The sequence below is a fragment of the Melopsittacus undulatus genome, unplaced genomic scaffold, assembly GCF_012275295.1.
Source record: "Melopsittacus undulatus isolate bMelUnd1 unplaced genomic scaffold, bMelUnd1.mat.Z mat_scaffold_205_arrow_ctg1, whole genome shotgun sequence".
Lineage (NCBI taxonomy): Eukaryota > Metazoa > Chordata > Aves > Psittaciformes > Psittaculidae > Melopsittacus > Melopsittacus undulatus.
In genome coordinates, this window is record NW_022994158.1 from 3,456 (window position 1) to 74,233 (window position 70,778).

General features: G+C 54.8%; 1 protein-coding gene across 1 annotated transcript; it reads right to left on the minus strand.

Annotated features, from left to right (window-relative positions):
* Window positions 1-26,115: 26,115 nt before the first annotated feature.
* Window positions 26,116-50,431, minus strand: LOC115945208 (transducin-like enhancer protein 3). Its single transcript, XM_034073928.1, has 21 exons — window positions 50,167-50,431; window positions 49,644-49,792; window positions 49,454-49,554; window positions 49,299-49,362; window positions 48,373-48,417; window positions 41,234-41,296; window positions 40,766-40,840; window positions 35,742-35,946; window positions 34,783-34,799; window positions 32,711-32,830; window positions 32,526-32,576; window positions 32,242-32,397; window positions 32,020-32,152; window positions 31,140-31,321; window positions 30,499-30,575; window positions 30,167-30,416; window positions 29,797-30,044; window positions 29,347-29,494; window positions 28,093-28,243; window positions 27,441-27,517; window positions 26,116-27,233 (listed from the first exon to the last, which is right to left on the minus strand). Exons 2-21 carry the CDS (start codon window positions 49,665-49,667, stop codon window positions 27,126-27,128), a joined length of 2,295 nt encoding a protein of 764 aa, XP_033929819.1. The 5' UTR covers window positions 49,668-49,792; window positions 50,167-50,431; the 3' UTR covers window positions 26,116-27,125.
* Window positions 50,432-70,778: the final 20,347 nt, after the last annotated feature.

Genomic DNA, 70,778 nt, shown 5'->3' on the forward strand with positions numbered 1-70,778 from the left:
ACTCCATCCAATGTGGAGTCCAGTACATGCAGCTGGCTTGTGCATCCAGTATGTGCATCCAGTGCATGTATCCAATGCATACATCCAATGTGTGTGCCCAAAACATGCTTCCTATGTGTGCATCCAGCACATGCATCCAATATGTCTCTGACACATGCATCCAACACATACATCCAGTGTGTGTACCCAACACATGTATCCAGCATGTCTCCAACACATACATTCAGTGTGTGTGTCCAACACATGTATCCAGCATGTCTCCAACACATGCATCCAATGTATGTAAGATGTTAATCCAACACATGCATCCCACATATGTGTCCAACACATGCATCCCATACTGGGTCCAACGTGTGCATCCGATGCAGAGCCCCCAGCCGAGGGTCCTGCAGTGCGGTGATGGAGCTGTTCCTGCATCCTCATCCTCGGGGTCACTGCACGTGTTCCCTGTGCAGCCTTTTCATGCCCTCATTTTCTCCTTGGCTGCTCCAGGAGGAAGATTCCTCTTTCATCTTGCAGGGTCAGCAGCAGGGTAAATGCATTAGTGCAGCTCCTGGATGGATGGTGCTGTTAGAACACAGCATCTCGGTGCTCTTTGGATGCTGGAGGGCTGCTGGAGCCAGCCCTTGCCTCTGTATTTCCCCGCTGTGATTCCAGGCCATGGGACAGGATGGGGGTTTTATTCTCAGCTCCTTTTTTCCCATCCAGAACCTGCAGATTGCAGTATTGACAGCAGCTCCGGTGGAAAAGGGCAGGGAAATATTGCCAAATGGTTTATCTGGCAGCTGTAAATTTCATCTCATGTTGCTTATTGACCTCTAATTGTTTCCAGTAGCAGTGGGAGACAGGAAGATCAATAGGGACAGAGAGATGGTTCATACCCTCCCGCTGCACTTAACTGCAGTCGGGAAACACTGGGGTTCATCTTCCTGTGATTGTTAGTGGGTCTGTAATTGGAACACTGGGATCTTGGAGTTCTCCGTGTGCTGAGGTCTGGATGCAGCATTGATTTCCCTGCTCACCCCTTCTCCTGCCTGGCCCTGGGGCTCTGAGCAGCCTCATGGGGTCCCAAATGGAGCTTCCGGCATTCCAGAGATCCCAATCCAGGGGGGGAAGATGCAAAGATCCCGACCTCCTCATGTGCTCCATGGCAGTGCTGTGCTGAGCATTGGGGACATGGGATGCCACCAGCTGCACAGCAAGCATCCATTCTGCATCTATTCCCAGTCACTCGCTCGTGTTGGCTGCCAAGAGCCTTCCAAAGGTCTCCAGAGCCTCATTGCTTCTGTTTCTCCTCATGCTAACCCAACCAAAGCACCTCTCCCCATGCCCAGCAAGCTCAGCAGCTTTTCCATCCAGCCCATGGCACTGCAACCTTCCCGTGCCGTAGAGAGATTTATTGCAGTGCTCAGCTTATGACTTCTAATGCCAAGATTAGTGGGATGATTTTCCATTGCTTTATGAGCTGAAAGATGTGTGTATCCATCCCGGGCACATTGCCTGCCCATGGAGGTCTTGTCTTTGCAATGCTAACATAGGAGCATCACAGAATGGGTTGGGTTGAAGGGACCTTAAAGCTCCTCCAGCTCCAACCCAGGGACCCCTTCCACTGGAGCAGCTGCTCCAAGCCCCTGTGTCCAACCTGGCCTTGAGCACTGCCAGGGATGGGGCAGCCACAGCTTCTCTGGGCACCCTGTGCCTCAGCACCCTCATAGGGAAGAGCTTGTGCCTCAGAGCTCATCTCCATCTGTTCTCTCTCAGGGTTTCTTGCTGTGCTGATGGAAACGCTTCTTTCCATCAGGTGAGGTGGTGGAGTTGGCCCATCCAGGGGACCACAGATGAGGGATTCAGCCGGATCTTTGGGATGGAGATGGATTCTGGAGGAGGAACAGTTAGCAGAGGCATCCGGCTGGCTTGGGATGTCTTCACCTGGGGAAGGAGCGATGCTTGGGCTAATCCTTGGGATGGGATGAGATGGGATGCGATGGGATGCATTGATGGGTGGCCATCAATTGGCTGGTCCCCACCCCAGCTACTGCAGTGGTCCCTGCCTATGGACGGGCCACATGGGGATGCCACCATGACCCAAAGCCACTGCTGCTCCTGGGGCTGCAGGTGATGGGCTATTGTGTGCCCGGTGAAGCAGCACCAGCTCCCAGCTCTGCTGTCACCATGAATCACAGCAGAGCAGTAATCTTTCATTAGAGCATTCAGCACTAATTGCTGGCAAAATGCCACGTGCCTATTTTCTCATTTTAACAAAACATTTATGCATGGAAGGTTTAATGCCAGGTATCAAGCATATCATTGTAAATTTACCACTAATTAAGCCTAATTAAAATCATTAAATGGCTGCGGAGTCACAATGTGAATGGAAATCACATTGCCTCTTGTGTGCGCCCCTCTTCCCACTGCCCTTACTCCGGATTGAAGACACAAACATTGCCCTATTCAGCTTAGTGAGGAGTGGATGTGTGGCAGAGGGGATTTCATAGGGAAGATAATACTGGGATGTGATGGGAAGGTTTTCAGTTTTGGGTCCTCTTGGGGTTTGTCTTTATCTGGATGAAGTATGGACAATTTGACAAATCTCTTCCTCGGAGCAGTCGCTGCCGTTTTGCATATTCATTACTCATTGGGGTTTTAATCAAAGTGGCTGATGGACCCTTTTGCACCACAAATAACTCGGTCATGAATAATGGATGGTGCTGGGCTCTGGGCTCGGGGCTGCGGCACCACCACATGGTGCTGCAGATGTTCGGGTCTCCCATGTGCACAGCGCATCCAACCCCGCTCCCAGCCAGAGCCCACGGCTGGAGCATCCCTCGTGCCATCTGCTCCCACCCCATCCCAGCCTCGGGAATGGTGGGAGCGGGCTGGGACTCCCTGTTGCTGGTGCATGAGGTTTCTCCTTGTTTCTCCTTTATTCCTTTGGCTGGGGACGCAGTAGCTGGGATTTTGACCCTGTTTTCCTAGCCATGGGTGACCAGGGGCTGTGGAGCTCCATGGGATGCTCTGGTTTGGGTCTCAGTGGTGGTATCTCTGCTTCCTCCCACTGGTGGAAGGATGAGGATGGTCCCCAGGACATTGCTTCTGGGTGCTGGCTCCATGTCCAATGTGCCCGGATGCAGGCAGGGTACTAAGGAGTATCTGATGCATTGGGAACCATCATTACAAGTCCTGGAGTCAGCCAACCCATGGGACAATCACAGTTGCCTTTCAGAGCCATGGGACATCCCCATCACACCCAAACCACCCACCCCATGGCACTGGTGTGGGGTGTGCAATGAGACCCTCACCAGTGGCCCTGGAGCAGCAGGACAGGAGCCCACGTTCCGCAGCGATGCCTCTCTCCTGCCTTGTTTGTGCAGGAGAAGGGATTTGCTGCCTGTTATCCCATGGAGCTCATTCACACGGGCAGCCTGGCACCGGATCTGACAAGGAGCTTGACAGGGTAAAAGGAAGGGGAGAGGAGGGAGGCTGGCCGGGGCGGTGATGCATTATTTACTGCTGCTCTCACATGTGTGGTCTCAGCCAGGTCTGCGATGCAGCATAATGGATTGCAAAGCCCCTTTGTATGCTCCCTGTGGCCACCGCTATATTTTAGGCTCGAGGCATTCAAGTAAACCCTGGGCAGTGCTCGGCAAGGGCTGATTAACCTTTTCTTTCCCAGGAACAGCCTCATTTTCCCTCGCTGTGTGTGGTGTCCCTCGTTCTGCATCCTCAGCCCGCCCTGGATGACGGTGTTTGCCCACTGCATGGGGCAGGAGGGGGTCTGGAGATGCAGCAGATTGGTGCTGTGCTTGTCCTAATCCCAAATGAGCTCCCCTGTGCTCCTGCTGCAGGCAGGGATGTGGTGGTGGCAGTGATGGAGATGGTAGCCATGGGGGGACCAAGCAGGAGCAGATCCATATGGATACTGAGGTTTCCCAGGCATGGAAGGTTGATCTTAACCTGGGAGGAAGAGCCAGACATTTAACCCTCCTCCTGCCTTGGGCTGCTGAGTAAAGGGATGGAGGTGGAGGTTATGGGAGGTGTAAGGGGACAAGCACAAGCCTGTGCTCCCCCTTCACCCTGGAGCTTGTATGCACTCCCAAAGTGCAGCCCGTTTATCTCCTTCATCTCATGGCTCACAAGATGAGGTTTATTTCTGCCTCTATCACCCAGGGAAGAAGGAGTTGGGTTGTTATCAAAAGGAGCAAGCCAGGAGGTGTTGGTGTTGTGAAGGCAGCTGCTGTAATTGTGTCTGTGAAGGTAGATGCTCTGCAAGCCCATAGGGAAAAAGCCCCCCCCCCAGGTCCATAAATAATTCAGCTGCTCTGACACAGGCTGAAAGCACATTGTGGTGTTCCTCTGCTGCACACATGCCCTGTTTGAGCATGGACTCTGGCCTCCCCTTCCTGCAGAAGCAGAGGAGAACCTCAGCATCCTCCTCCTCCCACTGATGGGGGTTTCACAGCAGCTTTGAGCCACCATCCCCATGAGAAGCATCCACTGGCCTCCGCTCCTAAGGGCCATGTCACTTTATCACCTCTCCTCTTAATTGTGGGATGAATAATTAACTCCTCTGCTAATGACTCGAGTTCTGCACGGTGAAAGGGAGCAACTCTGCTCCCTATTGAAGGTAAAATGTTATGGCACTACCCCCTTGGCCCAATGGGACAAACAGTGGGCAGAGCTGCATGCCTTCTGGTGGCTACAGCATCCTTGTCACGACAGCATCCTCCTGCCATGGCAGCATCCTCCTACCACAAGGACATCTTCCAACCACAACAGCATCCTCGTACCATGACAGCATCCTTCCTCCACAACAGCATCCTTCAACCATGACAGCATCCATCCTCCTACTGTGACCGTCCTCCTACCACAGCACTGGAACCATCTGTGCTGTACAGCCCTGAGAGGAGGCAGATGTCCTGCAGCCATGGGCAGCTTGTTTTCTTGCTATGGCCCAATCCGCAGCATCCAATGTGCACCATGACAGCATCCTTCTGCTGCATCAGCATCCTCCAGCCATGAGAGCATCCTCCCTTAGCATCTCCACTGCACCCACAGCCTGCACAGACATCACTCGTGAGTCCCTGATGGGTCTCACTAGCTCCATGGGTGCTATCTGAAACTGGTTCCAGTTTCAAGTTCAAACAGGCAGATGGTGGAAACCATCTTTTCCTTGTTTCCTGACCTTCTGAGCTGCTTCATCCCATTGGTTTGCTGGGCATTACCTTCCCCAAGTGATAAAGGCATCGGGAACCCTCGCACAGACACAAGCAGGATATTGTACAGGTATCCCACGTTACCCTCCCCCTTATTGAAGGCACAGAAAACATCCCAGTGCTTCAGCTGGATGAAGCATTAGCTTTGCCTTGGATTCGTTTCTCCTCTCCGTGCATATAAAGGGTTCTGCATTCCGGAATCCTTGGGCAAACAGAGCAGTTTGTCTTTGTGTTTGCTAATTTAAAAACAAATATTTGCCTGCCAAGCAAATCTAGTCTCTGAGGATGTGCTATTAATAGGATAATTAGGCAGCCGGTAATGAAAAGGATTGCTGGTAATTATGGCAAGATTTGTTTTGGCATTTGAAGGCAGAAAGGGAGGCTGAAGTGCTAAAATCTACCTTGGAGTTAATTACTGCTATTAGGATACACCTGAAAAAATAGGGCGGCTAATGAACACTCCAGGTTCCTTTTAAAGAGGCCATGCAAGGATTTGCACTGTGAGATACTGCACAAGCAACATCACCCTCTTCCTTCCAGGTACCCATCTGATGCAATGGGGAGCCCCTGGGGCAGTGAGGCTCAACCCAGGCTGATTCAGGGGGTCCTGGGGTGCAGAGGGGCTGGGTAAGGGCTGCCCCTGCTCCCAGCTGAGCCCCGTGTGCATTCACTGGTACAGAAAGGAACCAGTGGGGCTGGCCCTGAAATGATTAATTAGAAAATTACATTTATATAACCCTCTAATCTGGGTTTGTGCCTTGCCAAGGGCAGCGGCAGAGGAAGGGGAATTACATCCAGATTAGCTCCGAGCCAGAGAAAACCCACATCCGAGATAATTTTGAGGGCAGAAACGGTAAAATTGTACCAATTTGGGGGAAAAAGAGACAAAATGAATGTTTTGGGGTGGTTTTTTCCCCCTCCCCCCCTTAATTCTCCCCTCCCAGGATTAAAAACAAGAGGGGACTGAATGGAGCGAGGTGATGCCTTTCAGGGGTTACTGGGTAACGGCCCCGCAGCCGGCGCTGGGAAGCGAGAGGGGACTTGATAGAAAAAGCCTATTTCCAGCTGAACATGGCCTTCAGTTTCCCAAACAAAATTGCTTTTATTCTTCTCAACATGTGTTCCCAAAGATTAAAGAGCTGTAAGCTTGCACAGCTTAATAAGAGTGCATTAGGAGAGGGGCCTGGAACGGCAGCGCCGAACAAGTCCGCCCCGGTTTGGGGAGGGCTTGGAAATCCTGTTTATTGAATTATAAAGAACCTTAAAGGATAAAGGATATTGAAGTAGGGATTTTAATACTTGGTGGTATTTGGGGGAGTTATTCGATCGCAACGAAGCATTGTAGAAGTGTTGTGGTGGGGGTTGTTTGGGTGGCTGAGGATGGAGAGGGAATGGCAAACTGGGATGTGCTTGTTGCTGGATGGATTTGGAGGCTGGGTGCTATGAAGGGTATAGGGTTGTGCTTTAATTATATGGAGAAATTAAAGATGAAGCCTAAAGGCTTTGGTAGATGCTCTATTAATGGGTAGAGTGGAGCAGCAGCAGAGCCCTGGGTGGGTTTCCCTGCTAGGAGGAGGTGTTGGGATAAGCCGGTTCTGGAGGGCACTGTTTGTGTGTCAGGTTGGTATCTAAACCCTAGTGAGATCCTAGGGGTGGGCAAAGGGCCTGAAAGCACCAAAGGGGCTCAGAGCCCTCAAGCTCTGCTCCAGCCTGGGGATGCTGAGGCTTAACCCAGGCTGCTCCTCGCATCCTCTCCTTCCTCCATTGGGATGCGCTGTGGCAGGAGTGGGATTAACACGGATGGGGTGGGTGTCTTTGCAGCTGGAAGCAGCCCTGTTGTCTGTGATAACTTATGCTGTTCTGCTCCCTAAGAGGATTGGGCAGATTAAATGAAATCATGAGACATGCTATGCAAATTACATCCCAAATCTGATTTTCTCTCCGGGATTAGGGTTAAAATGTTGGGAGCTGGGAACTTTTCTCCTGCTCTAGAGGATGTGCTTCCCAAATGAGCCAGGTCCCCAGCTCCAGGGTCCCAGTTGGTTCCAGGGGGTTCCAAACCCAGTCTTTAATGGGACTAAAATACCTCTTTATCCTTGGTATGGAGCCTGATGGCTCTTGTGCCATGTCCCACTGATGGAATGACCTCCCTGCAGTGTCCTGGGAGCAGGGCAGGAACTGTGCTGGCAGGGATGGGAAGAACAGGCAGAGCAGGATTGCTGGCACCAAGTGTCTGGGTGAATTAAAGGATAAATGTCAATAAACCTGAATCTTTCCATGACTCAGGTTAGTTTTCAATGGAAAATTGGTTTTTTAGGAGTCTCCATAGGGTTTGGCAGCAGACACAAGAGATTGGGGCTGTTCAGGCTCAGGGAGACCTTATCCCCATATTCCAGTATCTAAAGGAGGCTACAAAGATGGAGACTCCTTCTTTACATGGCATCCTACGGAACAGAGGAGGGGTGATGGGCACATCAGTGGGAGATTCCCACTGGACACAAGGAAGGTTTTTCCCTCTCCATGGAAGTGGTGACTCCCCAGCACTGGACACTGTTGAGGTTCAGCTGCACAGGGACATCCAGTCTGCATCATGCTGTGCTTGGAAAAGGTTGGACCAGATGGTCCTTGAGGTCCCCCTCACCCTGATATTCCATGATTCCATAACAGAGCTGTGCCATAGGGAAACAGGGACAGACACCCTCATTCCTCAACCACCCCATCCCACTGCTCCCCCCTTTCTGTACCTCTGCCCAGGCTGAGTCCATGCCTGGAATAACTCATTTGTGACTGATCCCTGACCCCTCCAGACCTGCTCGTGTTCATTAGGCTTCGTTTTCCCTTTAAAGACCCCACATTGCAGCTTGTTGCAGTGCAGCCAAACACTTTATGGTGCTAAAGTGTGGGGTCTGCAGGGCTCGAGCCTGGGCTCCTGCAGAGCATCCATGGCTCCATCTGCGGTGGTTCCCAGGACTAAAGCTGGGGTTCGCTATGGGGAGAGAGATCCATCCCCATAGGCTCTGGGGCACATGCCAGGAAGGGAAGAGCATCCCTGGGTTGCTCTTCCTGCATCCCAGGCTGAGCCAGGCACAGTTCAAGGGTGTTTGAAGGAAGAGGGGCCTGGCAGGGCACAAGCAGCAGCAATGAACACCCTGTGTGCACTGCAGTGGGTGCAGGAGGGGTTGGATGTCCCGAGGTCTGGGGTGAAAGCAGTTCCATAGAGCACAGTCTGTGCTTTTTGGCTCCGTGTGTTTCTCTTTAAGCATTTCCAGCCTGCTTCAATTTGTTTTCTATTAGCATGAGCCTGGTGCCTGTGCAGTTCTGTTGATCAAAGCAGAACACGTTGGCTGACATGGAAGTGCTCCCAAAATCCAGGGAATGAGGCAGTGAGCACGGCCTCTCTGTGAACCCTCTGGAAAACCAGCCTCGCTGTGGGGCTGTTAATGGGATGTTGTGGGAGGTGGTTGGTGGGACCTGGTGCCATCACTTCATCACAAGCAATTAAGATTGAGGCCAAAGCGGGTGCACAAGCAAAGCTTTCCCCCTTGGCACAGTCCTGCATCCATGTGGAATGGGCTTCAATGGAGAGAGGAGGATTCCCATGGAGGGAATGGGAGAGGTCCCCAGGTCCCTCCCCACCACTGCCCTTGCTGGCTGGTGGGATTAGGCAACACTTGTGGCCTCAGCTGAAGGTTTACAAAGGCAGATGTAGGAGCTGGCATCACCTCGACAGTTTTATTTGGGGTTTTGATCCGTTCCTGGAATGTAAATTAAAGCAGAGGAAAAACATATGGGGCCAAATCCTGCTGCTAGGTACATGGGCACCCGTCCTGCTGGCTCCTGCATCAAGGGGGCTGCACGCGATGCTCTGCCGGCTCTGGCAGTGGCTGCTCGTGGTGGGGAGAGGTTTGGGATGCTGGGAAGTGGATCCCAAAGAGCCTGAACACAGAATCAGGGCTCCCCCCTCCCCTTGAAATCAGGAGCCTGCCCGAGGGGATGTTGGATGGAGAGGATGTGGGATGAGGGGATACAGTACCCAGGGATGTGGGATGGAGGGGATGCAGTACCCAGGGATGTGGGATGGAGGGGATGTGGTTCCCAGGGATGTGGGATGGAGGGGATGCGGTACCCAGGGATGTGGGATGGAGGGGATGCGGTACCCAGGGATGCAGGAGGGAAGGGATGCGGTGCTCAGCAATACCCCCCTGTTGACCTCAGGTTTCCTCCAGTCACGGATGCCATCAGTCTGTCACCATTGGGAGACCCTTGTTTAGGGTGATGATGCACTGGAACAGGTTGCCCAAAGAAGTGGTAAATGCTCCATCCCTGGCAATGGAGGCTTAGGCAGGGCTTGGAGCAAGCTGCTCCCTATCTATGGCAGGGGTTGGAACTGGCTGAGCTTTAAGGTCCCTTCCAACCCCAACCATTCCATGCTTCTGTGTTCAGACACAACAATCCCTGCTCCATCTCCAGCTGACAAATCCACCCTGGAACCCCCCATCTGGACCCCAAGGCAGCCACTGGCCGTGCTGGGCTTCACCCGAAGCAGCTCCAGCTCCGAGCATCCTTTGTGTCGGGAGGTTTTCCTCTGGAATTCATCTAAACATCCCTTGGAAGTTTTCATTAAGGTCCCATTTAATGTGGTGAAGGGGAGGCCGGGGTGGGACGGTGCCGAAGGGCGCGGGCAGCCAACACGACCTTTCATGTGGTTGGAGCTATGCGCGCTCTAATCTTATTAGGCTTAGGGGCTTGGAGTTTAGGAGTTTAATTCAAGCCCCGTTATTATGAGTTACCCTTTACGCTCCCCTTGCCGTGATTAATCCGGGCAGCTCCCAAATCCCTCCCCCCATAAATGCACAGGACACAAAAGAAGCAATAAGCCATTTTCTGCAGTGATTTCAAGTGGGTTTGGAGAGAGGCTTTGCGCTGGGGCACATCAGAGGCTCGCAGGGCGGCCTTGGCTCAAGGCAGCCTCTCAATGCAGGCAGTTACATTTGAATCCTGTATTTGAATAACGTGACCCCAAAAAGATCTTTCCCATTAAGAAACAAACCAGAGAGGAACAAAATACTGAGGCCAAGGTGGTCGGGTTGGTGCTAAACCAGTTCAGGGCTTCAGGGAGAGCTTGCATGGGGAGAAGGACCCCAACCCCTTGTAGGACCCCTAAGCTAAGACTAAAGCACGTTTGGAAGCTCACTCTGGAGAAGGTATGGGTCTGAGCATCACTGGGGCTGCCCATGCCATGGGTCTCATACGAGACTCAAGCATCTTGTTTCTCTCTTGGAGGTAGGAGGTGTAATCCCATTGGCATCCCTGTACCAGGAGATGGGTCCCCCTGGTGTGTTTAAGCTCCGGGATTCCCCCTCCAACCTTCCCAATCCGTGTTTCTCTTAACGCAGAGGCAGTGATGGAGTTTGTGTGCTGTGGTTTTTCCTCCTGTCAAACAGAATAAGGAGATTACTGCGCTGCAAATCTGATGTAAAAGATTTCTTTGGAAGTCACTGATGGAGCTCAATAAATAATGAGCTCAGTGTCTGCGACTGCTTCACAGTGATATTAGACTATAAAAAACCCTAAATGGTTGTTACTTACAGAAAACACCAACAGGAAAACAAGCCCCAAACTGCAGAGGGAGGCGAGGAAACAACACCGCAGGGAGAGGATGCGAGGTTCTGCCTCTGGGAAAGGCAAACAGTTCCCATTGCCATCCCTTCACACCTGAATGGGGAATGGGATGGAGCTGGGGTTTACATACACCTGCGGGGGGAAAGGGAGAGCTGGGAGACAAGGAGAGGAGTTCATGCTGTGGCTCTGATGGGAGGAGACACAGTGAGCTTCGGGAGCAGCAGGTCTGGGTACCAGACTCCTGATACATGCTGGGGTCCCTCCAAGCAGCCTCATCCAGCACTGATGGGTATGAACCATGTTTTCCTTCCTTCGAGCCCCAGTTTGCAGCCTCTGGGGGGGAAATGTTTTGTTTATGGCTGGGAACTGCCCTTGAAACACTTTTGCAGCTTGGGAGCAGGATTCCCAGTGCAGGAGCTGCAGGAAGCAGCTTGGAAGGAGTTTTGGGTGGGCTGTGGCAAGCATCCCTCCATCCCATGGATGGGGGAGCTGTGTCCAGCATCCTTCCATTCCAAGCATGCACAATGTGCCATGCTCACCATCACCCCATGGCACCCACAGCACCCAGCATGGTGGGAGCCACATCCTTCCAACCTGCCAGCACCTCATGCTGTGATGCTGGCTATTGGGCTGGGGCTGTTTTGGGGTCAGGAGCTGGGTTTTGGGGAGGCACAGGAGGCTGTAAGGGTCTAATCCTCCCTTCCCTTTGCCCTGGGAACCCATGGACTGGATGAGCCTTTGTGTCGGGATTCCAAATGATGGGATTTAGAGGCAGGGTGGCCATGGAGGCTCCCGGAATGCCAGGAATCAGGGGATGCAGGGATGCTCAAGCCATCCCTGCCAGCTTGAGGGCTGCAGCTCCTCCTCATTGCTGTCAATAGGATTGGCTTTGTGCGGCTGGGAAGTCCATTAGTCCAGCAGCATCCTGCCTGAGCAGGGAAATAACTGGAAGTGTAATTAAATGTTTAGAAGGAATGAAACAACACAGAAGGAGAAGCATCTGTGGGGGTAAAGCCTCTCCTGGCCCTTTATTAAAAGCCTCTTGGTGCTCAGCCAGCTTTAGCTGCAGCAGCAGCATGGGCTTGTCTGTGTGACCATGGGCTCTGCTTTTGGGGCTGGTTCTATGGGGTTTGTGCCATGGGGCATCAACTGCAGCTTCTCCCCTCGTGTCTGTCAGCAGCAAGGACTGGCTCCCTGAACAATAGCTGTGTGTGTGTGTGCCAGCAGTGGTGATGCTGATGGTGCTGCTGACACAGGGCTGCAGAGCTGCTGCTTGCAAACAGCCCTAAAAGCAAACCCTGGGTTCTCTCTGGTTTATGGCACTTATGCAGTCACTGTTTGGGGGCAAAGGAATCAGCACTTTGTGTCTGGGCACCTCTCAGGGCATAGGGGATGGGTAGCAAGGGGGGAGCATCACTGGGCAGAGGAGGACCCATTCACCACGCTGCAGGACCAGGGCCACCCAGTTTGGGGTTGGCAAACCCACACTCAGATCATCAGCATCCTCCTTCCTTCCAGTGTACAGGAAATGGGGCTTTGTGTCCCTCTTTGTGTTTGCCTTTCCCTATGAAGGAAGCCTGCATTGCAAACCCGGTTTAGCCCAGCCTGCCCTGGGGGATTTATTGCCTCTCCAGTTTTATTGTTGATACAGATCTTTATCTGCCCTGGGCTTATAACTGACATTTAAATTACACTGCAAACAATGAATCAATATTTATGGATTACTGGTCCAATACATTCGCCAAACGAGTTGTTATGGGATTCTGTCTCCCGGCAAACAGGACAATGAGGTCAAGGTCAAGGCTTTGTCTAATGAGAAATAGGCACAGACAGGAGCTGCCAGCCCAATATTGACTGCCTAATCGGAATGCATTTATGTTGGTCATTTAGCTGAGGGTATTGAGCTCTTTGTTAATTTTCCCATTCTTGTCATTTTCCTGCTGATAATTGTCCATAATTTAAAGCCCTGGGCCCCGAGTGTTTCCCCCTGCCCATGGCAACCCCAGGGCTGCAGGAACAAGGGCTAGATGCCAGCATGGGAGCAACGCTCCATGCGTGCAGGGTCCCTCTTGGGTTGCCCAGCCTGGCTTTGGGGTGGGAGCAGGAACCCTGCTCCTGGGGATGGTTATCAGCATCAGGAGCAATGGGGATGTTAACCTTGACTGCAAGAAGCTGGAGTAAATCCGGTCCCATTTTGGGTGCCATCCTCAGCTGGGAATTGGCCTTTTTGCCCACAGCTGCAGGCAGGAGTCAGGCTGGTGGAACAGAACATGGCTTTTTATTGTTTTCTTAACTTTATGGGCTTTTTTCCTCTGTTCTTGTGTCATTCTGGTGCCTGTTGTGCTTAGGTGCCTCCTGCCTTAAAGCAGTGATAGCACCGTGGCTGCTTGTGCTTCCATGCCACTTAGGGGTTTATAGACACTGATGCATTATGCTTCATGCGGAACAAGGGAGGATTATATCAAGAGGGGAGATTTAAACTGGATCTTAGGCAGAAGCTGTTCCCTGTGAGGGTGCTGAGGCGCTGGCACAGGGTGCCCAGAGAAGCTGTGGCTGCCCCATCCCTGGCAGTGCTCAAGGCCAGGTTGGACACAGGGATTGGAGCAGCTGCTCCAGTGGAAGGGGTCCCTGGGTTGGAGCTGGATGAGCCTTAAGGTCCCTTTAACCCTGGGGTTCTATGTGGCTCATGGAAGACTCCGTTTCCTAAATAGATCGGTTAAAATGCAGCTTCTGGCTCCCCAAAGCCAATCCAAGGTCAGCGCCTGCTTCCTTCTCCCACACATCTTCCCCATGCACAAGCGGGTGAGCATCCAAGTGCACGCAGCAGGGAAAACCAGGGCCATACCCTCCCAGCCCCCTGGGAAGCTGCACCGGGAGTGGGAAGGGGCAGAAGGGAGAAGGAGGGGTTGGAATTCGGGGGGGGGGGGAGCTGTGTTTATCCCCTTGTTAAACGCCAGATGAAAAGTTTCAGGCCTTAAATGAGTTTTGTCCTTTCCCTGCGTTTATTTACATTAGAATAATCCCGAGCCTGCGAATTGTGTCAATTATTCTTTCCTCCGGGCGAGCCAAGGATTCTTTGTTCCTCTCTAGTTTACAGAAGTGAAATATAGGTGAGGTTTAGGACCTTTTAATCCTCCGATGTAATTACCGTTCCCTGCAGACACCGCCGCGTTTTACCAGCGCTGCGTGGAGCTGCTGGGCTCAGATTAGACACACAAAGTCCCTCCACTCCATCAAAGGCTTCCTTATCTGCCCAAGACAGCGCAACAACAAACGCAGCCCGAATCTCACAGGACCTGGTGTTTATTTGACCACGGCTGCAATAAATAAATGGGCTGCAGCCAAACAGGCTGGGGTTGGTGGTTACCCTGAGAACGGGGCTCGGCAGGCGCCTGGGTGGGAATTCTCAGGAGCGTGAAGGGCCGGAGACGACAGTGCGGCTTTTGAAGTGCTTTTTCCACGTTTTATGAGCCCAAATGAGGATGGAACTAAAATGACACGAAGGAATAATCCCCCATTCAGCCCTGAAAGGATTATTCTAATTACTTTGATTATTAAAGATCAGACAGATTGAGGTTTTTCTCCTCCCCCCCCCTCCCAAGCCTCCGAGCAGGAGTAAACCAACCCCGCAATACAAATCCTCGCTGGGAATTGAGGAACGTCTTAAGTAAACAGCAGGAACAAACGGGCTGTGTGACGGATACCCAGGGTCCAGCAGCCGGGCCCGGGGGGGGGCCCCCTTTGTGCCGGCCTCAATAGGGGCTAAACGCCCCCCGAGACCCTGCTCGGCTCCGAGCGAGGGGCCGCGTCTCGCCCCTTTCAGATGCAAATGCGAGTGGGGTTCGCCTTTATCTCGGCCCTAGGATGGTGGTGTCAAGCTGGGCCTGCATGAATAAACCGGGGAATTTAGGCTTTATTGAGATCTGGGGTGGGTTTTAGTCCTCTCCCCCCCCCCCCCACCGCAGCCTGTGCAGGGGAGGGGTGCGCAGATGGTGTCCCGTCCCCCCCCGACCCCCTCTTTATCAGCCCCGATGCCTTTAAGGGCTCTGTTTGTTTCTGCTGATGAGGACTGTTAATTTGCACAGCGGTCTCATTAGGCCTAAACCACCAATTAATTCCTTTTGTTCTCATTAAACGGCTGATTCCTAAACATTTCTGCAGCCACAATGGATGGCTCCAAGCTGCAGCCTCGGCATCATTCCTGGCAGCCCTGGCATCCATCCCTACAAGTCCCAGCATCCTCCCCAGCATCCCCAGCATCCTCCCTGGCACCTTCACCATCGTTCCCAGCCATGGAGTGGTACCCAAACCACGGATGCACTTGATGCTCTGGGACTCAATCCCACGCTGCAAACCCAGGCATTAAATGCATTCATCCTGCCAACAGCCTCATCACCAAGCTGCAAAATGAGCATGGAGGAGTCCTGGGGCAGGGGGGATGCACTCGCTGAGCAGGCAAACCAAAGCACGGAGCCTTTCCCATCACTTCCACATGTCAGGAATGAGGCTTTGGGGTGGGATTTCTTGCTCCATTGTGGGTTTATCTGATGATGATAAAGCAAGAGGAGCTTGTGGCTTGTGCTTTCCAGCTTGGCCACACAATTTGCAGCCGCCTTGAAGAGTCCTTGACTGTCTCTTAGCGATTTGCTGCCAGGAAGCATCAGCTTTTGTGTGGGAGCGATGCTGGGGCAAGCACTTGGCCTCGCTTGGTGTTCCTGCAGCTCAGGCTGTGAAATACCCAAGGTGAGGTTGCCAACCGGCTCCTCTCTCTTACCAAAGGCATTGCAGCCGGGTTGGGATGAGCTCCTTGGCCCGAACCTGCTGCAGGCTGCAGGAATGGGCTCGTTCTTGCAGTGATGCTGGGGTTGGTTTGCCTGCACCAGGCACTATGGCTCTGGTAGAGCCAGGATGCAGCCATGTGCCCACGTGGATGCTGCCACTCGTCCCTGCCGGTGCCCCTGCGCTTCCCTGCGTCAATATTGCCTTTCCTCTGCTGTGCACACTTTGTGCTTTCCCAGCAGTTCAAAGAGCTGCTGCAGGGAGATGAAACAAAAGCCGAGCAAACACAGCCCTGGGTGCAAACACTGGCTTTGTCCATCAGTCCTGGCTCTGGGTTTAGATGCTGCTTTGAGAGCTGCTTGCTAGGAGCACACCGAGTCCCACCAGCAGCAGGGTCAGGGGGGGATTTCCTTCTGGAGACCTCTGTATTGGGATAAACATGCTCCAAAGGACCCTCTGGAAGCATCCCCAGTGGCTCGTGCTGGTCCAGCCTCCATCTCCAGCTCTGGGCTTGCAGATGGGTAGAAAGGGCTGTGTGGGCTCCTGCTTGGTGCTGCATGGGCTGAGCTGCTCCTCTGTCTGATCCCAAATGGAAATGGAGCTAAAACCCCCCACTTGCCTGTCCGTTTGGGGCAATCACTGTCGGTGGCATCAGTGGAGATGGGGACACCAGTGCCATTGCTCAGCAGGCAGAGGAGCCTCTTCAGCCCATAGCCCTTCAGGCTGATGGAAACAGGCTGGTATTCATTGCTACAATCAGATTTAGGGGAGGGAAGATGGGGAAGGAACCTGTGGGAACAAGAAGGGCAGCAGAGTCCAAGCGGGTGGGCTTGGCATGAACCGGACCCTGGGTACCAGGGCATCCTCAAAGGGACTCCCATTCAAATGTGTGCCTGGCCCAAAGCAATTAACCTCTTTAACCAAACTATATACTCATGTGGCTGCACATTACAGGCAATTAAGAAGAGCTGTGGCTACACATAATTACTGCCAGGCCATAAACCGAGCAGGAAGGGGATGGGGATGGGGATGCGGATGCGGATGGGGATGGGGATGGGGATGGGGATGGGGATGGGGTGGGTGGCTGGCAGGGTACCAAAGAGAGGGGGATGGGGGGTGTCCCAGCCTGGCTTTCCCACCATGGCAGATCTCGTGGTGGTTCAAAAGCTGTCACACAACAATCCCTCATTGTGTTTGCTGGGTTAGCCTGGATTTATGGTGTCGTTGTGGCCCAATGGTGTGAGCAAACAGCTGCTGGGAGAGGCTTGCAGCACCCTGGGAGGGAGCAGAAGCCTTGTTCTCATCCTATGGGGAATGAGAGGCAGCCAGGGGACCCTGGTAGGGTGATGGCACCTTCACACCAAGGATAATGGCTCAGCACCATGTCCTGGGCACCTCCTCTCCTCCTGCTGTCATGGATGTCAATAGGACTCTGTTGTGGGAACAGCCTCCTCCCTTTGGCCCCCGTGGGCTGTCTCCAGAGCCCACCCCCGGGATGACATTCCCACCTTGGGAGCAGCCTCCATTTGTCTCCATTACCTGGAAGAGAGGCACAATGATCCTTGAGCAGGGCCCCTTGTTGGGCAGCACCACCGCTCCCTGAGCTTCCTGCGCCTAATGAAGATGAATGGACGTTATCTTAACCTGTTCCAGCAATGCCTGGTTCCAGGCAGCACTGGGAGTAACCCTCTGCTTGCTGGGCTGCCTGCATGGGTGCTGCAGCAGGAAGCTGGATGTCCCCATAAGGATTCCTACAGGAGTCCTGGCTCGGTCCTATTTGCATCAAGATCGGGGCTTTGATTTATTGCTTCTGAGCTGATTTCTCTTGTTCCCATTGCTGCCTTTGCTGGAAGGCTGGAGCTTCAGCTCCATTCACATCCCTGCTGCAGAGAAAAGCAATTTGGTCCTTTGCAGAGCAACAAGCAAACCCTGCTCCACAAAACACCAGCAGAGATGGGAAAGGTACTGAACCCGAACCCCCAAATTGCTTAAAACTGATGGATTAGAGGAAAAACGAATGCCAGAAGAGATAAAGCTGAGAAGACCTTTAGAGCAGGACATATTGAGGTGCTGAGGCACTGGTGCCCAGAGCAGCTGTGGCTGCCCCATCCCTTGCAGGTTGGACACAGGGGCTTGGAGCAGCTGCTCCAGTGGAAGGGGTCCCTGCTTTAAGACCCTTTCCAGCCCAAACCATCCCATCATTCTATGCTCTTTACTGTGTATTCCCAATATACATAAGTGCAGAGGTGCCCATGGCTGTTGGGTGGAAGGCAAGGGCTGGGATGGGTGGTTGGTGATGAAAGCCTCCCCAGCCCCATAGCATCTCCCTTGGTCATTGACCAGTTGCTAACCCCCAGTGTGGCAATGGGCAGCTCCGGTTCAGCCGCATCCAAGGATCCTGGCAAGCAGGTGGGGAACGGTTGTGCCATTAATGTTGGTTTTCAATCAGGCTGTGAGGAGTGGGGTGTTCCAAAGGGCAAACAGGCTGACCCAGGTAATTACAGCCCTGTCAGGCTGCCATCGATCCCAGGAAAAGTAATGGCACAGCTGATCCGGGACTCAATTAATAGAGAGTCAGAGGGGGACAGTGCAATTAATGCCAATCTGTGTGGATTTATGGGATGCAGCCCCTGACAAGCTCCTGGATACCTCCTGGGTGAGATTACAGCATCCATGAATGCTCATCGGTGTCACAGTGATGGGTTCCGTGCTGTCCCCAAGGCTTCATGCACTGGGCACCCTAACAGCATGAAGCCCATATCTGTGTGTTCTATCCCAGATGAACTGGTTGGAATGGGGCCACTGGGTGGAGGGAGCTCACCCCATCCTGGAGCAGGTTGCTAGCTTCAGAGCTATCCCTTTAGGAGCACCTAACACTTGTTGCAATATGGGCCTTTCAGGTTATTTAAGCCTTCTTCCAACCTTGAAAAGCTCAGTTAATTTTAAGCTTAAAACATTGAAACCCCCACTATTTGGAACGGCAAAGGCTGAATTCCACCTGGGAAATGTCAGAAACAGAACCTTATAGCATCTTCCAATGGAAAATCCCTATTTAGGTGTCTGTTTCCAGGCTGAAGCTCCCAGCAGGTTTCAATCTCAATCCCAGTGATTGCTGACAACCTTCCCACCCCAGCCCATGGATGTGGCCTGGCTGCTCCTGGTGCACAACACAGGCAGGGATGTTGGAAGTGCCCTGGCTCTGCACCTCCTATCCCTGCATTAACCTGGTTTGGGGCCATGGTGGCAGATGGGCTCCTATAGGACCCAGATGTTCCTTCCCCTGCTGCCCAGCCTGGTCAGCAACAAGACACTGCTGCACCCAGCACCCCACAAGCACTTTGGGGGACCTTTATATCCAGTATTAGGCAGGTTATAAACGTGTCACTGATGATTTGCTCCTGTTTCTGAGCTGCCAGGGGGAAGTTATGGTCAGGACAAAAGGCAAGAAGGGGATGGGGGGAAATAAAGCTCAGCCCAACCGTGTGTTTTAAGCTGAGCCTCTCCATAAATTACAGAGCTTTGCTTTTGAGGGTGGTCCTCAGAGCTGTGTGTGTTCAAAGCAGGAGGATCAGGGGGTTAAGTGCTAGGAAAGGGGAGGGGAAAGCAGAGCATAAAGCAGGTCCCTGGCCTGGTGTCTGTGCAGGTTGTGGGCCTGGAGCTGCACCAGGGTGGGATGGAGCTGATCCCTGCTGCCCGGGTGGGATGGAGCTGATCCCTGCTGACCGGGTGGGATGGAGCTGATCCCTGCTGCCTGGCATTGGCATGCAAAGCTCCTATGAGGAATGTTCCAGCTGCTTTGGGGATTACAGAGGGATGGAGCTGAGGAGGGATGTGTGGTAGGGATGCAGAGCAGCACTGGGGATGATCTCACCCTGACCTCAGCACCAGGATGGACATGGGGAGTTCAGCACAGGGGATGGGGACCTTTCTAAGGGACTGTTCCTGGTTTGGATGTCATGGATCATAGAACCAGGGAATGATTTGGGTTGGAAGGGACCTTAAAGCCCATCCAGCTCCAACCCCTTCCACTGGAGCAGCTGCTCCAAGCCCCTGTGTCCAACCTGGCCTTGAGCACTGCCAGGGATGGGGCAGCCACAGCTTCTCTGGGCACCCTGTGCCAGCGCCTCAGCACCCTCACAGGGAACAGCTTCTGCCTCAGAGCTCATCCCAATCCCCCCCACAAGGGAGCACAGAGCAGGGGCTGCCCCAGATGCTGCTCCCCAGATGTCCTGAGCTCCTGGCCCCTGCATAGAGCAAAGCAGCTGTGGGTGGGATTGAGCCATTGCCAACAAGGGCTTTGATGCCTATGGACCCACAGCACTGCCTGGCCCCGGGGCAGCCCCATGTGTCCCCCCAGCCCTCCATGGCCACAGCCACCCCCAGGACAGGAGCCACCCCAGGAGGTGATGCTGCAGTTTGACCTCATGGCTTTGATCCTTGTTTTTCCTTGGAATTCCCTGTTTTCCGGAGCAGGCTGACTCCCATTGTCCTATCCCCTATAGAAGAGCAGCTGAAGGGGCTTCCTGCTGTGTCCAGCAGGGATGAAGGGGGCACAGTGTGCCATGCCATGCCATATTGTGCCTGCTGGCCTTGCAAGAGCCAGGCAGGAGCTCCTAGACCTGCACCAGAGGGACCCCCATCCCTTGCATACCATCCCTTCTCCTATTGACCTGGGGATGGAGATGGACTCATCCTTCCTTTGGAATTCTGCACCTTTCCATTCCATTCACTATCAGAGTGACCCACCACACTGGGATCAGAGTAATGGGAGTCCATAAATCCCCATCTCTCAGCACACTATGGGTTCATTGGCTCCCCCATATCGGCTGTACGAGGGGATGATGTATTCATCTGCAATGAAGGTACGAGGCCACAGGTCCAAAGCTACAAATCCTCACAAGTGAGCATTAATGGATTATGCCTCCGCAATCCATTGCGTGTTGGAGTTACACAACAAAAATTGGGATAATAAAACAGCTTTAGTGTCAAAATGTAATTAAACTGCTTGAGAACAGCACAGATGCTTTGGGCTGCCATAAAGCATCTGAGAACTGCTGGGCCATTGGCTTGGGTGCCTAAATGAGAGCCTTGGGCTCCAGCCATGGCTGCTGCAGAGGGGAGGTGACCCTTTCCTGCAGTGAATTGGCCCTGACCTGCCTGTGGGTGTAAATGTGGGTCCCTGCATCCCACTGATGGATGCTGTCCCCTGTTACTGTGCTGGTGGGGATCCCTGCATCCCAAAACCTGCACTGGAGGAGTTGCTGCCGTTATCCCTCTGTTGCAGTTATCCCTGTTGCAGTTATCCCTCTGTTGCAGTTATCCCTCTGTTGCAGTTATCCCTCTGTTGCCGTTATCCCTGTTGCAGTTATCCCTTTGCTGCCGTTATCCCTCTGCTGCTGGTGACAGTGGGAAGGTAAATGCAGAACAAACAAGAGCTGTCAATAGGCTCTTGTTTAGTGCTTGTGGGAGATAAATGAACCATGAATTAACCTCCCAGCAGCGGCAGAACCTGCACGTGTGGAACCTCGGTTGTAGCTGTCACAGTGTTTGTCCTCCTCAGCATCCCGGGCGGGTGCAGGTCCTGTGGTGTCACAGAAGCATAGAACCATGGAATGGTTTGGGTGTAAATCTCCCCTGTTCGGGCAGGTTCAAGCCATTCCCCTTGGCCTGTCCCTATATCCCTTATCCCAAGCCCCTCTCCATCATTCCTGCAGCCTCTTTAGGCACTGGAGCTGCTCTCAGGTCTCCCAGAGCACAGCAGAGGGGCAGGATCCCTGCACACTGATAGGGTCTGGGCTCAAGCGCTCAGTGCTGCTCATGCCGATGCTCCAGCATCCTGCTGCCACTGGGACCACTGCATGGGAGAAAGGGCTTTTCCCCATGGCACAGCCCATCCACATCAGGAATGACAGGAAAACTATACTGGGCTGGGGGGGAAACCAGTCTCAGACAGACTGGGGGTGCTGTACATGTGTACACGTGTGTTTGTGTGCGCACACACACGTGCGCCTGTGCACGCAGTCACCTTTATCAGCTCCCCCATCTCCTCCCCGGGGCTGCTGTCGGGGGGTGCTGGACTTCAATGTGTAACAATCCCAACCTTTCATTGGAGCTGGTGGCAACGAGACGAGTTAATTCCAGGGAATTGTTTCATCTCGGCTCAACAGTAATAATGAAGCTTTTCTACAAGATGAATTGGGGAAGGGCCAAGTTCCTCCGGGGCAATTCCTGTGGAGTGCTGATCCCGCTGGAATTCACCTTGGGAAGGGGGAAAAGAGGGAAAAGAAGAAAGAAAAAGGTTTAAAACGATCAAATGCTGCTATTCATAACAACGTGTTATTTAGCTCAGCCATTTACTGACAGCGCAAGGATGGAGCCAAGTCCTTCACACAGAACGCTCACACGCTTTGCTCCTAAGCCAGCCTCTGCAATACGAGGTGCACATCAGTGTGCTGTTATCCCTGTGGAGCCATGGAGCATCAATGCAGAGCTGCCTTGGAAATCCAATGGGATCCTGGCATCACAAATAGAACCATGGAATGGTTTGGGTTGGAGGGACCCCAAAGCTCCTCCAGCTCCAACCCAGGGACCCCTTCCACTGGAGCAGCTGCTCCAAGCCCCTGTGTCCAACCTGGCCTTGAGCACTGCCAGGGATGGGGCAGCCACAGCTTCCATGGGCAGGGTTGGGTTTATCCCTCCTCACCTGCAGAAGGGATGCAGGAGGCTCTTGGCCACCCTTTGCCATGGTCCCTGCTCCTCAAGCCAGGCTTAAGGGGGTTTTGCAGGCAGCAGAAGCTCTGCAGGGTTGGGTGTTTGGCTGTTGTGGTGTTTTGTTGGGGTTGTTTTGTTCAATAGGGATTAAGCCAAATGAGTTTTGATGTGTTTCTGCCGTTTTCCACCGGGATTCAGTGAAGCAGCAGCGCCTGCAAAGGGAATGAGCGATAAACATCTAAAGCAGACACTCTGAGTACTGTTTTATCTCTGCCATTTGAAGTGATGACACCCTTCAACCAGATAAACAAAGCAACGAGGAGGGGCATGTTGTTAGCTGGAGTGTGTAACAAACAGAATCCTCCCTGCCACATTACAGACAATGGTAATGCACAATCATTCATTATAACTCAATTACAGTAATTAAAACTGGTGGGATGCAGAGGCAGAACAGACGAAGGGAGCGGTGCCAACAGAATTTACACTCCGTGTCATCAGCTAGCGATAACAACAGCTGATGGTGTCCCAGAGCCTCCTCCTGCCATCTGTTCCCGAGCCGACGCCGACGGATGGCGTTAGGTGCCGATGGGAAGCGATGGGAAGCGATGGGAAGGGATGGGAAGGGATGGGAAGGGGTAGGGAAGGGGTAGGGAAGGATGGGAACGGGTAGGGAAGGGGTAGGGAAGGGATGGGAAGGGGTAGGGAAGGGATGGGAAGGGGTAGGAAAGAGATGGGAAGGGATGGGAAGGGGTAGGGAAGGGATGGGAAGGGATGGGAAGGGGTAGGGAAGGGATGGGAAGGGGTAGGGAAGGGCCCCCCAGCCCAGACACTGCTGGGGGGGCCGAGTCCTGGCACCCCCCATTGAACCGGGCATGGAGCATGGGGACAGAGGGGGGAAAGTGGAGCTCTGTTATTGCTGTGCCCTGGGGCTGGGGAGCAGAGCCTGCAGTGGGATGGTTTGTTCCTGGGGTGCACATGGCACAGGATGCACTGCATAGCACAGCATGGCACAGCACAGCAAGTCATAGAATCATAGAATAGATAGGGTTGGAAAGGAGCTTAAGATTATCCAGTTCCAACCCCCTGCCATGGGCAGGGACACCTCACACTAAACCATGGCACCCAAGGCTTCATCCAACCTGGCCTTGAACACTGCCAGGGATGGAGCATTCACAACCTCCCTGGGCAACCCATTGCAGTGCCTCAGCACCCTCACAGGAAAGAATTGCTTCCTTATATCCAACCTAAATCTCCCCTGTTTAAGTTTCAACCCATTACCCCTTGTCCTACATGGCATGGCAAATCCCAGGGTGGCATAGCCCAGCATGACAGCACAGCTACACCTGCAGCACTGCCCAGTGCTGCTGCTGGGAACCCAAAACACAGCATGGGAAGAGGTACTTGGCTCCTCAGCCCAGGCATTCCCAGGGATCACCATCACCCTTCCCAAAGGCCCTTCCTCCAATCCCTGTATCCAACCTGGCCTTGAGCACTGCCAGGGATGGGGCAGCCACAGCTTCTCTGGGCACCCTGTGCCAGCGCCTCAGCACCCTCACAGGGAATAGCTTCTGCCTCAGAGCTCAGCTCAGTCTCCCCTCCTGAACTCAACCCAAAAGGTGCTGGGCTGTGGGATGCACCAGCACCATCCTGGTACATCTCCCACCCCATGCACCAGTGAGGTCTCTGCCTTCACACCCCTAGTGAGGCAGCAAAAACCAAGGCCGAGCTCAAGGCACATTAGCAAAAAGCCCTTATCAGGATATAATGAAGCCAAACCCCAATGTGTGAGGCTCTAATACTGTCATTATGAAGGTGGCACGTGGCTGGGAGCGTGGACGGGAATCGGCTTCCTCCCAGCACTGGGAGAGGCTTCCATCAACCCCAATTCACTGCAAAGGAATTCCCAGTTTGCTGGGAATGGATGGGAGCAGAACCCGGAGCAGGTTGGGTGCCCAAAGGGGCAGCACCGAACCCTTTGGCTGCCGATGCTCCGCAGCCCTACAACAAAGCATCTCTAATGGTCCCCTGTGTCAGCCCCCATTGCAGCCAGCCCAAGATGAGGTTTAAATGCCCTCCCCATCTCCCCCTGCACATTATCGGGAAGCAGAGCAGTTAAAGTGCTGCTCCTGCTTTTTATTTCTCCCTCGCAGCAGGCTCTGTCATGTTCAATCCATCACGGGGAGCCCCCGTAGGATGCTACATATGTCCTGGTGCAAGGGAAGTGCTTTGTCTCTGTCAGGAGCACCGAGGTTGAGAGCATAGGATCCCCCTGCTCCCATCCCTGCATCCCTAAACCCTCATGCAAGGCTGCAGCAGAGACAAAGCAGCTGGGTGGGAAGGAAGAAGGGTGATGGATGGGGTCTGGGGTACCCACAAGGGCAAGGGGTGGATGCCCAAGGAGGAATGAGGACCTCCCATTCCCCATCCCTCAGCAGCACATCCTGCATCCCAACCCCAGAACCATGGGCACAGGGAGAAGCCAAGGGCTGCTTCCATCAATCCCAAGCTCAGCTCTTCCTCCACTGTTAACCACATGGGAAAGGGGGTTCTCCAGCCCACAGAACCACATCCCCTCACACTTCCTTACATCAACAACTCGGTGCAGGGTTTCAGAGACAAATGGGTTACAGACACTTGGCTTCCACTGCAGCTTCAGTACATTGACTTTTTATTCTTTGTTTTTCTTCTTTTTCTCCCTTTTTGTACAAAAACCAGGTGCAGTTATTAACAGCTGTACAGATTCTGCTACATACTTTGGTGTGAAGTTGAGAAGTCTGCCTCGGGAGCCCTCCCCCCCTCCGGTCCATGCACTTCCTGCAGCTTTTAGGGGCATTTTTCCTTATTTTGGGGCAAACAAAGCATCAATGTGCAAACCAGTGACCCTGCGGGATGCTAACTGGGGGAGTTCAACCCCCCCAGCCCTTCCCAATGCACCCACATCACTGCTCAGGGGTGCAGAGGACCAAGCATGAGCCCCAAATCACATCACCGGAGCCCTCACCAAGCACCACCACAGGTCCATGGGCACCAGGGCCATTGTCAGAGCCAAACCACCCTTAGAACCACTTTCCCTAAGCACAGCTTTAAAGAACTGACTTTTCCCCCTCTCTGGGTCATTAGTGCACAAGATCCATCCCATCTCCATCTGCACAGCCAACACAGCACCAAGGACCCGCACCGAGCAGACACCATTTGCATGGGACATTCCCCTTATGCTTTAGAACAGAAAAAGGGCAAAAACAACCCTAAAAACGTATTTCCATGGGGGGAAAACCAAACACATCTCCCATGAACTCTCCTTCCAACCCCAGCTCAGCTCAGAGGGATGCGATGCTGAGTGCGCACCCAATGAGCTGGGTACCAACCTCCTCCATCCCTCCTCCTCCTGCCGCATCTCCAACCCAGGCAGCTCGCCCCTAACCCCTCAACCTTATTCCTTCTTTAGGACCAGATTCAAATAAAAATAATCCATAGAAATGCAGTATAAAAATCCTCTCCATATGCTACAATAGAGGGCGAGCGCTTCTGCTACACAAATACTTTTATTTTTCCCATTATTTCTCCTTTTTTTTTGTCCTTTTTGTGTTTTTTAAACCCTTTAAGTACAAAACGCCGAGACACAGGCCTGGGGGACGGGGGTGCTTCATGGGAACCTATAGACCAGAGACACGAGACCATAGAATAGCCCACAGGACCCTACCAAAGCGCCAGCCCCGTTCCCCCCCCTGGACCACACACAAACCCTACTTGTTAGTAAACTTTTGCTTTTAAAAAAACTGTATTTTAAAGGTTATCATCAATTCTAATTCTTTACTTTCATTTGAATACAAAACACAGAAGTTGCTATTATCTTTCGTGGCTCCCTGAGCTGAATTTTTACTATGCTTTCTTTGAAATCACTCCTCATTGCTTCCGTCCGAAGGCCAAGAAGGGCTTGCGCAGACGATCCCGCAGCGTTGGGCTTCCCCTTTGCTTCAAACATACGAGCACAAAAAGAAGGGGACGAAAAAAACCCCAAAAACAACCCCAAAATAAGAATAAATCCATATATAAAAACCCAAAGGTGATTGTGTTGCTGATGTCCCGTCAGTAGCCGAGGATGCGACCGAGTCCCCCGCGGTCCCAGCAGCGTCCCACCATCACTAACACACCGAACAACAACGGGGACCACAGTAGGAACAACTTGCACCAGTGGACAGCTCTGCTCAGCCTGGATCCGCGCTGCAGGGCCGAGGTGCATCCCAATGGATGCGGCCCAGGAATGGAAGGGGATGGGGGGGGGAAAGGAGGAGAAAAAAATATATATAATAATAAAATTGCCACCACCAAAACCATCAGTGGAATACAATTACAGCAGACGAAAATACACAACTAGTGTACCGGGAGGGGTCCCCCACCCTTCCAATGCTATTTACTAGTCCGGTATTTACACTTTTCACAAGTCTTATGCAGGATGCACCAAAAAGAACCGAGAGGATAAAGTCACAATAAAAAAAGGAGTCCTTTATAGTGCCACCAAAGCGCAGACGGAGAGAACCAGAGAACCAAAAAGTAGAATCCAAATAAACCCCAAAACCCTCAAAACCAAACCAAAAAAGAAATCCGTTTTCGGGCTTCAATGTGTGCCATAGTCGCAGACCTCCAACTAAATCCGGGTGTATTGAACGCCGGGGCCCCCGCGGCAGAGCCGGACCGGAGCGTGGGGCTGCCCCATGGCAGTGCCCCCCCGAGCCCCCCGCCGGCCGCTGAGTCCTGCCCCTGCCGGTGCCGGAGCTGCCAGCCCTGCTGGGAAATCCACCCTTAGTAGATGACCTCGTAGACTGTGGCCTTCTTGTCACCAGAGCCCGTGACGATGTACTTGTCATCCGCTGAAATGTCACAGCTCAGCACGGACGAGGATTCCTTGGACTGGGAAAAGAAGGGGGGAGAAAGGATGAAACCCCATCAGTTTGGGTTACCAGGCAATGCAGCATCACCCAGCAGCATCCGTGCCGGTGGTACTACCGCATCCCATGCGCTGGGTACCAAACTGGCCACCTCAAAAGGGTTTCCCCCTTCCCATCACCCAAAGTGATGCTGAGAGCCCACCCCGATGCCCTGGAAGCAGCCTCCTACCTGGAAGATGCTTGCTCCGTAGGGCGTCCTCCAGGCGTTGAGCAGGTTGTCTTTTCCAGTACTCACAAACCATTTACCTGTGCATGGGAAACACTGTGTCAGCAGATGGAATTCCAGTCAGATCCCAGCCCAATCTCTCCCTGCCCTCAAAGGCTTTTGGATGTTCAACCCCAGAAATGGGAGATTTTGGGGAGAACTGGAAAACTTGGAGGGTTTTCTTTTCTCCAGCCCCACTCTGTGCTCCAACATTCCAGCAGTTACACTGGAATGTGCAGGAAGAGAAAGAGGATGGATTTAAATGGGATATGAAGAAGAAATTCTTTACTATGAAGGTGCTGAGGCGCTGGCACAGGGTGCCCAGAGAAGCTGTGGCTGCCCCATCCCTGGCAGTGCTCAAGGCCAGGTTGGACACAGGGGCTTGAAGCAGCTGCTCCAGTGGAAAGCATCCCTGTTGCAGCTGGGTGAGCTTTAACACCCCTTAAACCCAAACCATTCCATGATTCCATGATGTGATATCATTTAATGGGGATCATCTCCATCCACAGAATGGGTCCTTCTGGATACCCCCACATTCAGCCCCCCATCACCACACCATGCATCACCCCATCCCCACCAAAGGACCACCAAGGCCATGTGTGCCGGAGCCTCTTACCGCAGTAGGCGAACTTGAGGGAGAGGACACAGCTCTCATGGAGGTGCAGTTGGTACTTGTCTGGTTTCGTGTGGTGCAGCACCTCCACATTGCTGCTCTCCATGCCCACCGCCAGCCACTCGCCCGTCGGGCAGTACCCCAGGGAGAAGATCTGTGGGGCACAGAGAGGGTTGTACCCATCAGCTCTGCCTGTATCCCCTTAGTGTCCCAGTAGTTCCCATCAGGAAGAGATGCCAATCACACTGGGACAAGCCCCTCTGGAAAAGAGCTTTGGGAGGGTCTGCAGGAGGAGGTACTGCCTATGGGCATCCCTAGGCAAGCACTGCTTCCCAACGGCAACAGTCTTGCTGTGGATGGGAAAGTGATGAAAGAGGAGCCCAAACAAGAGCCAGCTCTTATGAATGTTCTTGGGTTACACCTAAAGCAGCGGGGACAACCATATACCAACAGTGGCCTGGGAGGAGCATTTCCCAGCTGGAAAAGCCCCATCCCACATCCATGCAGCCACCCTGGCTTCCACGGAGGGATAAACCCATCCATGGAGGAATAAACCCATCCGTGGAGGGATAAACCCATCCGTGGAGGGATAAACCCATCCATGGAGGGATAAACCCATCCGTGGAGGGATAAACCCATCCATGGAGGAATAAACCCATCCATGGAGGGATAAACCCATCCATGGAGAAATAAACCCATCCATGGAGGAATAAACCCATCCATGGAGAAATAAACCCATCCATGGAGGAATAAACCCATCCGTGGAGGGATAAACCCATCCGTGGAGGGATAAACCCATCCATGGAGGGATAAACCCATCCGTGGAGGGATAAACCCATCCATGGAGGAATAAACCCATCCGTGGAGGGATAAACCCATCCATGGAGGAATAAACCCATCCGTGGAGGGATAAACCCACCCGTGGGGGGATAAACCCATCCGTGGGGGGATAGACCCATCCGTGGGGGGATAAACCCATCCATGGAGGGATAAACCCATCCATGGAGGGATAAACCCATCCATGGAGGAATAAACCCATCCACGGAGGGATAAACCCATCCATGGAGGGATAAACCCATCCGTGGAGGAATAAACCCATCTGTGGGGGGATAAACCCATCCGTGGGGGGATAAACCCATCCGTGGGGGGATAAACCCACCCGTGGGGGGATAAACCCATCCGTGGGGGGATAAACCCATCCATGGGGGTCTCCATGAGGAGCTGCACAATGAGACCAGGACATTGCCCTGTGTGTACCTGGGAGGTGAAGTCGTGCTGCTGGAGCTGCCGTCCTTCCCGCAGGTCCCAGGAGCGCACTGTGTTATCCAGCCCCCCCGTCCACAGCTTCGTACCATCATGGGAGATATCTATGCAGCTGGCACCGTCCGTGTGGCCTTGGAATTGCCTTCAAACACCAGAACAATGCAGGTCATCAAGGGGAACACTGGCACAGGGTGCCCAGAGGAGCTGTGGCTGCCCCATCCCTGGCAGTGCTCAAGGCCAGGTTGGACACAGGGGCTTGGAGCAGCTGCTCCAGTTGAAGGGGTCCCCTTAAAGCTGGATGAGCTTTAAGGTCCCTTCCAATACAAACAATTCCACGGCTCTGACACTTTAGTAACAGCTTTCTTGTCACCATACCCCGGGTCCTCACACCAAACCATGGCCAGGAGCCCCCAATGATGGAGCAGAGGAACCCCTGGTGCTCACCTGACAAGTGTCTGGTTGTGCAGGTCCCAGACGGCAATGTTGCCATCACTGCAGCAGGAGAAGCAGACTTTGGCATCGGGGCTGATGGCCAGGGCATAACAGGCGGGGGCAGAGGAGGTGAGCTCGGCCTTGATGCGTGGCGTGGGTGATGCCAGGTCCCAGATGGTGAGGGTGCTGGCCTCCCCTCCCACGATCAGCGTGCGGCCGTCGGGGAGCAGCTTGCAAGAGCGGATGTAGTTATCCCTGTTCTGGAAGGGGGACAGAGAACGATTCACCACATTAGGGATGGGGAAGGAGGGAGGATGCGCTTGGGTACCACAAGCAACCCACCATGGGATGCTGGCTCAGGAAGGATGCTCCATGCCCTTACCAAGCAGTCCAGCTGGGAGATGGGGCTCTTGCTGCCCGGCTGGCTGATGTCCCAGATCTTCACGCAGCCCTTGCCGCCGGTGTAGACGTGCCTGGTGGGGTTGCTGATGGTGACGGCACACACCACCTCACCGTGGCTCAGTGTGTTGATCTGCCGCGCGTGCCGTGGGATGCCGGGACCCGCCAGAGCATCGTGGGGAAAGGGCACGGGCTGCATCTGCCCATCCGCGCTCACGTGGAAGGAGTAGGCTCTATGGGGAGAGCAAAGCAGGGGGGTGAGCACAATGAGCAGTGAATCCCCCCTCCCCATGCATAAGACCAGGAGATGCTTACGGCTTCCCTCCAGGGATGGACGCCAGGCTCGAGGGCAGCCCCGGGGCTCTCATGGGTGGATGTGGGTCAAAGCCAACCTGCCAAGGGCACACAGGTGTGGGTGAGGATGCACACGAGATGGGTACCCAAATAGTTCCCCCCTTCCCCACAAGCCCAGGTTGGTGTGGGGACCCTCAGTGGCTCCCCCCCCTTTTCCCTTGTCTGCTGTTTTTCCCTTGGCATAAAGGGGAAGGATTGGGGATTGTGAGGGTGCTGAGGCACTGGCACAGATTGCACAGAGAACCAAAGGTGTGGGGTCTGCAAGGACCAGCATGGGGCATGCTGCAGTTCCCAAGCCCCCCAACCCCTGCGTTAATGGCAGCATCTTCCTTCTTGTTTTGCCTTAAAACACATCACAATAGAAGGCACTGCTCAGTGGGTACTCTGCATGCATGGGTGGGAAGGGTAAACCCAATGCAGTGGCACAGGCACCCAGATCCCAGCATCCTTTGGTCAAACCCAGGATGCAGGCAGTGAGGAACCCCAGTTTCCCAGGTGACAAAGGGGAGACCCCCCCCCATCCCACCCCCTTCCATCCCCTCCCCACACCCCCCAGGAGCAGAAAAGGAGCTAAAAGTGCTACGTACGGCTCCAAAGCTCACCATTGGTGACCGGCCATAGGCAGCGGCGGCGGCGGCCGCAGCACTCATCTGCGGGGGGATGTTATGGAGCCCCGCATAGGCACCGGGGCTGGTGAGCGACCCGTTCATCTCGTGGTGTCCCATCATGGCAAAGGGAGCTGCATAGGAGCCCGCGATGGAGATGGGTGTCCGGAGCGCTGAGGCTGTGCAGGGATGGGGACAGGGTCAGGGCATGGAGCACATCAGCACATAGGGAGTAATGGGTGGGACTCCCTCCTCATCCCCCTCTGGCATAGGGAACACATAGCAGCCTTCCAGGATCCATAGCAGCCTTCCCATATCTGAACGGGGCCTACAGGGATGCTGGGGAGGGACTATTCATTAGGGACTGTAGTGATAGGACAAGGGTAATGGGTTCAAACTTAAACAGCAGAGGTTTAGATTGGATATAAGGAAGGAATTCTTTACTGTTAGGGTGCTGAGGCACTGGAATGGGTTGCCCAGGGAGGTTGTGAATGCTCCATCCCTGGCAGTATTCAAGGCCAGGTTGGATGAAGCCTTGGGTGATATGGTTTAGTGTGAGGGGTCCCTGCCCATGGCACTAGACAATCTTAAGCTCCTTTCCAACCCGAACTATTCTATGATTCTATGAGTTGTCTGCACCACATCCAGACCTCAGTTAGGTCCTTGATAACCCTGGAGTCCCCCAGCATCCAAACCCAGACACCCCAGAGAAGACAATGCAACAACTGCATCTCCTTCCTGTGGCATAAGGACCACTTGAGCTGCTGGCACCCGAATTAGGTCCCAGATAAGCCTGAACACCCCCACCAAAGCCACTGTGCACCCAGTGGAGGACATGGGTGAAGCTGTGCCAATAGCAGAGGGGTCTGGTACCCACCCAGAGGGTCCATGCCGGTCGGTTTGCCAGGCATGGGCCGCAGCCCTGGTGTGCTGCTCGTCCCTGGGGTCGGAGCATCATTCCTTGGGGTCGGAGTGTTGGACTTGAGCCCGGGCGTCGATGATTTGTCATTCTGGATGGAGACAGGATGAGAACCAGGAGGGATGAGGCGCAGGCACCAGCACCCGCATCCCGGCCCCCCCGGCACAGCCAAGGACGTACGTGGCCCAGGTCCTTGGTCTTGGAGGAGGGAGTGCTGCTGGAGGAGGCCACCGAGGCTGGGCTGTTGGGTGCATCCCCCTTCTTGAGCCCACGGGCTTTGTCTATGCCGTTCTCCGGGGGGGAATGGGCTGGGCTGACCCGGGGGGTGGCAGGGTCCTGGGAGAGAAGAGGAAGCATTGGCACCCCCTCCGGCTCCATCATCAGCCAGGAACTGGGCTGGTGCTGGAGGGGCTCCCCATTGTGCAGTGGGGAGAGCAGCAGACCCCAGTGCCCCCATGGCTCACCTCGTTGGAGACATCCACCACCAGGTCATCGCTCTTGTCACCATCGCTGTCCTGAAACACAACGTGAGTTACACCCTGCACAACACAGCCCACACACACCCCATTAGGGAAATAACCCCCAAACCCGCTTTATCCAGCCCAAAGCCTCATGCCACTGGGTGCTCCAGCCCATCCCTGCCACTCACATATCGGCTCATGCTGTCCTTCTCCTCTGCTTTCCGCTTCTTGGAGTCGATGCTGTAGTCGGTGGAGCTCCGATGCTTCTCGCTGGCTCTCAGGCTCTCCGAGGGGGACACGGAGTTATTCTGCAGGGATAGAGACAGCTTTTGAGGTGGGAATAGGAACGGGACCTCACAAGGAGCAGCTTAGGATGTGCCACAAAGAGCTCTCGGCCGGCTCTGCCCCAGCCACCATGCCAGGGAGCAGGGGACAGCCTGGTCACTACCAAAGAGCATCACTTGGAGCTCATGTGGATGCTCTGCTTCAGCAAGGCTGCTCCTGAGCCTATCTACTGCAAAAGCAGAGCAGGAAAAGGGCAGGTTGGATGGGGCTTGGAGCAAGCTGCACTAGTGGAAGCATCCCTGCCCATGGCAGGGGCTGGATTTGGATGAGCTTTAAGGTCCCTTCCAACACAAACCATTCCATGATTCCATGAAAGAAAGGGAGGAGCTTGTTGTTGCTGTTTAAAAAGGCAGGAAGCTGCCTGTGATTGCAGCAGCTCCTGGGATCCACTGATGGATGCACTGAGGGGGAAAGCTGCACTCCCCTAAACCAGCCCCATCTCCACCATCCTCTGCCTCCTGTGGGGATCACCAAAGCTCCATCCCAGCCCTGGCACCCACAGAGCAGAGCTGGGGAGCCTCATCCCTGCCATTCATTAGAGGAGCAAAGCGCATCCAGCCTGGAAAGATCCACATCCCATGAGCAGCAGAGCCGGGGGGGAGGAAGGTTTCCTACACTCACTCCAAGTGAACAAAGCCCAGGATGTGCCATCATTCCAAGGAAAGCCCCTGGCACACCGGGATCAAACACGGCAGCCCCAAACCACCTACAGAGCATCCATCCCCGCATCCCATGCACCAGACACCCCAGCATCACCCCACGTCTCGCCGCAGCCCCTACCACCCCTGCTAAGCAGAGAGGTCCCTTCAGCCCCTCTGCTGCCTTTCTTCCCCGGCTGAAAGGAAGAACTAAAGCAGTTCATGTTCCTCCTCGGTACCCAATAAGCAGCTTTGGATAACACCGAGGGCTTTCTTCTCGGGCAGTCATGCTGAAAACCCTCGCAGCTACCAGGGAATCATGTCAAGCATTTAGAGGCATCGATCCATTCAGCCTGCCCTGGATTGCTGCCAGGCAGCTAAATATTCTTTATTGCACAGGCAAGGCTAGGAAAATATGAATGACTAACTCTGATTATGGTGCACATTAAACCTCCGCCGGGAATACCGTTTACTTTATGGATCGGGAAGCTTCCCATCCCCGCTGATGGAGCAGGTTAATGATGCCCCATTCCCCTCTCCCCCCTTCAAGAGCACTTCTCCTCCCATCCGCCCCCAGCTCTCAAAAGACCCATTTGTGGGCTTGGCAATGGGAGGAATCACTGCAGGAATCAATGGCAGGAATCAAAGCCGCAGCTCAGCCAGGCTTTGTCCTACCGGCTTCATCCCGAGATGGGAGCATTGTGTGGGTCGGGTGCAGCCTATCCATGGGGAGAGCATCCCCAGCACCCAACCCCAGCCCCACGGAGCCCCAGATAACCCCATTGGCACTATGAGCACCAGGCCACAAGGGACAGCACACACTGACAACAGTGCTGGCGGTGCCGCTGCCCTCCACCACGGTTATTTAGCTGGTTAGTTAACTGCTTGACCTTCCAAGTCCTACTTAACACAGCGTAATAGCCAAACCCATCCCAGCAGATTAGATGACCCAAGATAATAGAGGAGTGATCAGGAATAAAATAGCTTTCCTAATCGCCCAAGGACTTGACTGCGCTCATTCACGGGGCTTAGGCAACTGAAACCAGAGCTCCGAGCTCTGTGGCAATCAGAAAGGTTTAAACCAAATCCCATAACCAGGCTGGCAGTGATGCCACTAGGGCTAAGAGGGTTTCTTGCCATTTTAGTCCTATTGAATTCAAGGGGTGTGGGGCAAAGGCATCGCTGAGCTCAGGGCCATGAGCCCTGCTGAACAATGGGGAAAACAAAGCCCCACAGGCACCAGGAAGGGAGGAAAACCAGGAGGAAATGGGACTTACTGCACTTGAGTCTCGCTCTTTGAGAAGAGGCCGGAGTCGGAGGCGAGGTCGCAGCCAAAAGAGAAGGCACAGAAATAAAGCGAGTTAGGATAAGTCTTAGACTAGAAAAACAACCCCAGAGGCTCCTGGTTGCAGTCTCCTGCCTTAACTCAACTCCTGTCTGGTCTCTCTTTGGCTTTGCTTCCACATTCCCATCCCCTGACCCTTCCTTTTTGTTGCTGTGGGTTAGTTGGGGTTCAGCCATTCCTCTGTCCACAAACAGCCCCATTCTCCCTGGGAAAATGAATGGAATTGGATCAAGTTTTCTTCTCACTGGCTTTCATGGGGAGGAAAAGCACCCCAAATCTACCAGCAAAGAGCCCCACAGCTTCAGGAGCCATTGGGTAACTGCCCTGAAAAGGGGTGTATTAAGGTATAGTAAGGGGAAGGATGTTAGATCTTCATGGGTTAATGGGCAGAGGGATATTGGAGGAGCACCTTCAACACTGCACACACTTCAACATGCAACTGACCTCATGCACCATTTTCTGCTCTAAAAGACTGCCTTATCACTAACAACAATGAAAAACAGCAAGTCTGCAGTGAACATTGCTAGGTCACCTTATATTAATAATATAGATTATACTGCTATATGATTTCCAGACCATCAAAGGTCTCTGACAGTGATGGAGAGGAGGAGGAAGGCTGCGGTGCCATTAAGGCATGGCTGAATGGGGATGCAGGATTTGCAGCAAGACTCCCTCAAAGCCTGTGAGAGCTCAAGCCTGTGTGCTGACTTAGGGGCAAGTGAGGAAAGTTGGACCTGGATGAGCTTTAAGGTCCCTTCCAACCCAAACCATCCCCAGATTCCATGACCCCCCAACAGCAGCAGCACCTCCCTTGGCACTGAGGCTGATTCAACAACTGAGCATCACCTGGGCCAAGCTAAGAGCAGACCCCCCCTGCTTCCCCTCATTCACCTCTATGGTCCAGGTCATGGTGGTTCTTCTCATCCTTGACGGCGAGGTGAGCCTGGCTGCCCAGGGCACCGAGAGCCAGCAGCCCCGAGCTGCTGCCGGTCACCGGTGGGATTCCCGGCGGCTGGAGCCCCGATGGATGAGGTGGGAGCTGGACCGGGGGCCCATGGGCGGCGTGGGAGAGGTGCTGGGCCTGGAGCTGCTGCTGCTGCAATGAGAGCACCAGTGAGCCGGGATAGGGGCAGTGGGATGGGGGGGTCAGGCATTGAGCCATGGGAAGGGGCATCCCGGTGATGGACTTGGTGCCTGGAAGGAGAAGCCCCGTTAGCAGGAGGGATGGGGGTGATCCCTGCCACAGACACCGAGGACACTGCTGGGTGGCACCAGTGCCTGGGCCAGACTGGGGCCATGGGTAATGCAGGGTAATTCACACCATCACTGCAGACAAGGCTCGCTCTGCTCTTCAGTAGTGGAAAGAACCCCATACCCATAGGCATAAAGTGGCTCAGGCTGCGGTGCCAGCTCCCAGACCAGATCAGAGAGGGGAACATCAAGTACTCAATGGCGAGATGAAAACCGGCCCCATCCTGCACCCTACTGCAATGGGTGCATCCTCCCCTTCCCAGCCCTCAGCCCAGCCAGGATGGGGACAGCCAGGAGCCCCAGGTATCCCAGCACACACACATCCAAGCCATGGGAATGGCCTGCTCAGTCCTAGCTGGAAGAAACCTGAACCACAGCTTTGGGGAGAGGGAAGGAAACACAGCACATCCCTTGTGCTCCTGGTTCAAACACACATGGGAAGGAAACAAGCTGAGATGGGAGATGCTATCAATCAATGTCCTCCCCTTGTTAGTGTGACTGACAGAGCCCCAGGCCAGCATCCCTGCAGCTGCATCCCCACCAATCCAGACTGGAGCATCCCAGTGCTGGTGCTGGTTTCCAACCCTCCTGCCTGCACCAGCAACCATCCTGATCAGGGTTTCCCCCTCCCTGGTGCCACTGAATACAGTGGAAGTGGCCACTGGAGCAAGGAGCTTTCTAGCCAGCCAGGCTGTGCAGGGAGGCGGATCCCATGGACAGAACACACCACGGACCCACATCCCTGCTTGGGGCAAACCAAGGGGCACGGATGGAAGGAAAGTGCTTGGAATTCAAGGCCAGATTGGACAGGGTTTGTAGCAACCTCATGTTGGAACTGCCTGTGGAACTGGATGAGCTTTAAGGTCCCTTCCAACCCAAACCAGTTGGTGATCCCATAAAACCTGGGAGGTTTGAAGGGGCTTGGTCCAGCCCCATAGCCAGGGAGCACAGGGCTGTAGCCACACCATCATAGCATGGCTCAGCCCAAAGCACAGCAGCAGGAATACACCAGAACAGCTCCCAGACATGCAGGGCCCTCCATTCCCAACGCTTCCATTAAGGAAGCTTCCAGCACATCTTCCCTAGCGCTGCAAAGGGATGCACCCGGGTGCCCCAAATGAGGGGTGACCCCAACAGCGCAAACCACTGCAATACAGCCCATAAAACACAGTGGGAAAGCACCAAGAGGGGTTTAACGTGAGCAATGAATCCCATTTGACACTCAGAAAGCTTCCCTGGTGTCCTCAAGCAAGGCTGGACCCCCCAACACACCAGCAGCCCCCCCAGTGCCCAGAAGCCAGGCAGAGGAGCTGCATTATCCCAAGCACAGGTTCTTCTGGGCAGCGCAGGGGTCTGTATGGGGCAGAAGCCAAATGGAGAAGGCAATGGGGCCTCCGCAGCGCTGTTATAGGAGAAGCATAAACCATTTCCTCCTCAGGAAGCAGCTCTTTGGTTCCTGTTGGACTCCTCCATCCACAGAGGAGGGGAAGCATCCTCAGGATCCCATCGGAGGTGTCCTCACACCAGCGCATGCAAGGAGACCTCGCTGGCTGGGATGGGGAAGTGGTGCCCTTGGTTCCTGGCCATGCACGTGTGCCAAGATCAATCCCTCCATCACCAAAGCGAGAAGAACCAAACCTCAGCTCCTGCTGAAATCAATGAGGCTCTTTACAGTCCCAGTTTCCTGTGGTTTCCACCCATTTAAGCCAGGGGCAGGGCTGGCTGCTACATGAGAGCATCACCCTGGGAACAGCTCCGGATGGGGTTCCAGCATTGTACACTCCTCTCCTGCAAGCTTTCCAGCAGTGCCCGTCCTCATAGGGCTGGAACACACTGAGATCCCATCCTTTATCCATAGCAATCTCCAGCTTCCATAGGGAGCAGAAACATCTGCAGTGCAAACGCATTCCAGGCCGGGACAAGCATCCCCTGCAGCAGCAGGAGCCCAGAAGTGGGAATGATGTGATGGGTGCAGGCAGCAACACTCCAGCCCATGGATGCGGATGGGGCCATGCCAAGGCAGTGACCCAGGAGACAGCACAGCTCCACCACGAGCAGGGAAGCAGGAAGCATCCTCACCCTCCAGCACAGCAGGAAATAACCCATTTCTTCCTCGTTTTTAAGCTGCCAGCAAATAGATCCAAGGGGTCGATGAGCAGCCCCGCTCAGCACGGGGCATGGAAGTGAAGACACAAGACACAACATCCATCGTGGCCCAAAAGAGCAGTTAAAGGTGTTTATCTCCCCTTTGGCAGGCAGGAACCGGTGAGCAGAATCCATGTGGGAATGGGAAGTCTCCTCGCCGAGCAGCTCTGGTTTGAAGCCTCATCCCTCCATCCGGTGCTGGGCTGCCCATAGCTCCATAGGGTAGCAAAGATCGCATCCCAACAGTGGCATTCCGTATCCGTATGTCAGCCCAGGAGAGGTCGATGCACATCCGTTGGGAATCACATCCTGGAGACTCCACGGAGGGGGATAAAACCCATCTGGGACTCCACAGAGGGATGCAGTGAAGCTCCTCAGTGATGCTGCTTGGTCGGCATCTTCTCTGCTGGAAAACCCACTCATCCCTCCCTGCCCCTTATTCCCATCCCTGGGAAAGGAAAACTTCACCACCCAAAACCTTCCTGCACAAGGGATGGGTGCCCCATGGCTCAGCCAAGGGCAGGGACAAAGCAGGGTCCTGCTCAATGGAATCACACACATGCAAGGAGTGGGGCAGCATTCCCAGGTCAGGGACCCTTCCAACACCTCCACAGTGTGCCCATTGAGACCCACTGAGGATGCTGCATAGGGGCTCTCCTATGCCAGCAGGACCCCAAACCAGGCTGAAACCCCTCATTGCCTGGTGCTACAAAGTACCCTGCTCCAATGAAAGTCCCTGTCCATGGCAGGGGATGGGAACTGCAGCCTTCAGATCCCTTCCAACCCAAACCATTCCATGACTGCATCCCACTGTGGGCCAGGCAGGAGGAGGGAGATGGAGATGGATGCTCACAGGGATGTTTTCCTCCTGGGGTCCCTCAGCAGGTGCCAACCAGGTAGGGTGAAGATATGAAGAGGTTACAATGGGTGAGGAAGGCTGGGGAGGAATATCTCGAGTGGTTTTAATTGGATTATGTACATCATGCTTCATGCCTTTGTTAACCGATTTAATGGTTCACCACTTAAGTTCAGCACTTGCGTTAAATTTAGTAAAGTAGTCTAATCATTTCCAGAGCTATAAGCAAATCAAGGGCTCAATTTCACAGGAGCCTGAAGCAGAGGAGCTCTGAGACAATGGCCTAGATGCATAACATTAACGGTTCTTGACCTCAAAAGGGGCAAAACAAGAGAGGTTCGAGGGATTTGGTGTCGATTCCCTTTGCAGCACCTGCACCAAGATGTGGGGGGGGTATAAATAGAACCATGGAATGGTATTGGTTGGAAGGGACCTTAAAGCTGATCCAGCTCCAACCCAGGGACCCCTTCCATTAGATCAGCTTGCTCCAAGCCCCTGTGTCCAACCTGGCCTTGAGCACTGCCAGGGATGGGGCAGCCCCAGCTCCATGCTATAGGGCATGGAGGGGACACAGCAGAGCCACATCCCCCCTGCTCCAGCACTGCCTTCCTATGGGACACAATAACCTGCTGCATGCACCAAGGGAGGAATCCCATCTGCCCTGGCTCTCCCCATAACTCCTGCCTGCGGGAAGTTCATCAGGCAAAGGATCGAATGGCTGGGTGCTTAATGATGGGGATGACACTCGCTCTGATCCAAGGAAGCAATTACCTTGGAAATGGGGGTCACGGGCCCTGCTCATTCACCTTAATTGAATTCCAATATCTGCTGTAGCTCTGGGCTCCTGGCTGTGACTTACAGCTCATCACAGCAGCATCCCCTCGCTGGGGGGATGCAGGCAGCAGCACAGTGATGCTTGCCCCATGCACAGACACCCTAATCCCAAAGCCCCACCATAAGGGAAAGGCAAAGCTTTCCTCAACCCCAAGGGTGCAGGGGCCCAGAGCTGGATTCTGCACCCGATGCTGCCCATACAACTAGATGAATCTTATGTAAAAGCAATAAGTGCAGAGAATCACAGGATCCTGTGGCTTAAGAGAGAAGGGCAAGGAAAGGAAATGAAGTATCAGTGTTTCCTGGAACACAAGCACCTGAAGGCAGGGAGCAGGTTCACTGCAGGACTGAGGCCATCGCATCAATGAGGGAGACAACAAACACTGTTTAAGGGGATAAAACCCACCCCAAATCTGTGAGGAAGAGCCCGGTAAGAAGGGAGGGGGTAAATCAGTGCATGGAACAACAACAACTCCATCAAGATTACAGCACATTGCACATCAACAGCCCACACAGAGACATGCCTGGGCTCAGGGGGGCCGGGAGGGCTCCGCTCCCCAACCCCATGGAGAACATGGAATTTGGCTGGTGGGGGTCCCAGGGCTGCATTAACACCCAGGGATGGGGATTCCCCATCTCCGTTGATGCCAAACTGGGGGAGTTTTGGTGTTTGGGGGGAGTTTTGGTGTTTGGGGGCTGCAGTGGGATGGGGGGATGCCGTGAGCTGCCCTTTCACCCGCCTGAGCGCAGGATTGCCTCTGCTTATGGTAAATGATAGGAATAAAAGGGGTATACACACGGTGAGAGGCAGATTGGGAAGTCCACGTACCCCGATGATAGCATTCAACTCCGTCATTGTCACTTGCTTGGCACGCTCAACAGCCTGTGCGACTTGCTGTTGGTGCTGCGGGTACAGACAGAGGTGCACAGCTGGGTCAACAGCCGGCCAGGGGGGCACCGGGTACAACCCCACACCGATGGTCACCCCCTGTTCTGGGCCTGTGTTTTCTATAGGGTTTCTATAGCCCCATAGATCACAGGGTGTCAGAGCAGCCCCTCACAGCCTTCTGTGCCCCACAGGCTCAGACTGGCACAACAAAGCCCCTCTCAGGGTCCTGCTCTCCCTACCCAAGGGTTTGCAATACACATGCAAGATCTGACCCCCATTTCTCATGGAGCACCCCCAGAATATGGGTTTGGGAGCGGGTCTGTGCCTCCGTATAGGACCCCCCAAGCACTGCCTTGCTGGGGACCCCCATGAGCAGCATCCCCACGTGGGCTGTGGGAGCATCCTTACCTCTTGTGACAGAAAAGGCATGATCTGGGCTAAAATCGTGTTCAGTCTCTTAGCAATTTCTGTCTGGAAAGAGAAAGAGGAAGAAGAAACAGTCGGAGTCAGCACCGAGGGGGTCCCACAGCCACGTGAGGCTCCCCAGCCCCAGCCCCTGCATCCCCATCCCGTCCCGGCCACACAGGAGGAAGCAGCAGGTCCCAAAAGAGGCAATGAAACCTCCTCTGTGCACCCTCTGTGGCCCCATACCAGGGATGCTCTGACCCCATTCCCCTCATGGGATGCTTTGATCCCTTTCCCATTGCCACGGGGCATCCCCAGCAGTGTCACCACAGCCTGGACCTTCCTGGCCCCAGGAAATGGATCCAGGACCTAACACGGCTCCGCACACACAAAGCAGCCTCTGCATTCCAAAGGGCTGGATCATGGAATCACTGCCCCACATCCCACCAGGATCAGCTCCTCGCCATCCATTCCCAGCACTCATCATGGACACTGAATTCCTTCAGGAGCAGCCCCAGCAAGTGCACAGCACCCATGGAACTGGTGCTGAGCCCACAGCGAGGGCAATGGGTACCGACTCTGCCCATGCCAAACCAAACCCCTTCAGGTTCCAATCTCCATCCCTACATCCCAATCAGGAAACTCAGCCCATACCCATTGACACCCATCGGCCACACCACTAACCCATGGAGCACAACCGCAGCTCCTCCATCTCCATCCAGTGGGAATAGCGCTTCCCTGGAGCTACCATCCCACCCCTTGTTCCCTATGGAGCTTCCCGCATCCCAAGAGTTAACGGCGGCTGCTCCGGCCGCGGCAGCTGTGAAAACAGCACCAGATCCAAGGCAAACAGGGCCGGAGCAGGCGCATGCATCCAGCACCACAACAATGGCCGGAGCTGAGCCCTGGCATGGGATCAAACACCCGGAGATTCCTGCCCCATGGAGGCTGTTACCGGGCACACCAGTGATTCACCATGTCCTGCTGCTGACACCCCCCAAGCACCGCATCCATCTGCCCCCAGCCCCACTGCATCCCAGGATGTGCCCCACAGCATCCCAGGATGTGCCCCACAGCAGCCCCAATGGGGAGCTGACACATAGAGGGGTTCTCATTATGGAATAACACCCAAACATCGGTGTTTGGGGGGGAAAGAACCAGCAGAGCCTCAACCCCGGCTTTGAGAAGCTGGGCACATGGATCTTACCACCACACCAACCTAAGCACAACCAACGCGCCCTATGGTGCCCATAAGCAAGAGGATGCCCTGATCTCCCCCAGCTTAGGCTCGCCCCATAGAGAGAACCACCCTATAGAGACCCCACGGGCACCGGTGCCCATGGACCCACAGCACCCCCGCATGGGATCACCGGCTCCAAGGGAACAGGGATATTTCTGGCCATGGTTTTCCCACAGGCAGCCGGTGATTGGGTTACACCTGATGCTTTTCTTAGCCCTTGCAGAGGGCAGGGGACAGCACCGCAGTGAGGAGCAGGCATCGGGAAGTGGTTGGGGTTGGGATTCAGGCTCTGCAGCCATTGGGATTAGCAGGGACCCAACCACCGGGATGCTCCTGCCTGCGGGAACGGCTCCGGCACCGGTGGAACCAGGCTGGGAGATAACAGCCACATAAACCAGGCCCAGGCACACGGTGCAGGAGCTGTTTGGCACTATGTGAGCCACCAACCACCCTGGCACAGCCGCTCCACCTCAAAGCAGCCCTGATAAGCGGCTGGGGCTCACATCAGGCGCTGCTGAGCGATAGGTAAACCTCTTGAAAGGCCTTTTTGGCACCGAGGCATCGATCAGATTATACATAGACTGCAGTGCCATTAAATATTCATTCCTCCAGATGAAGCCTATGGGATTGTGGATGCGACAAGCGCCCAGTGCGATGCTCCTCTGAGCTCCTTCCTGCCATGCCCCAGGTCCTAGAACCAGTTCCATCCTTATCCGAGGTGCAAACAGCAGGAGCAGTGTAGGAACACCCAGCAGCATCCCAACAGGCTGAGGGAGGAGGGTGTTGAGCTGTCCCCAGCACATCCAAACAGCCAAATCCACATTCACATCCATGTCTGCCCTGGATTCCAATAGGGATTTGAAGGGAAACTTTGTGCTCTGTGAAAAGAGAGACTTCCCCACGTGGGATTCAGTGAGCGAGGAGATATTGGATGTCCAAAATGTTATGTTTACAACCATGAGGTTTCCTGTTAACAGCAGATTCCATCACCTTTCAATATTTGTTCACTTCCACTTTTCCCATTCCCCAGCAAATTAAACTCCAGTTGTCCCCATTAAAAGTTTAATGGGGAGCGAAAGGGGATCCTCCAGTGCACTGGGAACAGGGGAGGGCTTCATGGCCGGCACCTACCCCATGACAGGGCTCATTCATCACCTCGCCCTGAGCACTGCAGCCCCCCGGGCCCCCCCGAGCTGCTCCTGCCAAGGAAAACCTCAGTTCCCGGCCGCAGGTTGCCATGGCAATCCCAGCCTCTGCATCCCTGCATCCCCTCCTGCGCCCTGCATCTTCACTGGACCATCACCGAGACCAGACAGGGGCTGCAAATGAGCCATGGGTGAGACTGGGGGGGTGCACAGGGCACCCCAATGGGAACCTCCTGGGATGCTCAATGTGAGCAGCAGGATCAGAGAACCATGGACTGGTTTGGGTTGGAAGGGACCTTAAAGCTCCTCCAGCTCCAACCCCTTCCACTGGAGCAGCTGCTCCAAGCCCCTGTGTCCAACCTGGCCTTGAGCACTGCCAGGGATGGGGCAGCCACAGCTTCTCTGGGCACCCTGTGCCAGCGCCTCAGCACCCTCCCAGGGAACAGCTTCTGCCTCAGAGCTCAGCTCAGTCTCCCCTCTCTTGGGCAGGTTCAAGCCATTCCCTTGGCCTGTCCCTACATCCCTTGTCCCAAGCCCCTCTCCAGCTTTCCTGCAGCCCCTTTAGGCACTGGAGCTGCTCTCAGGTCTCCCCTTCTCTTGTCCAGGCTGCCCCAGTCCAGCTCTCCCAGCCTGGCTCCAGAGCAGGGATGCTCCAGCCCTCGCAGCATCCCCATGTCCCTCTTGTGATGCTGGATGCAGGATGCTGACAGCAGCTCCCCATCACTTGTTACAAAGGGACAGAAGAAGCTGAAATCCCAACTAATCCCCCCCCCCAGCAGGAATCCAACCCTCTCCTGGGCAAGAAACACTTCTAAGGCAGAGTTCTGGAGCATGGAAATCAGAGCAAGCATTTGCAGTGGTTATAAATCAGAGCCAGGCTGCACAGCCCCAGGCTGCAAGTGCTGTCACCCGAGCTGCAACCAGCACCCAAAGCACTGAGGACAGGAGGCGAGAGCAGGACATGGTGATAAATAGCTGGAGGCTGGTTGTGCCCACAGCCCTCATCCATACACCTGGACAGGGCAGGAGCAAGCTTAAAATAACCCTGTCACTCATAGGCTATGTGAGTGGGGCTGAAAGGAGCAGCCTACAGAGCACCCGAGGCCCTGAGCCACGGTGAGGGGCACAGGGAGCTGCACCCGGTGTGGTGCCTGCAGCAGGGATGCTCACTGTGCCCTGCATCCAACTCACATCCTCCTCAAACCTATGTGGTTTGTAACCCAGAACACTGGACCAGACCCCTCTGGTGCAGCCTCAGCAAAGATCTTGGGCCACACCAGAGCAGACTCCAGCCTGCCCTTGGTTCCAGTGGGATGAAGGCTGGAGATGAGGCTGAACATGCAGCATCACTCATTGCACCTTCCTCCTCTGGAAAACCACACCATAGACTTCCCACTGCAAGCCTGAACCCCCAGAGCAATGGGGCTACCGATGGTCCATGGGATGCAGGGATGCAGCACCAGCATCATCCCCCAAGCAGAAGCACCCACCACGAGCCCCCAGCTCCAGAACAACCGGTCCCTCACACACACCCCCCAGTGATGGTTCTGGACCACCACAACCCTCCTTCAACCCCCCAGCACAGGCAGAGGGTGTCCGATACAGGCGGAGGAAGGCAAGGAGTAAATCACACCACCGGTGAAGCACCAGAAGCATTTGTTGAAACCAGGATATTGTCTCTTTAAGCACATGAAAATAAGGCCCTTGAGCAGTGTGGTTCTCACTCCGGCGCACAATTATGGGTACTTTCAGCTGTCTACCACTATTTCAAGTGCTCTCTCCAACCAGGCTGTCAATGGCATGTTGAAAGCTATTTGTGGCTGCTATCGTTATTAGCAAAGTGGAGAGCTTCACTGATGAGAATTAAATTCAGGGGGGGATATGGAGGGGAGGGCCCCAACCCCTCATTACAGAATTAGCACCAGCTCCTGGGGGGGATAGAGCTCGCTTGGGACCCCCCAAAACCCACCCAGCACCCCAAAAGCTGCTCACAAAGCCAAGGGGAGGGAGGGCTTAAGCTGGCTGACAGCTCTTGCCTGCTACCTTAGGAGACCTGTAGCATCACACGAACAAATGACTTGGCTTCTCGAGTAGTTAGCAAATTATTACCTGGCACTCCTCACTAATGAGACTGAGAGAAAGGATATTGTGTTCTTGGAATATTCTGGAAACCAAGGAAGCAGCTCCGTGTTTCCCTGCAAGTGTCAGGAGGGTTTAGGTTTGTTCCAAGCATTAAGTGCTTTGAAACACAAAGTGCTCATGTGGAGGGTTCTCAGCCATCAAAACCCAACAGCACCGAGGAGAGGGATGTGTCCCACTTCCCTACACTGAACCAACTTGGAATCATAACTCCAACTGCATCCAGAGGTTATCCATAGAGAACTGGGCAAAAACAACACAGGGATGAAAGTTCCATGTGGAACAATGAGGAAAACTCCAGGAAAAAGGGGGTTTTGCTGAGGTTCAAAGGGAACACTGCAGAGCAAGCTGAGGGCTCAGCACAGTCCATGCAGCAGGAAGGCTGCTCCGAGGAGCCACTCACCGCGTTCCATGCAACAAAGCAGGAGTCACTTCCTAAATATTTCCTTTCATATGGAGTTGTTTATGAAGCTGCATTTTTCCCTTAACAAGAACCAAAACAAGAAGAAAGGGAAGAAGGAGAAACCACACGCGGCCACATATGCACGCACTTAATATTCAGCGCAGAAGAGATAATCTGTTATATAAGCCCACAGACAGACAATCCCCTTTTGCTTAAAGATGAAGTATCCATCACTGTTTGTCTCGAGCAGATGTAATCACAAGCAGTCAAGTCTGGAGGGCAGGACACCGCATGAATAATTCAGGCACTTGAGTCGACTCGATTGTGTGCAGATAAACACAAGTCAACCACTAAACAGGTCAGCGGATAAACTTGTTTGTTCAGGACCAGCCACCCTCAACCAGGCAGGACCATGCTCTGGGAATGCTGTTTCCAATGGGGGGGTGGGATGAACCCACCCCAGCATTCCCATCTCCATCCCTCTCACCCTGTTTCCGCATGGAAGCAGCTCGGGATGCTTTGTTTCCCTGCAGCACCATGCACGCTGCTGTCATTAACTAACAAGGCAGCTTCACCTCTCCAAGCTTCCCCCATCAGCCCAGCACACAGCATGTGTCACTGGGAACAACACAGGGATGCTCGGCACCGGAATCATCCAGCAGGGATTTATCGGCATGGGAACCACCACCGTGCAGCTCTGCCTGCACCATCCCTATGGAAAACTGCCCCTGGGCATCCCAAGGCTCCTCATTACCCTCTGAAACCAGGCAGGGACCCTTGGCCTCACCAAGCACCACACTATGTGGTCACACCACAGACGGGGTGGATGGTGGATGGCTCCACCACACACCAATGGAGCCAGGATCTCTGCTGGGCTCTCATTGCCCAGCCCTGACCCTCTCTGGTTTGGGGTTCCCATCACACGCATCTCCGGAAGCATCCAGGGCTTCCAAAGCTTCCACCAGGAGCAGCTCAGTATCTTGCTGCATTATTCCAGTGTTTGCTGCTCAACCAGGCAGTCCATAAGAGGCATTCCCTCTCCTGAGCCAGCCGGTACTCCAGCATTCCCACAGGATCCACATCCCTCTGGGCAAAACAGGGACAGAGGCCATAATCCTGCGTTCAGAAGCATTGCTGAGCACCAAGGCAAACGGTGCCCGAGGTTCTCCCAGGCTGGGACAGGATCCTGGTGCCTGTGGATCAAGGACACCTTCATCCAGGCAGGAGGAAGGAAGAGAAAGCAGTCGGGATTATCCGCATGGAACATGATACTCCTCAAAACCTGAGGACTAAGCAGTAATTATTTTTGTTACCCTGTGACTCCATCCCAAGGAGCTGAAGGGAAAGAGGAGAAGAGGCCAAATCCCAGAGATGCTGCTTGGAATTCATCAGCTGCCTCCCGACACCTTCCGACTTGGAAGGAAGATGCTGCTCCAAAGCAAAACCACACTGGAGCTGGATGGGGCTCGGCAAAGTTGATGTCAACTTCTATCTGCCTTAAGGTCTTAATTAGAACTCCTTCTAAAACCAGTAAGCAGCAGCAGCACAAATAATCAGGCCTAATCTCAATAATAACTTTATTCCTTTAAGTTTTACCATCATGTGCCCAGCCTTTAGGCTCTTTAACTATAATCTTATCAAGGGAGCACACCACATTCTGCTCCGGCCCTCTCTATTTTTTCCCTTCGGGCAGGTTACACATTAGAGGAGGCTGAGAAAACCACCCTGAGCATTGCTTCACTTTCCAGATGCAGAGACAAATCCATTGAGCAACACACCGTTCCTATCGCTATCCTGCAGAGCATTCCCTTCTAAGTCTCACGCTATGGCACAGTGAGTATCGGAGGTATGACCTTAGAAGCAGGCGCGTTACATCAACAACAGACACCGAGGGAGACACAGATCACAGTATTCCCGAGCCCTGGAACACGCTATTCCAGGTACCGACCTCAAGGAAAGGCTCTTCCCACCTCTCCCCATAAACACACTGCTCAAAACCTCTGCTATTCCCGAATCCTGGCAAAGGAAACCCCACCAGGAACCTGCAGCTCGCAGAACCTGCTGGGTGTGAGATCCCACAGCCCCCAATTCCACACTCATTCCCCATTTAGGGCCATCAAGGCCTGAGTTAGGTGAAGAAAAGGGCAACAAGGGCTCAATCCATCCCTCAATCCATGCCTCCATCCACCCCAGATCCCCCTTTTTGATTACTCACCTGTTTGTGCATCTCAATATTCAACCCATAGGACATTTCATAGTACTGGGGGATGAAGAAAAAGACACAATAAATAAAATATGAGCGCCAGGAAGAACTGGAATTCATTTACCAGAAGGGATTTGCATAAGGCCATTACCAGAAAGCATCCCAGTCACAACTGCGCTGGGAGCCTGGGTAGCCGAGGCAATTACACCTTGTAGTAAGGCGTGTTTAGGGGTGACTGGCTGCCTCGCACAGGAGGACACTCCTTTCGCCGCCTGTTTCTCCTCCTAAGCTACTCCGGGCACACAAAGAGGAGCAGGGCTGGGTGCAGGCGCCCCGTAGAACAGGTACAGCCCGTCCTGGCCTGAACCCCAGCTCCTCACTGGGGGAAAGAGGGGGGTCTGCTCCCCACCACCGCTGCAAGGGAACACCCCAAGGCCCCAATACAAGGGGCTGGCTCCCACCTTTGAGCCCCCCAAGCTCTAAATTGGGGCAAAAGAGGAGTTTATGGCTACAAAACGGGAACAATTTCCCCTTGGGGGGGGTCTGGGGTGCCCTAAATCCCCCCCATACCAGATGCTCGGGGGCTGCAAGAGGGGTGCAGCAAAGAGGAAGGGGGTGCAAAGGAGGGGATACAGCAAAGCAGGGGGGCATAACCCGGACCCCCCCATAACCCCCTCAACCCCGAAGCCGCTGCTCCCCACCCCAGGCTCCAGACACCAGCACAATGGGGGTTAAAAGCAAACTTATACTGGTGCTTCCCATGTCTCCAGTGCCCCGGTACTGGTCCCAGTGGTGCTGGGGATACCCCCGATGTGGGGCTGGGGGTCCCGGGCAGGCGTTTATGGGGTGCCCCCCCCCCCACTTCTCCCCAGCGCCCGTCTGGGCTGGCAGCTAATGACATTTCCAGCCTGATCCCAAATCTGATTAAAGTCTCTTACCATAACGTAATGGCGCTGCATTTCGGTCTTCTCGTTCGCCAGCTTATCATACTCCACTTTGAGGCTGCGGGGTGGGGGGGGCACAAAGAGGGGTTCAGACCCGACGGTTGTGGGGTGCGGGGGGGGTCTCGGAACGGGTTTTGGGGGGGCTTTACCTATGATACTGGGCCTGTAGGAACTGGAACTCGTCCTTGATCCGGTCGCAGGACTCGGCCACGGTGAATTTGAAGCCCGGTTGGCCCGGCTGGTGCGGAGCCTGCGGGGGGGGGGAGCTCAGCACCGGAAGGGGGTGAACGGGAACGGGGTAAGGGAGGGTTCCGGGGTACGGGGGGGAACGAGGCTCACCGGGTGCCGGCCCTGGGGGTACATGGCCGGGCTGGGGCGCGGTCAATGGAGCCCTCCGCGCCGAGCCTCGCTATGTGCGGTGCTGCTGCCGGTGCTGGTGCCGGTGCTGGTGCCCGCCGGCCACGGAGCGCTCCCGGAGAGGCCGAGAACTGGAACAAAGAGAGGAGAGGAAAGTCCGTGCGGGGGGCGGAGGAGAAGGAAGGGAAGGGAATGGGAATGGGAACGGGAATGGGAAGGGAAAGGGAAGGGAATGGGAATAGGAAGGGAATGGAAAGGGAAGGGAATGGGAAGGGAAAGGGGGGGAAGCGGCTCCGTCCGTCTCGTCGTTCCCCCCCCCCCCCCGCGCAAAGCACCGCGCCGCCGGGGAGGCGCTGCGCGGCCGCGGAGCTCGGAGCAGGGACCCCCCCCGGGGCAAAAATAACCCTAAAAACAGCGAAAATCGGTTAAAAGGGAGGGGGGGGATGGGGGGATGGCTCCTGCTGGGGGGGGGGGGGGGGGGGGGGAAGCAAAGCCAGGAACTAACGGCGGAGCACGACGGCCATGGAGGAGAGAGGAGGGGGGGGGAAGGCCGTACACATCCGACGTCCCGGCCGCCGTGGGCATGCGAAGAGCGAGCGGTGCCCCCCCCCTGCCGGTCCGGGGGTGCCGTTCGGTGCCGTTCAGGGCCGTGCGGGCCTCGGTGCGGGGCCCATCGCGGTGCCGGTGCGGGGGGGGCGATGGCGAAGGGGGGTCCGCAGGTCCCGGTCCGGAGCACGCGGTACGGCCGCCGCCGCCGCCACAGCGCCCGGGCGAACGGGGAGGGGAGCGGAGGGAGGGGGGGGTGAACAAAACCCCTTCCGGATCAGCCAATAGCGACGCGCCTGACCCACGTGGGGCGGGGGATGGAGGGCGCTGATTGGGTGGTGGTGGGGGCGACGTCACAATAACCAGCTTGTGTCTGAAACAGTGTAGCGAGGGAGGACACGCCCCCATGGACACGCCCACTGGGAGGCCGCGCCCTCCCCTAAGCCACGCCCCTCACGGTGCCTCCCCCCCCCCCCTCGGGCCGGTACCACCGCTGTGCGGGGAGGGGGGGTTCGGTTCGGGCCCCCCGCGATGTGCCCCGGAACACGGTACCGGGTTACCCCGGACCCCCCCCGGCACCGGGACAGCGCACACCCAACAACGGGGGGGGGGAACCGGGGTGAGGGGATCCAGAGATCGGGGGGCAGGGATCCAGGGGGACCCTTCCGGTACCGGAGCCTGAGCCCCGGGACCCCCCCCCGGTCCGGTTGGGCCCCGTTGTGGGGAACCGGAGGGGGGGGGGGGGTCTGGATCCGAGGCACAAAATGGCTCCCGGCCCCTCACGTCACACGGAGCCTCCCCACCCCACGTGGGGGCCCCCTCGGAGCGAGCCGAGCCTCACCCTGGCGGACCAATCACAGGCGGCCGGCGGGCCGGCTCCTGCCACGCCATTGGCTGCGGCGTCGCGGGCCGTCAATCAAAGCCACGTGGGGGCGGCCGCGCCGATCGAGCCAGGCAATGGCGGATTAATTAGCGCGCGACGGCGCGTCACAACACCGCCGCGCGCGGGGGGGGCGGGACCAATGTGAAGTAAACGGGGGGGGGGGGGCTTGAAATGATGAATGGGGGAGGGGGGGAGAAACCCCCCCCCCCAAAACACAGCATCCCCCAACCCCCCCTCTGCCCGCCCCTCCCCCCATCGTGTGTGTTCCCCCTCCCCCCCCAATGGAACCTTCGGCTGCCCCAGCCCGGCTCCCCCCCCCCCCCCGCCGCTAATTGGGTGCGTTCCGGCTGTTGACGTGACGAGAGGTGTCAGGGCCGGACGCTGCCCATTGGTCGGCGCGGACGGCCACGCCCCGCCCCCACGTGGGGTCCGGCTGAGGCGGAGGGAGCGGTGGGAAACGTGGGGTGGAGTTGGAGGGAGGGAACGGAGTCAGGTCCGGGTGTGAGATGGGTGTACTATGGGTTTACAATGGGGTGTACAATGGTTGTACTATGGGGTGTACAATGGGATGTACAATCAGGTGTACAATTGGGGGTACAATGGGGTGTACTATGGGGTGTACTATGGGGTGTACAATGGGTGTGCGATGGGTGTACAATCGGGTGTACAGTGGGATGTACGATGGGGTGTGCGATGATGTGTGCAATGGGGTGTACAATTGGGTGTACAGTGGGATGTACAATGGGGTGTACAATTGGGTGTGAGATGGGGTGTACAATAGGGTGTACAGTCAGGTGTGCGATGGGGTGTACAATGGGTGTACAATCAGGTATACAATCGGGTGCACAATCGGGTGTACGATGGGGTCTGCAATGGGGTGTACAATCGGGTGTATAATGGGGTGCGGAGCCCCCCATGACTGCAGCCACAGGGAGATGGGTACCCCATGAGAACACCCACCTAGGCCAGCACAGCAAGTGTGGGCTCACATTGCTCCAAGGGCCCCCAGGAAATTCCAACAGGAAGATCCCAAAGGACAGGCAATGTCACCCCAAAACCCACTGTCCCACAGCCGGGACTATGTGAACGGGACACACGCTGCCCATCCTCATCATCACCCTGCCCTTCCTCCCCCAGCTCATAGCTGGAGCTATGGAAGCATCCCCCAGGCTGCAGGAGCACAGAGGGATCCATGATAACCCCAAATCCCAGCACTTGGCTCTGGGATTGGAAACATATGGAATGTTAATGGATCCCCCACCTCCCTGGGCTATAAATGGGGGGATCCCAGCGGTGGGGCTGAGTCCTGGGGCCAAATGAGCACAGAGCAGTGGGGAAAGGAACAGAAAGCAGCGATTCCCACTGTAAATTCATGTCCTTGCTCAAAATAGAGCACATTAAAGGCACTTCTGCCCTCCTGCAGTGGTGCCTCTGGACCAGTTCTGGGCTTTATTTAATGGTTTCCCTGGAAAGGTTGTAATTCCCTTCACATTCCCATCCAGCTCCAGCTCCTGAGTGGCTGCACTGACCTCGGATGACCACAAATGCCTCCTCTGAATTGATATTCCTCACACTAGGGCTGCACTAAAGCAGTGGATGCTGTATTTGAGCCTATTAAAACTCACCTGGATGGAAACCAAAGGGACTTATGGGGTGAAAGGGAACGGGCTGGTCCGCATGCATCTCAAACTGGTGGCACATCCTTTGGGCACCTGCAGTGGGGCAGCCCATAGGGAGGTGCTGGGGTGGGCTGGGGACCAGCCCCACACATGGGTTTGGCCAAGAACTGGGGTTGGAACTGATTGATCTTTAAGGTCATTTCCAAGCCAAACCATCCTGGGATCGTCTGATCCTTGGGGTTGGAGCTGGGCACCCTATGAGCTCCCATAGCCGAGGGGAAGGGGAAGGAGATGTCCTCATCCACCCTGTGTGATGGGAAACATGGGGCTGTTGTGACACCATCCGGTCCCCACCACACCACTGCCCTTCGGGGAAACCACCCGAGCTGCCCTTCTCCTTCCCCTTCCTCTTCCCCAATGGCTTCCTTAGCTGATGGTCCCATATCAGCCACCCTATGGCCCTGGCATTCCCCAGTCCTGGTGTTCCCAGGTCCCTGCATTCCCTGCTCCCAGCATTCCCAGTCCCTCAGTGGCTGTGCACATCACCTCAGCAGCCACATTCCCAACTCCCAGTCATCCCAGTGGCTGTGGAGCAGCTCTAGAAACAAGGGAGAAAGGAACCCACAGGATAAGGATTGTTGCAGCCTCCTGCAGGGAAACAATGGATCCTATCCATCAGTGATGGGAAACACAACCCGCATTGCCTTTGGCTCCTGGGTTCATCCAAGCACTGGTTTGGGCCGCAGAGGCACTGGGATGAGCACCAGTGACCAGCACCGAGGGCCAGTGGGGCCAGCAGTGAGTCCATTTGGGTCTGTGGGTTTATGGGCTCTTGGCACGAAGGTTTTCCAGCACATCCTCACCTCCTGATGGGAGAGGGTTCAATCCTATGACTGCTTCTGGCACTGGGATCCCCATAGGGCTGGGGACAGCAAATGGCTCTCTTTGTATTGGGTGTTCCCACTGTGATGCTCTGAGCCTGAGGGACAGAGACCATGCTCCGTCTTTGAGCTCTTTATAGAGCCGTTATAGGATAGACCCATGGAATGTTTGGGTTGGAAGTGACCTTAACCCTGCCATGGGCAGGGACCCCTTCCACTGGAGCAGCTCCAAGCCCCTTTGTCCAACGTGGCCTTGAGCACTGCCAGGGATGGGGCAGCCTCTCAGCCTGTATCCAGAGCATTCTCTCAGCACCTTCGGGATCCCTGTGGATCATCCCAGCCCTGGTGCAGGCAGGGAAGGGGAAGAGCAGCGTTGGTTGCCGGTGCTGCCACAACGGGCCCCGGTTACCCCCTCCTTTCACAAGCAAAGCTCCCATTGACCACAGGGAATGCGCTGGGGACCTGCCACAAACTCCTCCCATCACCCAGCAAGGGCCTGAACCTCAATGGCAGGATGCTTCTCCTCTGTTGTCCATCGGCTGGGACAGGAGGTGTGAGGGGATGGGTCACAGATGGGTGCCAATGGTGCTGGAGGGAGGACCGAGACCCCAGGAGCCTCCTGGAGCAGAGCTGGATCCAGGCTGGGAATGGTGCCCTTCCTGCCAGGAAAACCTCTGCCCATCCATTCGTTTCCAAAGGTCTGGCTGAGTAGTTGGGAATAACACCAGGAATTGGTGCAGGAACAGGGACCAGGGCTCACCGACAGCAGCTCAGGTCCCAGCCCTGCCGGCTCCATCAAACACCTCCCCAGTGTGCAGATGGGGAAACAAGACATCAGAGAGGTCTTTGCAGGCAGGAAAGCCACATTCCCTGCCTCCCTGCCTGCACTTAATCCCGTCTAATGCCAGGCTGCTCCAGGGATTCAGGTGGGAGAGGAGAGCCTGGCCTCTCAGCATGGAGAGTGGGCTCAGTGGTACCCATGGAGCCCCTCCGGGATGCTCATGGGTGCTCACGGATGCTAATGGGTCCTCATGGGATAGGAATCCTGTGGCTGTTTGCAGGTGCTCAGTGATGCTCCTGGGTGCTCAGGGATGCTCAAGGGTGCTCTCCTCCGGCGCCAGGGCCATAGGCACTGCTCCCAGGCTCCCTGCCCTCCCTCCCGGGGTGAGAAGCTCAGCCCAGGCTTTTGCTGTGCACTGTCTAATTATAGATATTATATTGCAAATGGCTTTTGGGCCTGCTAATGGTATTACTGGTGTTATTCTTCTACTTGTTAATTATACCCAATTTGTTTGGGATGCCTTCCCAGTTTTCGGCTGTAATTGCTCTCCCCGTTCCCCGATGACTGTGACTCAGCAGAAACTCCCCAGTTTCGCTCAGGGATGATGTTACTCTTTGTCTCTCCTGCCAAGCGTGGCTGCAGGCAGCTGCCTGCACAGCACAGCACAGCACAGCACTGCATGGCTACTGCTCCCACCGCGTCGGTAGCCACGCTCCGTGGCTTGGGGACCAGGAGGGATGCGGGGCTGGCATCTGCACCAGGATGGAAGCAGGGTGATGGGCGCACTGCTCCATGGCCCCAGATGTGGCCTGGCCTGGGGATGCTCAGAAGCAGCTTAGGGCTGCAGCCCATAAACCACCCTCAGTTCTGCCTGGGGAAGCCCAGCAAAGCTCGGCTCCTTTCAGCCAAGGAAAGGGGGAAACATTCAACACACTTTTCTTCTTCTTATTGCTAAATTCGGACCAAGTTTGCTCTTCTGTCCGCAGCTCTGACTGCAGAGAAGTTATTTAGAAAGAGTGTTTCACCAGAACAGCCGTTCAAGTAGCCTAATACACACATTAGAGTCTATTTGCACTTAAAAGAAGTGGGAGGTATTAAATCAGCCTCTGGCCAGATAGTCATTGTATAAACAAGAGCTGTTAACTCCTACTTGATAGCAGTGATAGCACGGGAAAGGAAAACAGCCCTGCAGTGTCATGACCAACCTGACAAAACACGTTGTAGGTCTGGGGAGAAGACAAACACAACCCAGTCCCTGGGAGTCGGTGTTATGGGGGGGATGCTCCGGTGCCCTTCCACACCATAGAACCACGGAATGGGTTGGGTTGGAAGGGACCTTAAAGCTCATCCAGGTCCAACCCCTTCCACTGGAGCTCCAAGCCCCTGTGTCCAACCTGTGCCTCCTTCCTGCTGTCCTGGGAGCAGCTCCCACACCACAGGTCCAGCAGCATCAGGTGGCATCAAAGAGAGATGAGACCTCTGCCTGTTCATGGACCTGCCAAGGCCGGGGGTAGCCAGGAGCAGGGCTGTTACCTGCAGTGAGCCCCTCACCGATGGTAGCACCCATCCCCACAGCCCCCCATGGGTGCATATGTTACCTGTACTGTACCCCATACCGATGGTAGCACCCATCCCCACGGCCCCCATGGGTGCAGATGTTACCTGCAGTGTACCCCACACCAATGGTGCCACCCACCCCACAGCCCCCTATGGGTGTAGGGCCAGGGCCCCACTGCGAACAGACCCGGATATAAACGACATCAGTGAGTCAGAGCGAGCAGAAGGAGCTGTTTCCAGCTGCCTTCACTCACCACTTCCTCTCCCTCTCCAGCAGCCCACTTATCTCCCCCTGGAGCCGTGCCTGCCCTGCCCCAGCCCATAGCCGCTATCGCTAACAGGCCCCAGCATTCAGCACCAGGATTGCTCCTGAGTTTGCTCACTCACTCACTCAAGCACTCTCGAGTTGTTCTCTGTGGCTAATCAAATGTCAAAACAAGCCACCCCTGTGATTTGGAGAGCTTTAAACAGGAAGACATTCACCACTGATACACCAGAGCCACGCAGGCTCGGATGGGGCTCAGCGACCAGAGCAGGGCTGGGTTTGGTTGTAATATGTGCTGGGTTGGAGCTCTTCTGTGGTCTCCGGTTGGAGGAGCGATGCCTGGATTGGTCCCCCCACTCACCTGAAGCCAGCACTGCTGTTTCCCATAGGAATGGGGCTCTTTCCTTCTGCTGGTGGGCAGAGATGGTGGCCGGGGTCCCTCCATCCCACTCCTTGGCTGACTAACCCAGTTTATGTCCCAGTTTGGGACTGCAGAAGCTTTCAGCAGCAGAAGCAACAGGTTCTGACCTGTTCAGAAGCGCAGGAACCACCATGAAAAGCCCTTGGGTCCTTTTGGCTCTGCTGCAGCCTGCAGTGAAATGCAGCATCCAGAGACCCTGACATGGGATGTGCCAAGCTGCAGACGAGCAGGGACCCCTTCCACTGGAGCAGCTGCTCCAAGCCCTGTGTCCAACCTGGCCTTGAGCACTGCCAGGGATGGGGCAGCCACAGCTTCTCTGGGCACCCTGTGCCAGCGCCTCAGCACCCTCATAGGGAACAGCTTCTGCCTCAGAGCTCAGCTCAGGCTCCCCTATGGCAGGTTCAAGCCATTCCCTTTGTCCCATCCCTACATCCCTTATCCCAGGAGTGGAGCATCCCTCATCCCTGCTGTGCCCCCCTGCCCTGCGGGTTCAATGCCCGCAGCCACCCTGAGCAGGGCACTGGGAACAGACAGGCACCAACGTTGTCCCAGCCCAGACAAGGGCAGCGCTGTGGGATTGTTTGTCACCGGATGAATGGATGTCAGTGTTTGACCAACACTCGGAGGATGCAGCCAGCGCGGCCTTGGCAGGGGCTGTGACACTTGTCAGCCTGGCTTTGGCACAGCCGCCGGAGCACAGTGATGTGCTATGGGGCTCTGTGCTCACAGCAATGAGTGGCAACAGAAGAGAAAGCAAATGCTTGGGCCCGGTACATGGGGGAGGACTTTGTCAGTGGGCAGGGAGGCTTCAGATGGGCTTCATGCTCTTTAGAGGTATTGGGGTGAGAACACAGCAATGGGGGCTTTGGGAGGAACAGCATCGTGATCGTGGCCTCATCACCTCCCAGTGCAGAGGGAGCCCCAAGGGGCTTTAGTTCCCAGGGGGAAAGCCATGGGAATGGGTGCTGAGGTGCACCCTGCACCATCACCAGCCTGCCTGGTCCTGGAGTGTGGGTCTGGGGGGGGTAGGAGCCCATTTCCCCCTTACTGTGCTAAGCCAGGTCCTGTGTGGGGTGGTGGGATGCTGGTGTCCTCCCAGGCCAGCCCTAGGCTGGGATCAGGTGGATTTCCAGCCTGGGAAACATCGGTGCAACCAGGAATAACCATTCCTTTTCAACCAAAGCCATTGTCTCAGCCACATTTCCCATGCTAAAGCCAGGAGCTGGTGTTCAGGCACACATGCAGTGGCTTTGGTTTGGGTTTTAAAGGTTCTCCAGCCTGCAGAAGGCAATGAGGGTTTCTCTGCCTCTAACAGATCACCAGAACAGCTTGTTCTGCAACATCTATTCCAGGCTCCGTGTTGGCAAAGGCTTTGGACAAGGAAGGTTGGGATCAGTCCTTCTTCCTCACCTGCCCAGGGACATAGGGATGCTCAGGGGTCTGCAGGGTGGGATTCAGGCCCCGCACTGCACACCCATATGGGAATAACCCGGGATCCACCATGCCCAGGCCCCTGAGGTGATACTGCACCAGGAGCTGAGCCCAGCCTGGAGCACAGCCCTGACCAACCAGACCAGACTAGACCAGTACAGCAGCCCACATTGCTCTCCGTAAGGGCAGCAATTCCCTTTCCCTGGCTTGCTATGGGGCCAGGTTCCAGCAGCCCCATGGACTTACCCTGCTGGGAAGGAGCTGCAGCATGGCAGGTCCTGGCTTTTCCCTAACAAGCCATTATCCCCAAGGCCCAGCCAAGCTCCAGTGTTGATCCCAGCTCAGGGATGCTGCAGCCTGGCCCTTGGCTCTTGGTAGGCTCCACCTCGCACCTAATGAGTGTTTGCTGCAGTTTGGCACCGTGGGCAGGCTCTGCTCAGGAGCTGCCCCAGTCTGGGTAAGATAAGGGAGCTGCAGGAGGTTATGCCCTTCACCCTGGTTGTGCAATGAGCCTGCAGCCGAGCCAGGAACCAAACCCACATGGAATGAGCCCTGTGCTCACCTGCACCAGGGCCGGGCTGAGCTCCTCTGCATCCCCAGACACACTCAGGCTCCAATGGGAAATGACACCCCCAGCTCCTCATACACATCTCCCCATCCCTTTCCCCATCACAACCTCATCCACCTCCAGCAACAAGGGCCTGATCCTCCCCCTGCTCCTCACATGTGGCTGCTCCAAGGGCTGTGTCAGTCACAGCATCCTCCTGTCCTGAGCAATCATCAGCCCTTGAAACAGCTTCGTATCATTGGTTACATCTAATTGAAGGTATTTTGAATGCAGCCTCCACAACACACAAACCAAAGGGGAAATGACTTACCATCAACCCAATGCCCCGAACCATGATAAATGGCTGGTTAGATGATTGATGTTTCTATTCCTTGGTTTAAGGAGAACAATGCCCAGCGTTTATCTGTGCTGCTTGCAAAAGGATCCTCACCATAAACGGGTTTATGGCCCTGTTGGTACCTGCAGAGGCACCACACACCTGGGGATGGGCAGGGAGAGCTCTGAGCACCACCACCATGGACCAGCATCCCAGGCTGGTGATGCAGCAGAGGGAGATGGTCCCAGGGCTCTGCTCTGTATCTGAGAGCTGGTTGTTATTGTCTTCAATCATTAAAAGTCACTTCTTTAACAGCCCCAGAAACATCAACTTTTCATGTGGTTCCTGCAGGTTCAAAGCACTCCGGCTGCTGATGCTCTGTGGGTAATTACAGCTAATGAAGGCTTCAAAGAGCCCAAGGAGGCACCGTCTGCACCACTGGCACTGATGCGGCAGGTCCTGGTGATGCTGCTGCTGTGATGGGGTGAAAGCAGAGGGACAGGAGCCCAGGACCTGGTTGTGTGCAGGGATTGAAGTCTGCTGGGTAGCAGGGACATGCAAATGGTGTTTGAACAAGGTGTTAATTGTTAAACCGCATTATTTAGGGGTAATAAGCACGGGAACACCTTGTACTGCTGAGAGGAGGCCAAGGGCTCCCTGGTCACAGGCTCCACAGGAGGAGGATGTGTCTTGTTTATGGGCTGCGTGTGATGGAAACGTGAGGGAACGGAGGGGAAGGAGGGGACTGGAAAGTGGGAAAGGAGAAGAAGCAGGAGGGAAGTGGGAAGGAGAAGCAAGGGAACAGCTTTGGTGGCTGTGGCTCACATCCCACCTGGATCCTGTGGAAAGGGAGACCCCTGGATGGATGGTGGCCATGGAGGGGATAACCCTGCAGACATAAAGGCTGATCCCATAGATGGGAAAGGCTGATCCTGCTGGCTGGCAGCATCAAGGCCAGGGCTGCTCCCAGCCGCTGTGGGAGCACACATCCTGTCCTTGCTGTGCGCCAAGACCCCTGCGGTCCTGCCACAGACCCAGCAGTCATCCCCATAAGGGTTTACCTGCGGGGCGGGTGCTGCTGGGAGCTGGGATGAACTGGTCCCCTTCAGAGTCCTGATGGCATCAAGGTTGGGATGGTCCTCAGCAGCTCAAAGCCCTATGAAACACTGGTGTGAGGGTTGGAACCAGAGCTTGCATAGAGAAGGAGCTGCTTGGAGACTCCCAGCACAAGTCCTGGGGTTCCACTGCAAGAGAAGCTTTGGGTACCCCCAAAGATGCTGCTGATCCCACCTCATCCCAACAGGACAGTGCTGAGGGTCTCTGCCAAGCACAGAGCTCATGTGGGCAGTGGTACAGGACTGTCCCCATGGAGCAGCACCCCCTCTGCTGCTGATGGAGCATGGATGCATCCAGCCAGGATGCTCCTGCAGGGCTCAGGACCGACCCCCCATGGCAGAGCCAATGTGTGCCAGGCCTGTACCCCCCATTGCTCTGCCTGGAGCAGGGTTTGGCTGGAGCTGCTCTGTTCCCATCCCACCCATCCAGGGAATAACCTATGGAAGGTGTTTCCCACACAGCACAGAGCATCCCAATGAGCATCCCTTGTACCCTGCACCGCAGCACCCGAAGGTCCCTGCATGGGGAATGAGCTCCATTACACCAGGATTCCCTTTTCCCTGCTTTGGGAATGACGGGGTGGGAAGCGGCTCCGGGTTCCAACAACCAGGCACTCGTGTGTACTTTGGCTATCGATGCAGTGCGGCTGGGGCCGTGCACAAGATGTAATCCAAGCTCCAGCTCAGGGTCCAACCGCTCTCCAAGCGCGGAGGTTTTGGCACCAGGGCTTTGGTTTGGTCCCATTTCATGGCAAATTGAATAATCACATGAGGGAAAGGGGGAGGAACAGGAGGGGAAAACCCGGCCCCAGATTCCCAACAGCTCTTCCAGAATGGGAAGGATCCAGGACACCTCTTGGCTCTGGAGCTGCCATTCAAGCAGCGCTCTCCGATCCAGCCTTTGGTTAAACTCAAGCCGTGTCCCAGTAAATCCCACCGAGGATCCCACTGCTGCCATGACCCTGCCTGGCTCCGGCTCCTGCTCCTCCATCCAACCAGGCTTTTCCTTCCCTGTTTGGGAATGGGTGGCTGGGAAGCCCAGTGCAGGTATTGGCATCACCTCCGGTTGTGTTCACTTTCTGGCCTCGTGCATCTTCTCATTATTCCCATGTTTACAGTTTTCTGCGGCTGAAGAGGTTTTTGTCCTTAAATCCTTGTTTTCCTCACTATTAAACCTCTCTGGCTGTAAAGCACAGATCAAGAATGGGAAGACAGAGCCGAGCCTGGTCCTGAAATCCAAACCTCCCTCCTCAATGTGGTGTCGATGGCCAGACCCGGCTCAGCCCCATCCCTGCTCAGCCCCATCCCTGCTCAGCATCGGGCTCAGCCTCAGCTCAGCCCCATCCCCGCTTGGCACCAGCACCAAACCCTGGGCATGCCCTGGAGCAGGACCCCCCCCAAGCCAAGCAAGCCAGGATCCATCCAGCCCAGCCCAGCTCAGTGCAGGCAGGGGCTGGGAGCTGCCAGGCTGTGCTGGGGGTGATGAATGGGCTGAGGGTGCCATGGGGCAGCCATGGGGCAGCCATGGGGCAGCCATGGGGCAGCCATGGGGCAGGTTCCATGGGCTCACAGAGCCCAGGGTCTCCCGTGTGGGCTCTGAGCCCACATGTGAGGGAGCAAATGAGAACCATGTCCAGGCTCCATCCCTGCTGCCAGGAGCTGCTTGGTGCTGGTCCTGGGGGCTCAGCCTGGCCCCCAGCCTGGGCACCAATGTGGGGTGCCATAGGGGACCCCTGAGCCCAGTCAGGTTTATGGGGGGGGCAATGGAGCAGGATACAGCCCCAGTGCTGCTGCACCCGGGGCCTCGGAGCATCCCAAGCTTGGCTGGGAATGCTGGGGGGGGGGGGGGGGGCAGGAGCAGCAACCCCATGCACCCACCAGGCACATCCCATGGCTCGCGGGTGGGTTTTGTTTCCCTTCACCCCACAAGGCAGTGGGAAGGGGAACCCCATTCCCCTCCTCAGCCATCCCCACTGTTTCTCACTCTGACTTGACCCACCTCCAGCACAGCATCCAGCCCCATAGCTGGAAACTGCCATGGGGTGGAAGCCGCCTTCACCCCAGCCCCACAGAGCAGTTGTTCTCTGCACCTGAGGAAACCCCAAAATACCCCCGAGCTGGGCTGGCTCAGTGGGGCTGACACTGTGCAAGCAATGGCCATAGCACATGGAAGTGACCCCCTGGTACCAGGGGCACACAGCACGATGCAGACCCCATAAGCATCCCCCTGCCCCAGTGCAGCAGGACCTGGGCTGCCCCTGCTGCACCAGCCCCTAAACCACTGCAGCCTGGTGATGGGGCCATGGCCAGCACCCACCCCACTGCCCATCAGCCTCCTGCTGCATAGGGAGTGACTCCAGGGGCTGCAGTACCCCCTCTGCAACACTTCACCCCATAGAACACAGCAAGAGCAGCCCCAGGGCAGCAGGAGCATCGGGACCATCACCCACAGGATGCTCTCACCGGAGGATGTGCATCCCAAGAAGGATCCTCTGGATGGACCTGGGCTCATCCACTGCCTCCTTCCATAGCACATGGCTGAAGACACCTGCAGCCAGAGACACCCTGGGTTAAAGCACTTGTGAGCATACACCTGAGCCCATGCAAAGAGCAGCTTTGGGATGCAAAGGGTGTGAGATCCAGGTACCAGCATCCTCAAGACCACCTCCATCCCCACACTGCATCCAGCCCCCCATTAACCAGCGCTCCCCTACAATCAGATGGGGGGTTCCTGCTAATCAGCTACAAACTATTAACTCAGTGCCCAAACCACCTTCCTGCTCCTTCTCCATGAGTGAGGCCTCCATAAAACCAAACAGCATGAATCTTAGAGATTTACACGGTGCTTTTTTAACAGTTTTCAGTATATTTCAATAGTTAATAAAACTAAATGCTGCTTTGTGTAAAAGGTAATAGATTACAATCTAGTGTATTTTACTAGCACTCAGTGTGTTCATCTAACACCTAATACGTTAACGTTGGAATCTATGAAAAGCACTTTGTGGAGATTAAAAGCAGATTTATCACAGATGTGCCTCAACATTATGCTTGGCTTGAACCATTAGACTCCTGGAGTTTAAAGGTTAGGCTTTAATGACTTCAAGGAAGTCGGTTACTTTTCAGAGCTTTAAATAAGCAGCTCAGATCCTAATGGCATTCCCAAAACAGGGAAGACTGGTTGCGAGCTGCTGGGAGGATGCAGGAGTTACCACTTCAATGTCTGCTCTTCAGCTCGCTTTGAAGCAGCCACATCCCAGCGCAGCACTGGAACCCCATGCAAATTAATGGTATGTGAGCTACCAGATGAAAGGGCTTCCTGGAAAACTATGGGAGCAGAGCTTTGCTCCATGGCTGAGCTCCCAGAGCTCTTCCCAAAGGATGGCAGGGATTGGAGCATCACTGTGTGTCCCTGGACCAGGGATGCTCTTCTGCTCCTGTCCCCATCATTCCATCATATACAGCTTCTATGTAACTTGGTGGGTCCTGGGGTGTCCATGCTGGGCATCCACTGGCTGATGATCTATGGGTGGTGATACCTGCTCCCCCATTGGGGAACCAAATGAGGCTAAAACACTTGAACCTGCCCAAGGGGAGACTGAGCTGAGCTCTTAGGCAGAAGCTGTTCCCTGTGAGGGTGCTGAGGCGCTGGCACAGGGTGCCCAGAGAAGCTGTGGCTGCCCCATCCCTGGCAGTGCTCAAGGCCAGGTTGGACACAGGGGCTTGGAGCAGCTGCTCCAGTGGAAGGGGTTGGAGCTGGAGGAGCTTTAAGGTCCCTTCCAACACAAACCAATTGGGGACCCTGTGTTTCTGTGGCTCATTCATCCTCCAGCTGGCTCAGGTGATGCTGCTGAGCATTCCCCATGGCGTTTGTGCATTCCCAGTTCCATGCCTCATATGGGGGATCTGGACACATCCCAGCTCTCAGCCCCCCCACACCTTGGTGCCATGGGGCTGTCTCCTTGCTCTGGCTTCTCCTCATCCATCAGGTTATCCTGCTGACATCCTACACCAGGGTTTTCCAGGCTGCACTGCTGGAATCACAGGGTGACTGCAGAAATTACCCTGATAATGCCTTAAACCCCAGCTATTGATCTTAATTAGCACTTTATGGATATAAAACATACGTACACACCATAAAGGCTTTACAACAAGGTGTATATTGTCACTTGTTGTATATTACTGTCCTCAGGGCAATGGCTCTAATTAAACCCTTACAGATGCGACTAGAACTTACCCCCAGTGACACCAACTAAACATTGAAGGGCATCCTTGACATAGGTATATAACATACAACATACATGTATGTACTTCACGTGTTTAGAGCTCACCTCCTCTGTGCTCAAAGGGCTGGGAGCAGCTCCCTCCAGGCTGCACGGTGCAGGCAGGGCTCAGACCTTTGGAGTTTCTTCTTTCACAATGTTTTATGGTGTTTGAATTAGCACCGGTTTCTATCAATGTTTAAACAAATAAACAATGATTCTGTGTCCGTTTAACTGTCAATCAGAAATAAACCAAACCCTCATACCCTTGCTGTGAGTTCAGATGGGTTTCACTGCTTCGGATGCAGCTCCGGGTGACAACAGGTTTGGGTACCAGTGAGCTCAGTAACAGGGAAGAGGGTGAGCAGCTCGATGGGAAATGAAGGCCAAAGGGAAATGTCTGGGCTTGGACTGTGGAGGGTGAATTGTGCCTCATGCCAATGGGTTGTTTGGAGATGTTCTTCATCCTTTAATCTAAATAGATAAGATTCATGTATTCGTTACTAATTTACAAGGAACTGCTGACGGGATCGTGGCTACAGAACCTTTGTGTGCCAACACTGGGATTTGGGAACCCCAGGGAAGCACCTCCAGAAAGGGAGAAAAGGCAGAACCTCTTAAAGGAGCTATTCTGAAGGTGAACGGGTTGGTTGTGTCTTTGCTGTACACGTACCTGGTGCTTGAGCTGTAAGAGGCTGAAAGCCTCTTCCCGGGTGATGCTTCTCCATAGCTGCTGGTGGCATTCCAGGTTCATTCCTGATGGGACATTCACAGCAATGAGTGGAAATGGGACTTGGATTTGTGCTGGGCAGCCCCTGCCTGTGGGTGTCAATAAAGAGCAGCCACAACTTGAGTGGGTCCTGTGGGTGTCTGTTTCAGTGATGGAGGCTGAGGGGATGCTTGAGTCTGGGGGTGATGCTGACACCTGGGATTGATGCTTGGGGGTGCAGCCCCAATCCCACCATGCACCTCCTGCTTTTGGGAAGCACCAGCCAAGCCCAGGGTCCTGCTGCTGCCCCATGGAGCTGCCTGATGTGTGGGTCAGCCAGCACCCAAAGCCCCTCCTGCCCCATGCACAGCACCAAGGGCTCAGACAAGGCCCCTCATGCCCCTGTTCCTGCTGGATGAGGATCCCTCTGCCAGGACATGGCACTGGGCAGGGAAGGACCAGGCTGAATCCTTCCATCCCTGTGCTCACGGCAGCACCTCCCTGCCCACTGCGATGGGAACCAGCCCTCTCGCTCTAGTATGCGGATGGGAATTTGCATGGGTCCATCATTAGGCACTAATGCTCATCTAAGGCAATAAAGCTGCTTAATTTCATAGGGAAAGCTTAATGGAGCACTTAGTTCCCATGCACTGCTTCCCTGACATTACATAGGCTTTGAAAGCACAGCTCAATAACGGGCAGGAGCTGGATCCCAGCTCCTGACCCCCTCAGGAAACACAACACAGCCGTGTGGCAAGAGGAGAGCAGGTGCTGTGGAACAGGCAGGAGATGCAAATTCCTCCTTCTCATTAATGATTGTATTTATTCCACGATTCCACCTGTTGGGATGACGTTCCTCCCTCCCGGAGCCTTCTCACAGCAGATTAAAGTGTGCTTTCATCCCGGCTCTGAAAGGCGTTTCGGGAGGGAACATTAGTTCTCCTGCATTATTCTGGCATGTTATAAAAAGTGTCTTTTTAACATATTAGACAGCAATCGAGATTAATTTGAACCACATCAAACACGCTCGGCTGCTTTGCTGCAGTGTTCACCCCACCAACACATGCTCCTCGGCCGCGGGCTGAGCCTGGCTTGGTGTTCTGGCACCGCGGTGATGGAGCTGCAGGGATATGGTGGGGATAGTCCAGGCTTTGTAAGACACACAGAGAGGGTTTGGCCATTGGAATCAGCTTGGAGAGCAGGATGTGCTCCCTAGAGAGGTGATGGGCTCAATCAGGCAGCTCCAAGCATCTCTGCACCCTGGGCTGTCAGGGTTAACACTAAAGCAGAGCTAAGGGTGGTAGCAGGTCAGGGCATGGGAGTCCATCACCCATCCCCAGGTGACTCAAATCATTCTGCTGGCATCACTTCAATCCCTACTGCTGCTTCTGTGCCCCACCACAGGAGACATCCCTGGTGTCCAGAGAGCCCCAGACTGGTTTGGATTGGAAAGGGCCTCAGAGCTCCTCCAGTTCCAACCCCTGCCATGTGCAGGGACCCCTTCCACTGGAGCAGCTGCTCCAAGCCCCTGTGTCTTGAGCACTGCCAGGGATGGGGCAGCCACAGCTCCTCTGGGCACCAGTGACCCTCTACCAGTGGCCATACACTTCAGCATCATTGCTGCTCACAGGGGACCCCAGAAAACCCAAAATCCCACTGTTTCCCAGAAAAACAGAAACCTTTAGTCCTCATTCAACTTCAGCCAAAATCATTTCCCTAGGAGCAAAAACTTTACAGCGCTTTTAAATAGAACTTGTACCTCCTTTATCAATGAGAGCATCCTTCGTGCTCAGATCTCTTGGTCATTCTGAGCTGCTGTGTTTCATTGCCGCACATCCAGCAGAGCAATCTCCCCTTCTGGCTGCCGGAGGGGCCAGGTTCCTCACTTAGCATTCAAGCCACATCCTCCTCATGGAGAACCTATCAGCCAGATACCTGAAAACACATTTTCAACTCCAGTGAGCAATTGACTTTCAAAGCTTGTGATGCTTGTCAGCGTGTCTCCTAGGGCAACAACCAAACTCCGGAGAGCCGTGAGCTGGGCTTCCCGCAGAAGAAACAGCATAAAGGTAGAAGCAGCTTCTGCTGGTATTTTAACACTATTTATGGGCTGTGTGGTGCTTGGAGGAGGAAAAAAGGCTGTAGAAACTTTGGTGTGTTTTGCTTGGTGCTGTCTTGTCATAGGAGCATCTTCCTAGCTCTGCATCCGTGGGTACCAGGGGATGCTGGTACCCAAACCCAGGCAGTGTGTGTGGCATCAGTCATGGATTTACAGACTGGTTTGGGTTGAAGGGACCTTAAAGCTCCTCCAGCTCCAACCCCTTCCACTGGAGCAGCTGCTCCAATCCCTGTGTCCAACCTGGCCTTGAACACTGCCAGGGATGGGGCAGCCACAGCTTCTCTGGGCACCCTGTGCCAGCGCCTCAGCACCCTCACAGGGAACAGCTTCTGCCTCAGAGCTCAGCTCAGTCTCCCCTCTCTTGGGCAGGTTCAAGCCATTCCCCTTGGCCTGTCCCTACATCCCTTGTCCCAAGCCCCTCTCCAGGTTTCCAGCAGCCCCTTTAGGCAATGGGGATGCCCTCAGGTCTCCCCTTCAGGAGCCTTCTCCAGCCTGAACAAGCTTCCCCACTTGCCTATTCAGTTTATAGTGACTTTAAGCATCTCCTTCCCGACGTCAGGAGCAGGATGAGCCTCCTGCCTGCCACATGTTTTGTTACATCGTTAAGACATCAAACAGGCACCTAAAGGAGCTGCAGTTCAGCATCCGCCTCCCTGGTGCTGGGTGCTGAGTGGAGGCACAGCAGGAGCAGGGAGCAGAGGGAGGGATGGATCCCTATGGACTTCCGGAGCTTCCTGCTGTGGGTGTGAGCTCTCCTGGCTAATGAGGGCTATTTCTGTGTCAACTTTGCCACCTGATTCATTGCACAGTGACACATTCTCCACCAAGTTCCTGTTGTTACAAAGATCTCTATTACCAGGCTACCCAGACATGAAACCCCTGAGCATGGGATGAGCACCAATACCCACAGTACTATAGGACAGTGTGTGATGCTGCCTCCTCTCCCTGACCCACATGAGCTTTCCCACCCTGTGCTTTCCATCAAGGCAGCAGATCAAGGAGCCATCCCTGCAGTCAGGGAACACTTGTCACATCTGTGACCTCCAAAGCATCCATAAGGGCCTCTTTCCATGGTGCAAAAGTGATTTCATGAGAGGTAGCAAGAAACACAACCAGTCCTGTGGGTCTGGCAGGAGATAGTGCCAAAGAGCAAGGGAAGGCAACAGGAGAGTGGATAACATCAAGCATCAGCAAGGCAAGAGGATGCCGGATGATGTCTTGTTCCCCACCAGGATACAGGGAGATCAGGGAGGGAGCAGAGCAGTGATGGGACCTTTGACAGGCCCTAGGGGATGAGCATCCCTGGACCGAGGGTCCCACCTCTGCCTCAGAGCCCCACAGGGGCCAGGAGCCCATCAGTGAGTCCCAGGCACCAGGCAGGGGTCTCGATGGGCATTCCCCATGCAGAAAGGAGCAGGCACCGACTGATGCCACCAAATGGTCCCTTAACTCCGGAGGTTATGGAAACCCAGGAGGAGAAGTGAGCAATAAAACACTGAGGTTTACCCAAGCGATGCTGCAGGAACTGCTGACAAAGCTGCTCCTGACAAAGCCCCAGCAGGAGGGGGGGAACCGTCTCTGTGCTCTGCCTGTCTCCCGCTGAACAAGGCTCACTTTTAATGGGCTGAATGCATACAACATACAGCTGCCAACTAAGATGTTAGACTAACCTAACAAGAGAGTGAAACAGAAACAGCACACAGCGAGTAATTAGAATCTAATTAATTTGCATTTCACAAGAGAGTCGGGGATGTCAGAGGGAGAAATATATATATATATATATATATATATATATATATATACACCTCCCCAAGATTAAAGGGTTGGTGGAGAAGAGCGAGGGGCTGAGTGGGAATAGGGACTGACATGCAGAGCCAGTTGGATTAAATGGGAGCAGGTGGGAAGATGACAGCTCTGGGAGCAGTGGCCATAGAAAGCATGTGCAGGTCAGCAAAAATCACCCCAAAATAGCCAAACAGCAGCTTTTCTGTTGAGCAGCATCCCTTGCTCTGCAGCATCCTTCCTGCCGGAGGAGATGCAGTTGGGGGTGGGAAAGAGAAGGGGATGCTGTGATGAGAGCATCCCCAGCGCAGAGCCGCTAACAGCGGTACCCTCCTCACAAAGGCAGTTCCTTCCCCAAATTAGTGCTTGCAATATGTTAATGTTGATGTTCAACACCCTATTTCCTAACGCTGGCTGTTCCCGTGAGGCAAGCCGGATCTACAGAACATCAAGGGAAGATTTACAGCTTGTTTCCATAATGATGACACCAGGCAGAAGATTATGCTGTCAGAGATGCTGGCGCATCCACCACGCAAGCCCTAGGGAAGAAAAACAACCCTCACCCCCTTGAGTGCTATGTGAGGATCATCCCTGCCTATTGACAGCTGCCAGGGCAGCCCTGGGCCTGCTGCACCCCTATCCCATGGGGTCTGAGGGATGCGGAGGCACAGGGAGCACAGCTCAAACAACACCCACAGATCAGCAGATGAGGGCTCAGAACCAAGGGTCTGCTGAGCCCCCAAGTGTGAAATCCCTTTGGATCCTCATAGACTGGTTTGGGTTGGAAGGGACCTTAAAGCTCATCCAGCTCCAACCCCTTCCACTGGAGCAGCTGCTCCAAGCCCCTGTGTCCAACCTGGCCTTGAGCACTGCCAGGGATGGGGCAGCCACAGCTTCTCTGGGCACCCTGTGCCAGCACCTTCATCATAAACAATTTCTTCCTTATATCTAGGATAAATTTCCCTTCTTTTAGCTTAAAACTGTTACTCTTTGTCCTATCACAACAAGTGCTGCTAAAATACCCGTTCCCATCATTATAAACCCCTTTAAGTACCAAAAGGCCACAACAGGGTCTCCCTGGAGCCTTCTTTTCTCCAGGCTGACCAACCCCAGCTCTCAAACTCCGGTGACTCTGGGGAAGGAGGATCTGGTGCTCCCAGTCCAGGCAGCAAGGAACAAGCATCACTGCATCTAACCTGGCTCTGCATGTCCCTGGTGGTTCTGCTGCCACCTCCACAAGCCCCATGTCTGACTGTGGGGCAGCACATCTGCATGCAAGCTCCAGCCCATAGAGCCAGCTCCTGAGGTTGCCTTCCCTTTTCCTCCTGCAGAGCCTTGGCCTCCAGTTCCAGCACCAAGAGAACACTGCAAACACACCCAGGGGGGATTTATTACTCTTGAAAGGAAAAGCATCACCCAGCACATCAGATGGGAGGCATTGGACTCAGCTGTGGTACTCGGGACACGCAGGTGAGTGGAGACAATGCTCCTGCTCTTGCTGCCATGCCCTCATCCCATCAATAAGGGCTCTGCAGAGCTGATTTAGTGCAATGGGGATGCACATCCCCTGCAAAGGTTCCCTATAGGAGTGATGCAGAGCCTGGCACAGCCCAGAGCATCCCCAGCAGCACCGCTCCTGCCATTTGAAGGCCTCATCCTTCCTCTCTTCCCCAGGCAAGAAAACACCAACCCCAACCCCAAAACCCTCCCACTGAAGTCAAAGCCTTTCAGAAGCCAAACACACACACACAGATCTGAAGTCACTGGGCACACAGCCACCAGTGGGATCCAGCCCATAATTCGTAGTGCAAGTGCTACAGCAGCATTGCCACAATATGATGAGGTTGTGAGTCATCTAACCACTG

Excerpts from the sequence above, each read along its gene's own strand:
- LOC115945208 (XM_034073928.1), bottom strand. The coding sequence starts at position 49,667 with ATGTACCCCCAGGGCCGGCACCCG. Across the intron at positions 41,297-48,372 it reads ATATTGAGATGCACAAACAG|ACAGAAATTGCTAAGAGACT; the intron begins GTGAGTAATCAA and ends TTCTCTTTCCAG. Across the intron at positions 31,322-32,019 it reads GACCGGCATGGACCCTCTGG|CCTCAGCGCTCCGGACACCC; the intron begins GTGGGTACCAGA and ends ATCCCTGCACAG.